Source organism: Colossoma macropomum, unplaced genomic scaffold (assembly GCF_904425465.1).
Source record: "Colossoma macropomum unplaced genomic scaffold, Colossoma_macropomum, whole genome shotgun sequence".
Lineage (NCBI taxonomy): Eukaryota > Metazoa > Chordata > Actinopteri > Characiformes > Serrasalmidae > Colossoma > Colossoma macropomum.
In genome coordinates, this window is record NW_023494797.1 from 7,714,339 (window position 1) to 7,775,286 (window position 60,948).

Sequence of the window (60,948 nt, forward strand, 5' to 3'; positions counted from 1 at the left end):
GGTAAAAATGCTACCATTTGAAAATTCTCAGGAAAATAAATGAAAGCACAGAGCCTCTAAGGTGACATGTTGATTATTTTTTAATAAGGCATGGCCTCAAATTAATATATTGAGGCCACAAATTCATATACTGAGGCCACAATTCAAGTTTTTCATAATTTCTTGTCTCAATACATTAAGTTGGGGCCTCAATATTGCAATTTGTGGCTTCAATATAGTAATTTGTGGTCTCAATATAGTAGTTTGTGGTCATGCCTTAAAAAATCACCTTATCACCTCAGGGCTCCTTCGTAATGTTACAAATCTAAGTCCACGAAGCTGAATAACTGTAAGTAAGTTAACTTAGTTAACTTACTACTCCCATCCAATTATGGATTTAAAGGAAAGAAGGATACAGTGTCATGTAACAGTTACTCATTACAGATTTTCTGAGAATATATTCTACAAAAGAGCGAATAGTTATTCATCAGGTCAGACGTGATCAGATTTATGCTATATTAATATTAAGTGATTGTAGGTAGTCAGCCTGAGACTAATCTAATTCAGCCTGCTGACAACTGTCAAAACAAGCTACTGAGGGGCGAGGCAGCCTGATGGAGACGAAAAGTCACGTAAGCTAACTGTTTCATTTTTCAACAGCACCGTAAAACCCACCCAGATGTCCATTACAGCCCCCACAAAGCTGTACAGAGCTCCACAGCCGCTAATGTTACTATGAGAATGAGCATCTCCACACAGCTGCAGTGGCGCCGAGTCTGAACAGCGCTTTATTTCCTCCCGCTTAGACTCCGTGACGGGAAACACGCTAACGTTAACCAACCTCATGTGCAGAGTAAACTTAACTCCAACTGATTCATTTAAAAGAAGAGTGACCCGCTGTATTTCACACATTACCTTGTTCTCCTGATCCTGCCATTTTCCTGCAGCCTTCTATCTGATGCAACAATAACGTGTCCGGAAAAAACCTACCGGTGACTCTTAGGGACTACAAAACCAGACCGGATTACGCGATTTATAACTCATACACTGTGAAGTAGAGATGTGAGATTCATGTTACTGATGAGTTGTAGATCAGATTCGTTGCACAGTCTATCGGTACGACATGTACGGTCATAAAATTGCTGCCGGGTACATCGCGTTTTCAAAATTCAAAATAAAAGTCTGTTAAGGCACGTTTCTCTTTCAATTTTTACAAAATGAAATGTAACATAAGGATGTCAAAGTTTTTCCTTCTTTTATTTGGTCACTGAGTTTTGTAATTATGTAGAACAACACAGAATCACAGACTTGCGGAGTATGATAAACTTTAGCGTTATTGTGATTAAAATATATCACATTATGCTTTTCTTAAAAATCTTACTTAAAAAATCACTTTTCAGCTGCATGTTTGGTTAAAAACATAGCACATTAGTTCTGTTTAATTGGACTGAATGCAGTACAGTGTGTAAAATGTTTGATACAAGTAATTTGATTCATAGTTTGCCATGTATTTGTCAAATGCATTTTTGCAATGTATGAAAATGGCCAAAAATGTATTTGTTCAATATATTTTTCAAAATGCATTTATTAGTATTCATTATTATATTTTTTATTTGTATGTAGTTTTAACAAAGGTTACAGATGTAACTAAATGGTACTGACTTCTGTGTTTTACATCGTACTTTATGTTAACTATGTACGTATGCAGTAAGACACTCACACAAAATGTATTTTAATTAAACAAGGTGCCAAATAACCAAATGGGTTTTAACAGCGCATCAATACCAACAACACTTGTTTTTGCCATGTTAAAGGTTCATTTGCTAATAATTAAAATTAAGATACTGGACTACAAATTAATTTCAAAAGGTACTGCTGACAGAAAAGTGCATTAGACAAATATTTTGACTATTTTCATACATTTTCAAATGTATTTGATAAATACATTTACATACATTTTTAATAGTACATTTCCATGTGTAACGCATTTTAAAATATATTCGGTTAATATGTCAATATATTTTGAAATACATTTTAATGTTTGGTGAATTTTAACTTATATTGCAATGCAATGAAATGTATTTCAAATATACAAAAATATATGTCCATACGTGGGCGGCACGGTGGTGCAGTGGGTAGTGCTGTTGCCTCACAGCAAGAATGGCCTGGGTTTGATTCCCGGCTGGGCGACCAGGGTCGTTTGTTTGCATGTTCTCCCCATGTCTGCGTGGGTTTCCTCCGGATACTCCGGTTTCCTCCCACAGTCCAAAAACATGCAGTCAAGCCAATTGGACGTGCTAAATTGCCCCTAGGTGTGAGTGAATGTATGTGTATGTCTGTCTGCCCTGCGATGGACTGGTGACCTGCCCACGGTGTATCCTGCTTTCCGCCCAATGACAGCTGGGATAGGCTCCAGCACCCCACTGCGACCCAGAAGGATAAGTAGTTTAAATGATGTATGTATATGTCCATACATTTTTTCTCCATTTGGGTTTTGATAGTATTTTTAAAATGTGGCACTACTTTGTCTGTTTTAAAAAATAAACAGTGTAAAAAATGTCCTGGAGTACTATGATATTACATATTGCTCACCTCAACTTGTACTCCATTATTCCACTGACAATACAATATATTTACAAATGTAAATCTTTCTGTCCTTTGTAATGCATGGCTGTTCTGTTCACCTCTTCTTTCTCCTGTAGTTAAAAAATGTAGCCCACAATTTATATTTATTTGCTGAGTTTAAAAATAACATAAAATATAAAATGTGCCATAAATTTTGCACAGGCCACATTTTATTTTCTTATTTTCTCAAACTGTTAAATTCAGCCATTTAACAATAATTGTGTATTTAAATGTGCGGAAGTGTGTTTTCTGTAGAGGATGTGTGACCTTATTTTCACTTAGAAAATCTACAAAACATGTCATTTGACAAGGAGTGCCCAAATTTTCTGCACATGACTGTCTTTTCTAGCTACAGACTCTTAATTCACCACCTGTATGAGAAGTCAGTGCCAAAATGGTGATACAAATTTGAAAATAAAAAATTATGTCAAGAAATCACATTTTTGTCGGCCTCGTGTTTCAATTACCAAAATTTCCCACCTTTTTAACTGTTATTTTTTGCATTAAAAGTACAACCCAACATTGTACTGAAGCTGTCAGAGGGAAATGTGACAAGGTGGAAAATTTCATGCAAAAACGATCTGCCGTGCTCAAGGTTAGAACAAACCCTGTTACTCTTGACGGACCCTGTCAAAGACAGAGAAACTTACCAGCTTAAATGACATCACTTACTCTTCATCACGTCTATTAATGTTACAGTACATTATCCTTTATGGCTAAACATGTTGGTGTGGAAGGACACATTTAATTATTATGCTTTTCTTAACATTTTTTTAAAGGTTTGATGCCTTTATATGTACAAATATAACTGATGTAGTGTTAATATAGAAACAGATTTATATATGATCATGGTAAAGGATTGATGTTAAATTGACTTTTATTTGGTAATGTTTGAACTATATTTACTGACCAAATCTAAAACTGCCCATATGCCTAATAAAAAGGGATGGTGAACTTCAGTCCTGTTTCGCTGGGTTCCGGCACAGTTTGGTTATTTTCCTGCTCAAGCACACCTGATTAATTTCACCAGTTAATTACGAGATATGCTAGAGCAGAGAAATCAAGCTATGCAGGACTCTGGCCCTCAGTTTTTTTACTTACATTAAAGTTTTTCATATACCATATTTAAGCCTGGATACACTCATTAGCAGATTTTTGTCCCTTATAAACTGCGTTAAATGGCCTCAAATGGTACTCTGTTCATGGAATGACTCATCTATTGTTAGTGAGTAGCCAAACCACTAGGTGGTATCAGAGGGTAAACCACTGCTTTTTTTTCCCTGTGCTGTACATGAAAGACACATAGTCAGGTTTAAGCATATTTTTAGTACACAAGGACGCTCTTAATTTGGATTTCCATTTTGTATTAGACAAAGAGAATACCCCAGGGGACTTTTAAAACCAACTGCAAAACTTGTTGTCAACTAGGCTATAGAGGGGATTTATGTAGATTTTAACACCCCATAAAACTGCTCCTTTAATATAGGGCTGGATTAACCCCCCATACTCTGAATTCCCAACGAATAATTTACTGCTTACTAAAAACTGCTCTGACTGAACGTAGTAGGCCCTTTCCCATAACAGAGTTAAATTAACCTGCCATTCTGCTGGCTGTGCTCTGTCTTTTCCCATATCATTTCTTTATATTAGGGCCTTCTCAACCTGCATTACTGCAGTTTTGTTTTAATAACTTCTATATAGCCCAGTATAGCTTTAACCACTGAATATTACTGGTTTTGCCTTAACTGGTTATGGTTTCTGTGCTAAATGATTTTTTTTCCTGTGATTATTATTTTAACATTCTATTATTTGAAAACACGTTTTCCGTGTAGATTATTGAAGTATACAGATGACCAGTTGACCAGTTCTAACTGTAACACAAAATCCTGTATTATAAAGAAGAGTATGGTCTATAAAATAAGCAAAAAACAAACAAACTAAAAACTAATACATAAACAAATACACATCTGGGAATCTACTGTGCATAAAAAGAAAGGACAAAAACCACAACTGAATGACCATAGCCTTCGATCCCTCAGGTGGCACTGCATAAAAAAACGGCAGGCTTCTGTGATAAATATCATCACATCAGCTTGGGAATACTCTACACTGTCAATAAACACTGTTAAGACTATATTATCAACAGATAAAACCATAGGCATGTCAAACTGTGGACCTTCTGGGCCAAAGTGCTGTGTAGATTAACGTTTAGCCTTGTCTGAATCCAGTTGATAAAGGCCTTGCTAATTAGCTTAAAAGCTGAATCAGGTGCGTTTAATGAGGCAGTGCACTAAAGCCTGCAGTGTTTTGGCCCGCGAGGACTGGAGCTTGACACGTGCCATATGTCAACCAGAAATTCCACTGACTCTGGGTTCGAGCTTGTCTGAAATAGACTGGTTCACAATGGAAACGTGTATTATGGTCTGACGACTCAATCGTTCAGACAGTTTACAGAAATAACAGATGTTATGTTCTTCAGGCCAAAGACGAAAAGGACCATCTTAGTTATAGATCATCTTCAATGGTAGAGAGCGTGTTCAATGTGATGCTCGCTCTACCATTTAAAATCATATTTGTCCCAAGACAGTTCTGGAAGCCTAACCCAGACTGTTACCAACGTAAAGTTTAAAAGTCAATGTCTGTCATGGTACGGGGGCATATTAGAGCCCACGTGTTGCAGGTGTCCAAATTGGAATAAGCGAATATTTACCCAAAACAAAATGTTATTAAGGTAAAAAAATCGTTGTATTTTTGTACTGATTACAGTTTAATACAGGTCAAACTTTATTAATCATCTTTGTATTCCATTAATTAACAAATCTTTAACTGAAGTCTGATTGATGTGATTCATGTCTGATTCATGTCTGACATGTGAGCAGTCATAATAAACATAGTAAATAAAGGCAGCTGCCAGGGTTTTCCTGCCTTTCCAGACACCCTCTGGACCCCTTGCTCCATACGCCATGAGGGCTCAGATACTTCGTAATTCAGGAATGCCAGAGAATGCCAGAGCTGCTACAGCCCAGGCCCTTACACCTTTCTGAAAATGCTGTTGTTGTCATTTCAAATGGCAAAGGCCAAAGGTGACAGCCCTCTAAGCTAATGAATGTCTGTGTTGTTGTGAGACAATGTTTTGCGTCTGTGATGATTTACGCATGTCAGCCATGTGTTATACTGTGTCTACGAGGTGTACGTGTCTGTACGCATCCACGTCACAAACAAGTACATTCTCATGTATCTTGTATCCTGCACACTATTATTGTAATGCTTGCTACTCTACTGTATTTGCATTGCGTTTATTTAAATGTGGTGTCTAATTTTAGTGTACCTCACCTTAGGTGTCCGTCCATTTCAAAAGTGCTAACACGCTAACATCCCGTTCAGGTCAGCCATGCAGCTGACGCACTTCCAGTTCATTACAGTTAAGCTTTAGCTGATCCTCCTGGAATTGCGGCCAGGTAAGGAGAAGCCCAGCTGCGGGTCCCAGGGGCAATATATAGACATTACAGCAGATGGGTGGTATTTACAGTGGCCCTCTGGCAGCACACAGTGCCTTCCTCCTCTGTCCTTTGCTATGGCCTGAGTCCTGGCATTCTGCAGCTGCCAGCAACTCCTCTCTGTCTGCTACCAGCGACCGGGTGGTGACAGGCTGGCAGATCAGGGTCAAGCAAAGGTATGGACCAGTGGTAGGGAAGTGCTTGGAAGAAGAGATTAATAAGCAAAACAACAAAAACGATTTGTCATTAGATCCAGGTATACGTGCCAGAGGGGGTGAAGTGAGGATGGGCATGACATTCATCCATCAGGCATTTAAACATGACATTTCTAACATCACAATACCCTGAGCATTCATTCTCTGATTAGGCAATATATACCAAAGTGTTGCTCAAACATGGCTGGGTTGAATGGCACTTCTCCTTACATTATTACCTTCAACACAACCACAAACTACTGCACTGCAAGGGGGCTTTTCAGAAAATAGGGTTTTACTCAGTTAGTAGGGGTGTAACGACATACATATTTTGAGGATCAGTATGATTCTCAGGTTAAAATATCATTTGAATTTTCATGTTTTATGTGTTAGAAATGTACAGAACTCCAATTAAAAACAAGTTTCAATTCTTTTAGGACTTGTTTGCATCAGATATTGCAAAAACAGTTTGAACCACATGCTCTCTGTGTCCTCACCTACTGGATTCAGCTCACTCCAGCCAGAATGATTTGTGTCCCTACTGCTTCTGCATCCAATAATACTGTTTACATTTGTTGGGGGTGGGGTTGGAGGGTTTGCAGTTTTTGAGGGTTGTCTTGGGAGGGGGGTTGCTGTGGCTGTAGAGGATCTAGGGCTGAATTTAGTTCCCAGTTCAGCCCTGGTGGGAGAGTACGTAGAATAAGCCCCTCCCACTTCACTTTGATAGGTTGCCCCCCAGATGCCTAATTTTGATAACTGACATGAAAGACAGTTTTTTAATACTCTATTGAAATTGTTAGACTCATCAGTTGGCCAGATAAAATCCCATGGCCAAGCCTGGCCAATAGAGAGAGAGATCTGGAACATTCCTAGTAGAAAGTCCTCACACTGGGTTTAAGTTAGCCATCTTACTGCTTTGTGAAATATCTCCAACTCTTTCAGATGAAAGAAGTGTGCTGTACAGACTTCATTGGACAACAGGTCAATATTAACTGTCAATATACAGGTCATGTTTTTGAGTCATGTGGGCTGATGACAGAAGGCAAAATAGTCATCAAAGAAAGCCCATTTAATCAGATTTACCACTATTTGACCATTGTCAATATTATCAAAACTCAGAGGACACACATGGATTCACACATGGGTTATTTTGGATAGTAAATAGAATGAGTATATTTCTGTTGCTGACAATGAAACCCCTGGTTCTTAATACCAGTATAGTAAAGAAGTTCTTTCTCTTCAATGTACCATTTCACATCAAACCACTCGGAATGACTTTGTTTACCTCTCAACGATTAAACTACGCAGATTTGGATAATTCAACCTTTAATTTGACTACAAATGTCTTACTAAATGTTAACAACCATCCTTAGACTGGAACAGAAGGCACTATCACCTAAATAGATCTCTGTAGTCAGTCAATAATCAACCACGAATTAGGATATATGGGGCATCCTCTGTTGATCTTAATAAAGCTATCCAAACAAGGTAAGGTGTGATCCTCGTTATGAGGTCTATTTTGTGTTCATTTGATGGATAAATTGGTGCCAGTATCAAAACTTCACTTTTCTCTGTGCTTAATAATGAGGGAGCCAAGTTCTTTGAGAGATGCCATAGAAAAACCACTTTGGTCCCCTAAAGAACCATGTTTGAAATTGAGAGGTGTGAGTGTGAAGAACCTTATACAGGTTTAAAGAATCATGTAATGTAAACATTCTACACCAATTCAAGGGTTTTTCCTAGAGCCTTTACTTTATGTGAAGGTTCTTTAATCCTAAAAAGGTTCTTTAGACTCACATAACTCCTTTATAAACAAGGTTCTCCAAATTAACTATCCACTGAAAGGTTCTTTTGGGATACAAAAGAGGTTCTTGAATGGCATCATACAAGGAATCCTTTTTGGCACCTTTATTTATAAGAGTGTACATAAACAGAAGAGCATTTGGGGACATAATGAATAACGTCATGAGTTTCGTTTTTTTTTCTTGTCTACATTCTACAGCGGTCTTCTCTTTTTTAATCCTTTCTTTACAAGGAATAAGGTGTGGCGGGTCGTGGGTCTAGAAGGTGTGAGAGACTTTGCTGGAGTCAGAGACTAAATTTAATCGCCTCTGCTCCCCTCCCTTATCCCTTAACCTCCGTTCACCTCCAGCCTCTCTGGTCCTGTCAGCTGGAGGAGGTGTTGGAGGAGCGGCCAGAAATATGGTCTGCGTTATGGAAACGGATGGTTTGGGGTAGTATGGTGGGTGGGTAGGAGGGGGGTTTACTGTTTGGAGGTTTGGAGGTATGTGTTCATTATCTCCCTGTTGAAGAGAGAGAGAAGGGGCTGGGCCTAGATTGTAGGGCACTGGTGGGGGGGTCTAATAAAAGAGAAAGAGGGAGGGCATCTGCTAAGCCTGTTTGTCTGAACCCGTAAGGGACACTCAACCAGGAAAGCAGGATGCCAGAGCCAACTAAAAAAGCAGGTAATGGCATTTGTATAGTTTTCAGCTATTGTGTTTATAAGAAGGACATTTTCTAAGACTCTTATTTTGATTTTTTGATAGAGTTTGAAGTAGCTTGTTTAACAAAGAAATGTTAGAAAGCTATCCTTCCCACAATCATGTTGTTCTTAATGGTTCTGCTATTAGGAAGATATGTTGTGTTTACAGAGCATTACAAAACATTTTCATCCTCCTTCGACTAACATTTGACTCTATCTGTAATACAGTGATTTCCCTCCAAAACATGGCCCTATACCTCTTCACAGGTAGTTTATACGTGTATAGCTAGAAAAACAGTATTCACCCCCAAGTATAGGGCCATGGGTGGTGCTTCATAAAGCAGGATTTCTCAGCAAGCTATGCTAATTAAGATTTCTCAGCAAGCTAATTTAAGACAGAAGTAAGCATTGCCCAGTGGGAATACTTCTTACCTTTCCTCTTATTGGACAGGCTTGACGTTTGGCTTAATATATCTGGCTTACTGGGACATCTTACCTTGTAAAATGATGGCCTGACATGTAGCATGTGGCTGCATTGTAAAAAGAGTTTGATTACAGGTCCCACAATGCTGTGAGTGATAGATTGTGTCATAGAGTCAGCGCTTTCAAAAGTTCAAAGGGAAGTGCATCTGTCATCTGTGCTGCATTTGTCATTTGCCGTGACCTCTCTGAATACATTGCTATAAGATGTGATGTTAGTCACACGGACGGTCCCTGAGAGGGTATTATTTAAAGTAGTAGCTATCATGTTACCAATTCCAGCATCACATTGAATCACACTTACTGTCTGCTGAAACATATTAAGCACAGACCTCAGGGCTCATTATATTATGTACTTTTTTAAAAAGGTTTAAATCAATGATGACCAAATGGTAGCCAAGAGTATATAAGATATGACCGAAGATTTTTGTTATAGAGACTTTTAGTATTACATTTATTATTTTTAAGCTTTCATTACAGTATATAGGGGAGAGCGGCACAACACATTTTGCTTTTTGCTAATAATTTGAAGAGTATTTGAGCAAGATTATTTTATTTAAACAAACAACCTGCACATCTGCAACAAAAGAAAATTGTGTGGACAATTTAGCCTATTTCCCCATTATAACAGACCAAGGGGCTAATTGTAACAGTCGCTAAAACCATTGTCTTGTAAATCAATGCAAATATGATTAATTTAACACAATTCTATTTTGTTTGAACCAGATGAGCTTTCAAAGCTAAATACATCAAAATTTATGCATTGAAGTAAATACAATTCATGAAAAAAAGCTAATATCAAAATAATAAAATTGAAATATATTTAATTTACATGATATTTACAGCATATTTTTGATCAATATATGCATACACACTTCCAAAAAATGAATTGTTTTGAATTTATATGGAGGATATGGACTTCTTTCTGTATTGTATTCATCAGGAGGCTAACCTTACCATGTGGATGCTGTACTTTAGCCCGGCTAGTTCTCACTCTGAATTATGTATATGCTTTACAACAATGCTGCAACAAAGACAGTAATTAAAATAATACAGGTGGCAATGTGATTTATACATTCAATTCAATAACTGAAAAAAATGATGAAAAAAATAATTTTATGGTCCAAAAACCAATCTCAAGAAATATCTATCCAATTGCTATGAAATATGAAAAGATGACCAAAACCACCTCCTACTTGGACTTATTTAACATTTACACATTTCCCCCATGTTAGTTTGTGCCCTGCTCTTCCTGTTTTTCGTAGCCTACAGTCAGGACTACATAACTACAAGCTCTGCAGTTGACAAGTGACCATGACTTTTAGAATTGATCTTTGTGTTTCAAACAGTGTTGAGTAACACTGTGCAGTTGGCAAGGCCTCGTCCATTCGGTCTCTTGGTATACTGTATACAAGCAGTTCTGGAAGCAGACAGCGTGAAAAACAGGTCTTGTACATCAATGTCAGTTGCTGAGCTTTGTAGAAGTGCGACACTTAAAGTTCCATTGACTCCTGTGTAAACATTTCTTCACTAGTAATACACTGTAACCAAAGGCTTGTCATGTTTTCACCCAAGATCATCCCACATATCCCCGAAAGGATCAAGCACCCTAATACCTCTTGCCTGACAAGCCGTTGTGGAGCTATGTGTGCTAAGACCCACAGCATTCGAGCCATGCTACTGTGTCACTTTCAGTGATCCGACTAAGTGATCTGGAGTTAGTGGGAAGATCCTGTAATCTATCGACAGTTTCCTTTCTCTCGATCTCTTTCCCCACCGTGTCTAGAGGTTTTTATACTTTTATATCCTCATCCCAACACAGTCTTTATCTGCCCTGCTTTCTCTTTTAAATCAGATCTAATGAGAGTGACCATTATTATTCTCTCTGTTGTGCAGAGGTCAATTTTGACGTCACAACTGATCGTTCCAGGTTATACTTGAAAGAGGTTATGCCCACGATGCTCAGATGTGTCACATATCCATCAACACCAACTTTAAACTCTCTTCAGCACAAGCTATCACCATTTCGAGGACGAAATAGCTCCCCTGCCCGTCTTTCCTCACTGTGGAATCAGGTGACCGATAAGTGTCCATTGTACTGCTGTCCATCTCTCTCCCACATATTCTTGGCCTCGTTTTGCAGCCCAGGAAACATGCCCTCTAATCACTGACAGTGGAGGGTGTACTTATGGTGCTGGGTTGTGCTTTGACTACTGTTCACAATGCTGAAGCTACTTTCAAACAGGGGTGTTTTCATGCAGTGTATGTGCAGATAAGTAACAGAAGATACCTTGAATACCCTTTCATAACCACTATTTTGTTACCTCAGGAAACCTACTTGCCATGTGCAGATTTTTTTTTTCTAACTTCACACATCTGTTCTGCCAGTCTGGAGCACAAAACAAAACGAGAGTGTGGGTGCCTCCACAGTTTTCAAATAGCAGGTGGAGAGAGAAAAGAGTGCAGTGCCATTCTTCCAATGCTTGTCAAACAACCAAAATAGAGTCCAGCTAATCCCCCACACAGCTACATGTGGCTGGGTCACTGGGCTGGTTCTTAGAGTGCATTTATTAATGGAGGACATATGTATTCTATATTTGAACACACTTGTATATAAGACAGTGCTGAAACACAGTGGACCTCCATGCTGAAGTCAAAAAACACAGAAGATATTATCTATCCTTTCATTTTAAAAAGGTAGAGATTGGCAGATTTTTGGCCAAAATTTAGGCAAATACATCAGTAATCAACAAATAAAGGCAGTAAAAAGTCAAAAAATCAGAAGAACTAATGCAGCACACTTGAAAACATGACTAAGAATTACATAAAAACCACCAAGAAATAAATCTGAGACAAACTAACACAGCAAACTGCCGGTGTTGAGGATAATGAGGGGGTGGAGCTGGAATCTTCCAAGGACATCCAGGAGGGTCGCCCTCATCTGCTCATTTGTTTTTTAATTAAAAACAATGCTCTTCAATTCAAGTTAGCACCTAACATGTGTACTGCCAGAGCTCTGAGTATATAAAAGGAATGTTTTTTTTATGTAGAAGTAAATAGATATGTAATAGAAGCAAGATCCCAAACAGTATATAATGGTGATCATAAGCTGTCGTGTGATGTTGATAATCCTTCATAGGGCTGTTTTGTAACAGATTGAGGACCATGTTTCAGCCTTAAAATATCAGAATGTGACATTTCTTCAAGGATAAACAATAAATATCTGACATGTTTCTTTATTTGCTCATTTTTCTCCTCATTTTATGTTGAGGTGTTGTTGCCTGCTGTGCTATATTCTGCTACACTGTTCATTATCAACAGTTTTTTGTGACTTTGAGTTTAAATAGCTGGCTAACTTGTTACATTGACGGTAGCAAGACATTTGATTTAACATGTCAAATATTGACTTTATAAGTCAACATTTAAAGAAAAATAATTTGTTTATTGTGTAATTGTGAGAAAATAATGTAATGCAAAATCTTGAGTTAAGAAGTCATAGGTTATTGATTCAATAAGTCATAAGTTATTTACACTGAAAGCCAGCGTAGTGCAACAAGGATTCAGGAGGCTAATAAGAAGATTTATTGTAAACGTTTTTCCTAGTTGAGGCGTTCTAAAGCTCTGTCCTGAAGGTAACAGCTAAGATTCATTGCGAATTGTGGATGATTTGGGTCATACACTATAGTAAGAGCATTCCTACCTTCCACATCCCTATACAACTCATCCACCTATAAGCTTGCAGCCATTCTAATGATTCTGTCAGGCTTGCCTTCATCTCTGACAGTTAAATTCCCAAAACAAGCTGTAATTTTAAAAATGAGAATATCTTTCACCAAACAAATGCAGGCCTTTTCTCTGTACAGTTTTACTCACCCCACAGCCTTTGAGCTTTTTTAATTAAAAAGGGTGGGTGTGTAGGTAGTCCATTTACTCCGTTGTTCAGACACATATGCTATGAAAAGGAAAGCTTCCAGTTCTTTGAGAGCTGAAGTCGTCTTTGCAGTCTGCAATCCAGAGCGTCCTATAAAGTTTCTTATAAATGATGTTTGGATCTGTTAACTGGAGGGATCACAGAAGGCCTTTAAGTTAATCTTGTTTTTTTGAAACCACAATTTGTTCAGCGTGTATGGAAGCATCATCTTGGAACATGGATACATCATGAGGGCTGCTTTGAAGACATCCTTTTAGCTTCCTCCAATAGTAAACATGTTTGTAGATAGAAAGAAGGTTGAAAGACGCAAGTTGCTCAGGGGTCTAACATTTTTACTTCCTATGCTGTTCTGCATCTGTGATCTTGGATAAAAATGGTGTATATCATAAATTCCAGCTTTGTGAAGATGAGGATGAACATTACTCTTGGTAAAGGATCATGGAAGTCTAGATTCAGTTCTGTGAATACTTTAGGATTCAGGAATGATGCAGAAAGCATGGTTGTAACTAGCAATGTGTAATGACAAAACTTACAGACAACAAATCAATTGTCTACATCTTAAAAAAAAACAAAACAGTATTTTTAATTGAATGTTTTAATTTAAATTGACAACATTTTTAAGACACTGATTCTCATACCTCTCTAGCAGGCCTAGGTGTGTTAGGGGCTCGGGGTCCTCTTAGGATGGCTAAGCTTGTCCATGTCCTACTTGACGCCAGGCTCTCAAGCAACCAACTCATAGACTATGGACAGGTCATGATTAAAAGAGGAACAAGACTGATCAAGAATGTGGCCCCTCTTTCTCATCGCTGATGCAGTTCAGGGGTGGTTTTTGCACTTGGCAAAGGTGGGCAGCCACCAAGTTCCTCCATGAGCCAAGGGGCCTCTGAAAATACAAATGAGATTTACTGTATGTGTTGATGTTAAATAATCTATTCCAAAATATACACCCCTTGCAAAAGTCTGCCAAGCCCAAAATATATTACTTTCTTCTCATGGTTTTGGCCTGACCAGAGTCCAGATTTAAACCCAATAAAGAATATAGCTCAGCAATGTTATTTAACTGTTTAAAGCCATCAGTGCTGAGAGGAAAAATACTGGCCTTTCTGTTCAAGGTTGTCTGCAAGTTTACACATGAAACTTCAATAATTAAAGAAATCAAGGGAAAAGTTGACCCGTATTAAGTTACCTTATCTATTTGTTTGTTGATTTGTTGTTAAGACCATTAAAAGCTTGTTTTGCCATTTGGCTCTTTTTTGCCAAGGAGAGTACATACACTCAACAAAAAGCCGTTATTTCCAACTGTAGCAACTAATTTCAATGCAGGCTCACCCATGATTATAATGGAAAATTCTACGTTACGTGATGACACAACCAGTGTGAACAAGGCAATTAAGCGATAATCTACATCCTGAAGAGGAGGTCTATCATGTGGTTTTCTTGGTGTTAAGTGCGAAAATCTACACAAGTGTTACAAAGAAACAAAAAGAAAGCGAAAAGTTTGTCGCTACACTCTCAAAGCTAGCTTAGATTTTTCAGTGACAGTCAGAACAGAGCGCTGCACAGGCTCAGCATATTGTTAGCAATGTTAGCATTAATATTCATATAGATAGCTCCAGTGTTGGGTTACTCGAAAAAGTAATTCATTCAAGAAACCAATCACTTTTCTCAAAATGTAATGGGAATCTGTTACTTATTACTTCTTGGAAAAAGTAATTTTATTGCTCATTACTTAAATTCTACCTATCTCTTCCCAATTATTTTACTATTGTTTCAAGCGAATTTCTGAAAGCAAAATTCTTAAAGCAGTATGTTCTGCCAACATAGTGAGAGAATTTCACTTAATAAGGTTACTTAAGTAAAAACTGTCTAGAAATGATTTTAAAAATCGGAACGTCGGAATGCCCCATTCCTGTCTTTTGCCTTGGGCCCCAGGATCACTAACTCCATCGCTGACGCAGTTTAAGCACCTGTTGTCATGAATGTTGACACTGTTTCCTTTAATTGTTTTTTCCGTTATTGTCACTGATTCATCTCTGATTCTGATACTGACGACTTGTCCACTGGAATTGTTAACTGTTAATTATCAAGCTGTTCTATTGTACTCAATTTAGCACTAACGGCATGTTGTACTGAATTACATGTACCACATGACAAAGAGCATCATTTACCAAGGACAGCAGAGCCCAGAATAAAGCCCACCCACAGAAAACAAACATTGCTGTGAAGAAAATAACACAATTCTAAGAATAAAAAGCCATTAAGGCAGCTGTGAAGTCTCAGTCAACATCCTATTATTGCTGACATTTACAGGTTATGGATAAACTGTGCCCTGCGAGAAGCTGCTTTATATGAGCTGGGAGCATATTATGAACAAGAAATGGTCTTTAAAGGGGAAGACTGAGTCATTCAGAGGGGTTTGATGTGAGATGGTGTAGTGTAGATAAACCCACCAATTTCTTTATGATGTTTGTGATGGGAACTAGACATTATGATATCTACAATGCCAACACAGGACCATTTTATTCACTATCCAAAACAACAGGTGAATCTGCCTGTGTCTTCTGAGGTTTTATATGTAATATTGGTAGTATAGTGGTAAATCTGAAAAAATCAGGCCACGTATCTGTGACCATTTAATGTAATAACTTTCTGTGAGGGGGCATTTAACTCTTTAGACTTCTGGTTGCTATCACCACCACTATGAACAATTCTGACTTTCACATCAAATCTGAATTTCACAACATTTCTGAATAATGTTTATATACTAACAATTTAATAATGCAGAAATTTTGAAAATTCGGTGGATTTCCTCTTTAATGGTATGGTATAGGGTACAGCATGATATAGTACTTCTCTGACCTGCAAATTACACAAAAGTATGTCATTACCAATTGAGTAATGATTCAAAAAGATCACTCTTTTTAGTGCTTACATTAACCTATTCCATTAGTAATTAATATTAGATTCTCGATCCCTGTCATCTTTTCTTTAACTCCTAACATTCTAACGTGTATCAGTTAATCTTAGAACAGAAAAAAATAAATAAAATATAAATCATCAAAATAAAGCTATATTTTAAAATAAATCGCTCTTGTCAGAACAAAACCTCGTATCTCCAAAATGATAACTTTACAGTAAAAGGAAAAACCTACTTTGCTTTTCATGAAAGTCAATGGAACCAGATTTTTTTCCATTTTAGGCCATTTCTCTTGGTCCATTCTTAATGAAATTTACATACAATATAAAGGGCAACAGGCATTTTCAAATTATGTCAAAAACTGAAAAACGACAAAAATGGACATACGAGGTTTTCTTCTGACAGCAGCAAAATATACCTATAAAATATTTTTTATTTATATTTTTACAACACAACAAGTAAACAGACAGAGACAGTAAATTGTCCACCCATCTCATCAGTTATGTCAGATAATGAGAAAAAATAAAACAGAAAAAAAAACTCAGCAGCACATTTAAACTCAGCATTTGCAAACACTTACATGTTTTGTACCCGCTTCAGACACTACTTGTTGGACCTTGCTGGTCAGCTAAATAGGTAAGATGAGGATTCCAAGTGTCTGAAAATCTAGATTTCCCAGCATGTTCATATCTGATCGTCTCCATACGCAACGTACTATAGAGCTCATTCAGCCAGGTTTGAAACTTGAGAACATATTATTTGTACCAGACTATTAAAATGTTTTTAGTTATTGTCATACCATGCTGGATTGCCTGGATCTTAAAGCGACCATAGACCTCTATGTTTGGTGACCAACCTAGGATAGGAGTTGCAGGGTCTAGGGGGAGGTCAATTTTATACACATCAGAATAACCAAACACCTCTGACCAGAACTTGTGTAATCTGGAGCAAAACCAAATTAAATGGGCCAGAGTTCCTTTATAGATCTTACACTTAACACATAAGGGGGATACAGATAGATATACGAAGTGTAACTTTGAGAGTAGTGTAATCTATGTACTGAAGTACTGGATTAACTGACAATTTAAATTAATGGAATGTGACTGAATGCCCTGCAAAGCTTCTGTCCAGGAGTCATCACAGACCCAGATTTCCAAATCATTTCCCCATAATTATGCCATAATTTTCATTGCTTGGTCAAGCATTTATACTAACTAATGAAGAATTGCTTTGGTTTGCACTGTCCATTTAGTTAATCAGCAGTGACTCTAAGAGCTAAGTAGGCTCAAATCTTTAGTGTTTCCATAATTTTATTGACTGGTTGGGCATTTATCTCAACTAACAGACATGGTTTTCACTGACCAGGTACTCAATTGTACATTGACTCCAACAGCTAAGTGAAAGAACAGGTGAGAGGAGTGGTGCCATTTAAGAACCAAGTGGCCTTTGGAGTCTACTTTGGAGAAGGAGGAATTCCAAACACATGCACCCAACTGGGTGGTTGAGAAAAGTGTTGTAGTTTCTTCATTGTTTCTGAAAATGTCTCGTGCTACTGTGTCAATTTTTTTAAAATTACTAATATGATTGTGGATATTGCTTTAGTTTTAATGTATTCATTGGATAGAGGGTAAAAGATGAGTGAGCCAGCTTAAACATTTTTACAGGTAAAGTTCATTGTGTAATGGATAGTGTAATGGACTTTGGGTGTAGTACACTCATTGTGTTAAGCAACATGAACTTAGTTATAATTAATGTCACTGTGGCTTAAATGTCCATCTCATCCACTTAGGATCATCATAAAACTTTATATAATCACAGAGAGGCCATTGAGCAGTCTTTATGTTTTTGAAGGATACTTTGCTATGGTAATGGATAAAGCTGGTCAGTCCTTAGTGCTTAACAGTCTTCTGTTTGCTGGTGCTGATCCCTTGTCCATCTGTACTTTTGAAAGGCTTGGCACTTTTCTTTACATGCACATTGTCAAACTTTCTCTATCTCAATTTTCCTCCCTCACCATCCTTGCCCTCTCCAGTGTCTGCTTTCATCAAAAAACCAAAAAGTCAGACTGCTGAGGTTGGGGCAACGGTGGTATTCGAAGCAGAGACAGAGAAAGCAGACGCCAGAGTAAGATGGCAACGGGATGCTAAAGACATCACAGCCAGTGACAAATATACAATATCAGCAGAAGGCAACAAGCACTCCCTCACCATAAACAGTGCTGCCCCAGAAGATGCAGCAGGATATGCTATTATTGCTGGGGCCTCGAAAGTCAAATTTGAGCTTAAGATCACAGAAGCAGAAGGTGGGTTACTTTTGGGACAGTTTCACACCTGTCTTTGTTTCCTGACCATATCACCATCACTTGATTCTTTGGACCTTGGACTATCACACCTTGACCCCTATAACTGTGCACCGGCACTTTCTTTAAAATGGCACTGCTCAGCTTCTATAACACAATCACTGGGGCTGAATTAGCATTATTTGTTGGCCAATCTTAGTGCACATCTTGGTTCGTGCTCTGTTTGAGATGGTTTTGGATACAAAAACAAAGTAGGTCACCACTCTTTTTGGGTCAGTGCTCAGAAAAGGCCTACTGTGAACTAATCTATGAATACCAGGCCTCTTCCAGCCACCGCTCACTCCAAACACTGATGACCTTCACCTCTGGCTCTGGAGATTGCTTCCCTGAGAGGCACTTGAAAGCATGAAGAGAAAGTGTTCATGGAAAAGCTGATAACCAGAGAGTGCAAAACATGACTGACATATTTGAGGAATAAATACTTAGTGGCTTTATTTAACAGTCATATCAAATCTAGCTAGGTGTTGCTATGGTATCATTTACCTATCAATTCTTTTGAAGCTTTCAAAGCTGATTTATTCACCTTAGCTGTTCAGATGGAAAATGTCCAGGATATTATAGTCCAATTAGGACTGCTGAGAATGCCAGTAAACTCTTTTGAGGTTGCTAGCTGGAGCAATTTCAAGGCCCTTATGACAGGACGTGCTAGCTTTAGCTTTGAGAGCTAGTGTAGAGGCAGAGAATTATTTAGGACCATTTTATTATGCACCCCAGCCTAGCCACTGTGAACTCCTGGCCATATTTTGTTCCGTGATACTTTAGACTGGCTATCACTTATTGAGTTCAATTCGCACCCATGATATTTTTTATGTTCTCCAGGCAAAGCACCCGCAAAGGCAGCAGCTAAAGCTCCAGCAAAGGAGACCCCACCAGATGCAGTGCCCCCTGCTGATGCTCCTACAGCAGCCCCAGCAGAGGCTCCATCTGGTGCCCCAGCAGAGGCTCCAGCAGCACCAGCCCAGACTTCTGAGACCAATGGTCATGCCCCAGACAGTGGAGCTCATGATGGTAGTATTAGACTAATAAACATCTTCTATCTATCTATCCTTCTTCTATTTCTGTCACTGACATTAGTTGTTTACTATTCCTCCTTCAGTTACAATTAACAACATGATTAGTACACTGTCAGAAAACAACGCACTAAACTATCATTGGGGTGGTACCTTCAAGGGTGCATCTAGCTAGGGAACATAACTGCATTCTAATTAAACTTTTGTTTAAGTTTTATTGACTCTGTACACTTACTTCTGCCTCCAGGCTTTTTATTTAATTGTGCTGTTGTAAAATATTGGGTTATGGGAAGGTACAAATACCTTTTCTTTATGAAAACAAAAACAACTTATTAATGCCACATGATTGGACCTTAAAACCACTGCTGAGGATACAATTACATTGTTTGTACCTTGATGTGTGAAAATGTACCTGCACTGTACCTTTTTTTCTGACAGTGTAACACCACCACACTATGCTCATTTCAATCGTGCCAAATAAATGAAACTTGATTATTTATGTTCATTTTAGACTTTATCCCTGTTTTGTCTTATGCTTTGCTGTCTCTACATGCCCTATCATTTCCCAGGCCTTCCTGAAAGCCATCAACCTGACACCAGGCAGGACCTGACTGGCCTCTTCACCGAGAAGCCTCAGAGTGGGGAGGTGACTGTGGGTAAGCACCTTTAGGCCATGTTGTAATGCACATATAAACGCTGTAGGCCATGTTGTACTGCACATATAAACGCTGTAGGCCATGTTGTACTGTACATGTAAACACTGTAGGCCATGTTGTACTGCACATATAAACGCTGTAGGCCATGTTGTACTGCACATATAAACGCTGTAGGCCATGTTGTACTGTACATGTAAACACTGATATATGTAAATGTGTGAATGGATGGGTCTAAACTGCTGTAGGCTGAATAGGTGGATATGTCTAAATCGTTTTTGAGACATCACGAAAACAATGAATTCAAAACAGCTTAGTCTCCACATATGGACTGTATCGGCTGAGGAGTGAGAAGTATGTTTGAAACCATATTTACATACTACATCAAACTCTTTCAGCCTTGCCCCTTTTACACATTACAGGGTCATTTGCTATTTAGGCATTTTCAGCTCTTGAACAAGGTTTATCCAAGATTGTTTTACCCAGAAATGTGAATTAGAAATGCACCAGTTCAGTCCAAGTCTGGAATGCAGAAGGAACTTGTTTCATCATCTACAGGTGGAAATATCAGCTTTGTAGCAAAGGTGTGTGGTGAGTCTCTGCTGAAGAAGCCCACGATTCGATGGTTCAAAGGGAAGTGGATGGACCTGGCCAGCAAGTCAGGGAAACACCTACAGCTCAAAGAGCATTATGACCGCAACACAAAGGTCTGCTAGCTATGGCTGTGATAGCTATGACTGTCCTATTTACAGATCCTAATTACGACTCTAGTATGTTCCATTTTTAAATGTACAACAGCTATGCCACAGTATTCAGTCATGTGAAAAAGTAAGTACACCCCATGAAATGTTTTACATTTTTTTTAAATATGTGGGCATATCAGTATTTGACCATCAGCTAAACAGTATAATATAGACAAACTGTACAAATAAACGTTACATATAAAAAAACAAAAGAACATTTGACTTTGCAATCATTTATTTAAAAATAAATTAACTGAGATGTTTTTTTTCTGCTGAAAAAAAGGACACCACTGGCTTCAGTAACTGATATTGTTCCTTTTGGCAGAAACAACTTTATATAGGCTTTTCCTGTAACTGTATACCAGTTTCTGGCATATACTGAGAGAATTTCTTTCTCACTCCTTCATGCAGAATTCTTTCAACTGTGCAAAGTTTGAGGGGTTTCTTGCATGTACAGCCCGTTTCAAATCCTGGCCCCTGCCACATTTCAATGGGGTTCAGATTTGAGCTTTGACTAGGTTATTCCATAACACTCCATTTCTTCTTTTGAGCTATTCCTTGGTGGATTTAATTTTATGTTTGGGATCATTGTCCTGTTGGAAGGTCCACCTCTTCATCTTTAACGTTTTGGCAGATGGCTTCAAATTTTCCTCAAGCACTCTCTGGAATAAAAGGGAATTCATAGTCGTTTCTATGAATCCAAGCTGGCCTAAGGTAGTAAAGCAGCCCCAACCATGAAATTTCCACCACCATCCTTCACAGTTTGTGTAAGGTTCTTTTAATCAAATGCAGTCTGTGGCCAAACAACCCTATCTTTGACTCACCTTTCCATAGTGTTCCAAGTCCTGCCTAGTTATTCATTAGCAAACTTTAGTCTTGCCCTGATGTTCTTTTTAGACAGCTAATTCTTTCTCCTGGCGCACCTCCCATGTAGGTCATATTTGTGCATTTCTGTTCTAACAATACACTGTGCATGTACACTGACATCCACAATGGCAAGAGCTATGTGCATATTGAAATTTTGGGGCTCTTAAAGACTTCTTTTAGCATCTTACGGTCTGCTGTTGGGTTAAATTTGCTGGCCTGGACATGTAAAGATTCTCTAATTGTAGATGATGTTCTGATATCTGTATGTCCAAATATGCTGAAAAAGTCAAAACCTTTCACAGGGTGTACTTACTTCTTTACATGACTAGACATACTGGTATATTCCATAAGCTGCAGTATAATGAAACAAACAAGTTTCTGATAATGTAATAGAGCAATACATAGTAATAATAAATTGTAATGTTTTATACACTGATTGCAAAGCTGTGTATTATTGTGCGTATTGTATATTGTCACTGTCCAATATACAACAATCCAAAACAGTTTTTCTGAAATGATAACTTTACAGCAGAAGGAAAAAAAGCTCTAAACTTGAATGGAAGTTAATGTAAAAATATTTTGGGACCATTTTATTTGTTTGTTAGTTATGAAATTTTTGTAACTGGAGTTTTCAAATTAAACAAAAAAGCAAAACAAATGAAAAAAAGAAGGTTTTTGCACAACAGTGACAGAATGCAAAAAGGCCTACAATCACTCAATTGATTATATGAATGAAGTTACATATGTAAACTGTCCCACTGATTTTGCAGATATATACCTTTGAGATGCACATCATTGCAGCCAAAGCTAACTTTGCTGGAGGTTACCGGTGTGAGGTTTCTTCCAGAGACAAGTTTGACAGCTGTAATTTTGAGCTGACTGTGCATGGTAAGCACTGACATGACATTTATTAAAGAAAAGTACATTGTAGAAATCACATTTGGCAGTGAAACTGCTCAGTGGTAAATAGAGAGAAAGCAAAACAAAGTGATAATAAATCCTGAGTGAATATTGGCCTAAAGTGATAATCTCAAGTCAAAGTACTTAAGCTGTTAAGAAAAACATGCAATGACTTTTCTCTAAAGACACTGATTACATACCCACACTAAAAGCAGGCACAAAAAAATCACAGTGTCAAGTGCAGACTTGCTTAGCTTGAGGCTAAGGTTCATGGATTTACATTTTTTCTATTTTCTTATAGAGGCACAAACAGTAGAGGGGTTGGATATCCGCACAGCATTCAGACGCACGTAAGTGGTACTTTTGGTACAAGACCTTCTGCATTGAATTAGATTTTGTGAGTTCGTAGATAAGTCATTACATACATACAGACAGGTGACAAAAGAAAAAACAACTTTAAGAGCGCTGGCTTATACGTCAGTCCAAAAATTTCCTAGAGGTGTTCAATTGGGTTGAGATCCAGTGACTGCGAAGGCCACAGCATATGATTTATGATTTTCATACTATAAAACCATTCAGTGACCCCTCATGCCCTATGGACAGGGGCATTTTCATCCTGGAAGAAACAGCTTTCATCAGGATCGAAGTGTCTCTTCATAGGATAAAAGTGATCAGAATTATTTTATTATTGATTTGCAGTGACTGTTCCCAGTCAAGGGACAAGTGGACCCAAACTATACCAGAAAAACATCTTTCAACCACAATTTCCAACCCTATTTAATGATGGCTCTCCCATAAATCTAAATGATGTGATTCCAGCCACTGTTTCTACTGAAACACCAGCCAGTTGAGCCGTCATTACGACTGAAGCTCCTGCCATCTGTGAACCCAATAATGAACCCTCTTTCAAAGTCACTCAGATCTTTTCCTCTTGATCCAAAATCAAGGTCAACTGGGCCTACTCTGCATTTTTATACATGCCACAAAGCATGGTAGGCTGTTAATTGCTTTATTGTATGATGCAGTACACCTATCTGGAAGCATCTGCCTTTTGTATGCTTCTCCACTCATCCAGGTTTTTCCTGTAATTTGTCACCCATCTGTAGGTATGTTCATATGAATTAGCACCTGTTTATGCTAAAGTACTCTGTCAAATTAAAAAGTGGAAAATGATGTTTAATTATCTTGTTGCTTGGACGTCCTGATCACTCAGGAGTTTGTCTGCAGGCAGTAAGAAGAAGATGTCAGGACTTGGCAGGTAGTTAATGGAGTTTGCTGCAATGGCACAGGACATATTCATGTACTTAAGGTCTCGAGACAACCGATTTCTCGCCAAAAGGAGGGCATGTTTTTGTTCTCTCTGTCCTTCGATGCCCTGTTGTCATTTTCTTTTCATTCTTGTTTCTTCTGCCTGTTCCTTCTGCCTTGTCTTCACTTTTATCTCTGTCTGGGAACATTTTAAGGAGGGTTGACTCATATCATTGATGTATGATCCTTTGTGAGTCACTCCCTTAGAATGGTGTAACCTCCAGCCTTGCCTTGCATTTCCTCTCTCTCTCTCTCTCTCTCTCTCTCTCTCTCTCTCTCTCTCTCTCTCTCTCTCTGTCTCTCACTGTCTCTCTCTTTCACACCTCTTTCTTTCCTTCTCTATCTCATCCTCTGGTGAGGATTGCATTTCGGCCCTCCTTTTTTGGCATATAAGAAGTGTTGGACCTTTGAGTGAATATGGTTTCCCTATCCACTGATCTTTGCAAGTACAGTCCCAGATACTGAGAGGCCTATTAAAATACTCTAAAGGACAAATCAACATGGAACAGAGCTCTGTTAATGCTGGTAATTCCATTAAAGAACCCATATTTTATTTTTTTGTGTGGTTTCGTCTTAAAAACAGCCATAATTTACAATCATAATTTACTTCACCTTTAAGTTGTGCCTTTAAGACTCAAATATGTAAATCACATTTGTTCTGATTGGCTGATTCTCTTCACAAGTTGAAGGAGGCATACAACATTCAAAATGCAGTCCAGCCTGAAATGTAGAGAATGGGGTAAATAATAATGATAAAAAGGCTACTTTTGGATGTCTTGATCCTTTAGAAGACTGCAATAACACATTTGCTTCCCAACAACAAGGAACAAAACCCCATTTTGCTCCATCAACTCTGCAGTGACAACACCATTTATCACTTCATTGCGAAAGGCCAGTCTAAACTGCTGTAGGCTCAATTAGTGGTCATCTATATGAATGTATAGATTCTCTGACATCACAACCATGATGCATTTAAAATGTGCTGTTTTTGCAGCGTAGCTTCTATATTTAGACTGTATGGACTGAACAGAGAATACTATGTTATGAAAAGGAGAATTTGGTTTGAAATGATAAGGGCTCTTTAGTGTCAGTGTTTTTTTCCTAGCCTGTAGCTCTGACTTGACATGAGGGAATTATTCACCAGCATCTGAAATGATGTATTTTACATGCTCATCCCTGTGACTGACAACTTGCCAAAATCAGTGGAGTCAGTTGCACAAACACACTCTTTCACAGCGTGTCATTTTTCCCCTCCTCACTGTCTCACCAGCGGTGAAGCGCTAAGTCTGGATAATACTGTACTTTAAGACAGACACACTCTTCAGGGGAGCGGGTGCATGTGTAGGGAAGCGGCTGGCGCTCATCATAATGCTCTTACACACATACACACGTTATCCTTTTAAATCCTGATAGACCCCTGAGATCAGAGAGAAAACTCAGAGTGGAGATTAACGCTTGCTGCCTTGCAATATCCAGCTCAGGCTTTTTGATCAGAGCTAAGGCCAGTATGGATTTCATAAGCGACCGAGCTCCACTTCACCCCACAAGCCTGCACCCAGGTCTGAGACCTCACCTTTGATGTCCACAAACAAAGAGCTCTTTCAACAACAAGTGCGCACTGCAGCGAGTGGTCACAGCAAACTTCATAGAAGCCAAAGAAATGAATGAAAATTTCACAGGGACACACTAAATGTTTATGTTGTGAAGTGCACTTCCATACATCAGTGCAATATGTATCTGTACTGTATGGTGAGGATGCTCTCGAACGCATCTGTTACTGTCTCTGCCACACTGTCTGTGGCTAAAAATTGCACTTTTTATGTTGTATGATTCTCATACAACATAAAACATTACAGATAATTTTGTACTAATGTTGATTTTAGTGAATTTGCCCAACTTTACACTTCCCTCAAATGTAATCGCTGAACCAAGACATGTTTGGTGCCTGAAGTTTGCTTCTTTAGTTTTGCACTGGAGCTATGCTAATATATTTAACAATGGGGTCATTCTCATATTCACTGGGATATACATTTTCTTACTGAAATTTCTAGAAAATAGTCCTCTGTTTCCAGGGCCCATGTTGCCTCTTTGTAATTTTAGAAACATCCCTATATTCCCAGGGCACCTCTGTTCCCTCGCTGAAATTTTCTAGGAAACAGCTCTGTGTTCTCATGGCCCCAAGTTTCAGCCCCATGTTTGCTCAATCATGTTTCCTGAACGAGAAAAATAAGACAAATAAGATAAATGCTAACAAATAAAGACTACTTAAAATTTAGTTTTTGTATATGTTGCTTCCAAACAGAATCCCTTATTGAATCACATTCTGGCTGTTCATTTCTGTGAACAAGACTGACAATCTGTTCACTGACGTGCAACACATTACCAAACTTAGCAGTCATGCTAACAATGGAATCAATGTGTTCCCCCCTGATTTCTATATGGTTTCTAACATGCCCTTGTATATACGTAAGTATCAAATATTGGACATTTATGCAATGCATATGGGTCATACATATATGTGTGCTAAGTGGGTGAACACATTCCAGTACAGTCGTAATTGCTTCTATGTTATCTGTCTGCTTTCGAATATGAATACTGAGTATTTTACACTATATTTAATTAATTAATTTATTTATTATTGCATTACTGGCTATGTGTATGTTTTTAGAGTTCAGTTATGCAACTATTATGCCAACTTTCACTTTATTAGGAAATATGTGAAAGAAACAAAGAAGAACCATAAAACACAAAGCTTGTATATCGCTGTTGTCGGAAGAAAACCTTGTATCTCCATGTTTGTCATTTTTCAGTTTTTGACATTATTTGAATATGCCTGTTGCCCTTCATATTGTGTGTAAATTTCTTGAAGAATGGCTCAAAAGAAATGACCTAAAATGACTTAGAAAAAAGTCTGGTTCCACTGACTTACATTAAAAGTAAAGTAGGTTTTTTTTCTTTTCCTGTAAAGTTACCATTTTGCCAATTTGAGGTTTTCTTCCGACAAAAGCGATATAAAAGTAATATATGCTATCCCTATATGAATAATGTTGTTACACATATATATTTGTATATGTTTATGTATCTGAAATAAATGTCCCATATTTGAAAATGGCCAATTTCAAATTAGTTGGCATATATGTCACATGTATGTCTATATGTGACAAGTTCCATATAGGCTGATATGGCATATATTTGAAATCTATATCTTGGCATATATCAGATGTCCATATGGGCTTACTTCCCCTTGGGGGGATCATAATGGGTCTCTGGGAACAAAGGTATGCTTCCCTCTCAAGTAGGCTAATGGAGGCTAAAAACACAATTAGCAACTACATGCCAAAATGGCCATGCTCTAGTCTGAAACTGTGTCAAGTTGTTAAGTAAACTCAAATAGACTTGCTCATGTAGTTATTGACACTGTGTGACAAATTACTATCTATGAAAATTGACAGAAGTACAGACAAAATTTAGGCTTTCAGAGTGCTAATTAACTGTTACAAAGTCTTACTTGCTTGCTAGCAACATTAGCATTAAATCTCCAGCACAAACCTAAAGCAACAAACATGTCTTGATTGATTACATTTGGGGTAAAATGTGGAAATTTGAGTTGAAGTTATAGCAGAAGATGCTCACTATGCTTTATGGCTGATGGTTTCCCCCTACAGTAGCACGGATGGAGGTGAGGACTCTGGAGAGCTGGACTTCAGTGCTTTGCTCAAAAAGAGGTCAGTTTCCAACATCGTCCAAAGACGTCTACTGATGATGCCTTCTGAATGTTTCACTCTGCCCTGTGCATCATGTTAAAAAGCCCATTTTCTGTGGAAAAGATTTGTTTTCACAGCCTATGGACTGCCCCGAGCCAACTTTTCCTCAAGCATTGTAGCATCTTTATCTGTGCTCTCTCAAACACTGATACAGTGCTTTTGGACAACTGTGGCCTGATCCTTTATATATTTGCATGAATTTGGTCATGTTCCACTTACAGCCGTCGAGTAACATTCACTTCTACCGCCGGATCGCCTTATCACCTGATCATTGACGTTAAAATGTCGATGATTTAAATTATGCTCTTTCAGATTCATTAAAATGATTGTGTTGCAGTAAGTGATACTTCTGTATACACATCTTGACTGCAATATATGAATAAAGCTGCAGTCAAAGGGGACTGATGTGTCTGTCATTTCTTTTGCTGTTGGTGTTTCCGTTCCTCTTTGTATGTGACATCTCATCTGTAGAGAGTAAGTGACTGAATGCATCCTGGACACATGTACTTTACTGTCTGCATGTGGCCTTCTTATCCAATCGTCCTGCTGGCAACATTCGCTTAATGCTGCAACTTTTCCTGCTAATCATTGCTCAAATGGCAGATTGCTCACAATTCTCAGTCTTCCAGTCCTCTAGGGGGCACCCTCACTTTCACAAAAATAATTTCAAGCACTGTTCATGCAGGCTACTTTGATAGCATAGAAATATACTAAGTTCACTTTGCATAATTATCACGTTACTTATCATGTAGATTGCTTGTTGTTAGGGTAGATAGTTATTAGATATTAATCCCACAAATATGCTGAAAATGGCATCACAAGCCTTATGTGCACATCAAAAGTGTGTCGGGTTCTCTCAGAACAACCATATAAACCCACAAATTACACTTCACTTCATCAATAACATCAAAAAAACATTTGTTTTTGTCTTTCTGAAAGGATATAGTCTTATCCTAGCATGCTAAGAAACATTTGACTGGTTTTGAAGACTCCAAAATGGGCCTAGTGCCAAACAGTTACAGTTTCCTTTATGCATTTTAGGACTAAGCTTAGTCTGTGTCTAGAAAATTGGCCCAGTACTTTATAATAGATAGCACAACACATTCTCATGACGTTTAAGTATGTTAGACTGGTAATGCTGAGGAGGGGTATGCTCTTTGGGTGGGCTGAGTGTTGTATTGTGTGCATTAACCTGTTGTGGTTTGTCTTGTCATGCCTTGGGTTCTGCTTCTGAATAAGTGCAGCAGTTTCTTAAAAAGTGGTCAACGGTAAGAATTGATTCACATCCTTTTAACTTCTGTTCTTGCTAGCCGCTATTTGCTTTTCAATATGTGCTAATGATGTTGCTAACACATTGAAAGCAGATGTCTACAGCTTTATCTAAAGGTTGAAAAGTTAAAAGTTAAACCTAGTCCTGGACTATAATTTCCTTTCAATTGAGACTCTCCATTTAGAACGCTGTTTAGTCCAGGATTAAGCTTAATCCCTGTCAGGGAAACCGATCCATAGTTCCTCAGTATATAAGCATATATTAGGCAGTAATAGAAGGGACTTACTTACTAAACAATGAATGAATGCACTCCTGATAATGACCAGCTCTTCCTGCTCTCTGACCATAGCATGGTCCAGGTGAGCACTGAGCCCGAGGTGGACGTGTGGGAAATCCTCCGCAAGGCTCCGCCCTCAGAGTATGAGAAGATTGCCTTCCAGTATGGCATCACAGACCTGCGGGGCATGCTCAAGAGGCTGAAGAAGATGAAGAAGGAAGAGAAGAAGAGTGCAGGTTTGTTTGTGACCTTTACTACAGGATCCAAAAACGGTGTATCTTTTCTAAACTGCCGATGAATTCAGTTTGATCTTGTTTATCCAAATATTACTCAAATAATATCAGCATAAACCTCTTTTTCACAGCTTTCCTAAAAAAGCTGGACCCGGCCTATCAGGTCGAAAAGGGACACAAAATCAAGCTGCAGATTGAAGTAGCCAATCCTGACGCAGAAGTGAAATGGCTGAAAAATGGACAGGAGATCCAAATTACTGGAAGGTCAGACAAAAATTTAACTCCATGTTTAAAAATCCATATGAAGAAAATAGGCCATGTTAAAATAAGCACATGTTCATATACCCTGTCAATCAAAATATGTATATATGTGTATATAACATGGATGTATTTCAGAGAAATAACAAATAATTTAATATAAAATAACAAATGCTCTGTCTTTTGCCTTTTCCAAATTATGTTGCTTGCTTGTGGATGGATGGATTTCTCTGTTGTCCTTCAACTGAAACCCTTAGCAAGTGAGTGGCTCCAGCTTGTCTGTTCATGAAAAAGCAGGTCCTTCAGACACAGTGTGTAAGCTGTCCGAGGGCCTGTGTATAGGGTCTTAGTGTGGTTAGGCATTTCACACTGTCTGGACTATGACTGGATTGGAATACTATTTAAAGCAACAAATAGCTGCAAAGTGCGCTGGGACAACAGCTGCCCTTGTTTTGTTTTTTGCTTATGACTTTAATATCACCAAATCTATTTGTCTGGTGAAGAAGTGAAGTAGCTCATGCTTTCAGTTTTAATGTGCCATTGCTTTTACACATTGTTTTTCCAGTATTTTGGTAAATCCAATCAGTGGTGCTGTATACAGATCCTGTATGTAACACATCTGTAATGCATCTAGCAAGCCCTTATGTGCAATGAGGTTTTGTCCCCACCTACAGGGCAAAATGAGAATTACCACTGAGGTTCTTTCCCCTGTTCCTCCAGGTACATCTTTGAGAGCATAGGCAACAAACGCTTTCTCACCATCAACAACTGCTCTCTGGCAGATGATGCTGCTTACACTTGTGTGATAGGAGATGAGAAAAGCTTCACAGAGCTCTTTGTTAAAGGTACTTGATGAAACTGTAATTGGATCTTGTTATGATAGATGTTATAAGAGGAAGAAAATGTGTCAGAGACCATCTATAATTTACCTAATTTCCAAGCAAAATGACCGTTAAGTACAAGTTATCCATTTTTTAGCATCAGCAAACAAGCATGACACATTTAACAGAAAATAACACAGAAGCCTGAACAACTAAACGTAATACTTTTTTTCAGTATTTAGTGTGTCCACCCATTGCCTTTATTACAGCATCCATTCGTTCAGTTTTTAAAAGAATACATTTCTCCACACCTCCAAAGTTCAGTCTTAGACATTGGTTGCATTTTCTGTTGAGTTGTCTTCTCACAGTGGAAGGATGGACAGAAACACGTGGATTGTTTCAGATCTGAAGCAAGAGTGGAGCTTGATTTTCTCCTCTCTCTCAAAGATGAAAGCCTTAAGTGCTGTTTTTGTGATAGTGACAGTTTTGATGGTCCACCAGGTGTTGCACGGTTGTTAGGAGTTTGCTTTTCCCCCATATCTTTGCATCGTTTTTTGAGCAACAGTGCTGGCAAGTCCTTCTTTTTCTCCTTATGAAAGTGGACTATCTTGTATCTAAGCTCCTTAGAAAAACTTGCACTTTAATGGCTGTTTAATCTGGAAATATAATAAATGAAGGGTGGCTTCTGGCTTTGGCACATTACTATAAAACATAGTTTTCTGTATTGTTTGTGTTGTAAGGTCTCAGTAGTTTTGAAGTTTGATGCCATTTTCTGTCTTGCTTTCTTTCTCTTTCATGATGTCTCTTGCAGAGCCTCCTGTTCTGATAGTACGTAATCTTGAGGATCAGATGGTGATGAAGGGAGAGAGAGTGGAGTTTGAGTGTGAGGTCTCTGAGGAAGGAGCCCAAGTCAAGTGGTAAGAGTGTTATCTATCATTAGATAGTGACACACACACCTGTGCATGAAAAACCACTCCTGTCCTTTACTCAGTGTTCCTAATGCATCAAACTACATTTAGTATGGTTATTGCCTTTGCAGGCTAAATCAGCAAAAGTAAGTGGTTTTCTGAAAATAACTGTGAGTGATTACCTCCTTAAACTCTAGGCCTAGTATCAAGTTAATAATTATAAGGCTACTTGCCCAGTTACTATTATAAGAGAGAACTTATAAGATATCATATTATAGAGGCCTACGTGAGTCAGAGGACATTCCTCAGATATCCAGTAGATGGCACGCATGTCCCTCGCTGAGCAGCTGGCCAGGCCTGGCTGACTCAACCCGGCTGATGGAGAGGGTAGTGTGTGCGTGTGTGAGAGTGAGCGAGTGAATGAGCCGTGCCTTCACCTGATCTGGTTCCAAGGCCGTATATCACCCGGCAGCTCCGTAAATTATCAGCGCTGGGAAAAGGTCATGCCAGCCTTTTAGCACCTCTGCAGTGTCCTCTGCCGAAATGAGAAAGTCACCGTCAGTTCACGGCAACTGCTCTTCAGCGTCCCACAGAGGAGGACTTTCTGCAGCCGTGGCCTGACAGGGGCTCCATATTTCCTGGAGTCACTATATTCATATTTTTCCACAATGGAATAATATGCACACAATTAGAAAAATCAGACAGGAAATGAAGAATGATCAAGGTTACTTACAACTCATCACACGCTTTGGGTCTGTGGGCTCAGACATGTGGCTTTATTTATCTGACAATAAGAATGACTCATGAACACTAATAAATTAAAGCTTGAATCACTTTTATGGGATGAGTCGTGAGGAGGTTTTTATGACCATCTGTGACTAGTTGCTGACATAATCGCACAGGTTGGGCGTCTGAATCACTAGTCATCTGATTTATCAGGTCAAGTCATGGTCACTCATAAAAGACAGGCTCCAATTAAGATTTATGAAACTCTGTTTTTAGAAGCTGTTATAACAGCCATAAATATTCCTGGCCAGGTACTACCTGACTTTTGACACACAAGTGCTTGTATGCTGTCCTGAAATGGCCTATGCAAGTAGCCATAATCTGAGTCTGAGAAATCATATTCAAGGTCCAGTTTGTATGATAAACTATAAGACATTAATATTAATGTCAGTTATAAGACATTGACTTAAATGTTATAGCTGATCATGCTATACTGTTTGGTTTTAATGACCAAACTTTACATTAAAGGCTTATTCTAAGGGCTCCTGAGTGGCGCAACTGCCAATCAAACTGATCCGTCAGTTGGATCCCTGGCAATGCCACAGCCATCAGTGGCCGGGAGCCCAGGAGAGCATAATAGGCCTTGCTCTCTCTGAGTGGGTAGGAGGGTCCTCCCTCTCTCCCCGGTGGCTCAGCGTGATGCTAGCCAAAGCAGGGAACTGGCAGTAGAGTGTTCTCCTCCAAGTGTGTTGAGCTGTCTGATGACGTTGCATGAGTAGCAGTGCAAAAAAATTGGTAGCTGTGGTAACATGCTAGCTTTTACCCTCTCAGCTTGGTAGCATCATGTGAAAGAATCATGTGGGTGGAATTGGACATGGATTAGGGAGAAAAACAGTAAAAAAAAGCTAATTCTAACATGTTCAAAGTGGGTACATACTCCCCAATCTTTAAGTGATAGTTAAAATATAATAATTTCCCCTTTCCCCAAATTTAGAAGACATGTTTGGTGTCTGAAGTTGCTTATTTAGTTTTGTGCTGCAGCTAAGAGGCTAATGTAGCTAACAAATAATAGAAAAAACTTGTGTTTGCTGATTGACTACATGTGGGGAGAGGAGAAATTTCATGAATGTATTTTTTGCCACACTGACACTTTAAAATGATAATGAAAACCAGAGCTAGAACAAGTCTGGGTCTACATTAAGGCCAAATCTGACCTTTTCAGGGAAAAAGATGGCGTGGAGCTCACTCGAGATGAGTCCTTCAAGTATCGCTTCAAGAAGGATGGCTGCAAGCATGTGCTCATCATCAATGAGGCCACTAAGGAGGACTCTGGTCACTACCGGGTGAAGACCAATGGAGGGCAGTCTCTGGCTGAGCTCTTGGTGCAGGGTACGAGCTTTTCTTTAGTGTCAGGCTGTATTATTAACTTGGACCTAGAATACTTACACTTTACTTAAATGCCATTTATAAAATCATTTCCTGCACTATTAAGGTGACTGGGACTATTTTTGCAATACTAACAATCTTGCCTGTTGCTACTTTTTGCTGGATAATCAGCACTCTTCTACATTCTATATTAGAACAATATGTAAGTAAGTGTAAAAGATTTAAATGCTGGTCATAAAACCATCTTTAAAAGTCACAAATTGGTAAACTGGGTTAAAGGTCACATATCATGATCGAAATCTGCCTTTTCCTGAAGGATTTGGGTTTATAGACCCCTTCAAGCCATTTGTCAATCACAGCGGATGCATGACAAGCCACGTGTCAATCAAAGAAGGCACAGCCATCCTTAAACCAAACCTGTGGACCAAAATAAACCACTAGAATTCCTCTGGGCATTCTTCGTGCCCTGCTATCTCCTTTAAACCCCGCCTCTTCATGGCCCTGTCACTCAAAAATCACCTCTGTTGTCAGCCCAGTAAACATGGCTGACAAGCCCATAGCACAAGGTTACAGCGTCCACAATGCACAGATGCCAGCTATTGTTAGACCGCAAGGCCCATATATTTTAACCGAGCAGGTGACTCTGTCTGTTTCTCTCTCTCCCTCTTTCTTTCTGCATCTCACTCTCACCCTGTTATTCTCTTCGCCTGTCTTTTGTCTGTATCTAAGGGAGATTTACAGCACTTGATGAGACCCTGTCCTTTACTCTCTTTTTTACTTCTCCATTTTCTCCCTGGCTGTAATCACTCTGCCTCTGATGCTCTCTGGTGATCTGTCTGCTTCCTCACTATTGATCTGGATCTGAGTGACCCAAAAAGAGATATGTGAACTATTAGGAAAGTGTTTAAAGGGACACTACCATTAATGTTCTGCGTGCTATGGTGCTTCTGGGAAATGGGACAATGATTCACATACACACTACTGTTGAAAACTGTGATTAATATATTCATGTATTAATCATTATATTATTATTTATATAATTACTTAACCCCTTAACATTCCAGGCTTATTACATACTAAGGCTTAGTATTCCTTAACAATAGGAACTTCAGTGTAAACTAATGGAGCTTTCCTTAGGTTATAGAAGTGTGTAATAAAACTTCGGGCCTTTTTCTCTTTTGGCCTGAAACCGAAGGCTGGCTGATATTTTGGTGCATCCCATATATATAGTTATGTTTATATAAAATATCTAACCATATAACACATTCTTGATGCTGTGTAGATTTTTTCATTCATTTCATCTACTTTAGCTCTATTCATAATTAAATTCTTTTTTTTACAGCTTGCTAGCTTCCTACTATTTATTTGAAACCTGTGAAGCTTCAAGACTAGCATATTAGAATCATTTTATACATTTGTCTGCAACTCAATTGGCTTTATACTGTTGAAAACATTGACTGCATGCTCTCTCTCTCTCTTCTTTCCCTCTCTCATTTGTAAACCCATCGGGAAGCAATCTGATCCGTGCTGTGCCGTGATGCCAGGCTCGGTTTAGCTGGTCAAATAATGAAACAGAGGAGATGCCAAGCATAACCAGATGCCCAGCGGCACTGTCCCGCTGCCAGGCTGCTAGCGGGATCATCACTCCCTAGTGCCCCTTACTTTCATTATAGCACCCCCTAACTGCTGGGCTCTGGGGGAAGCTGCTCCAACAAATCAACCCTCACTCTACTATGTGGCTAAGCCTCCAAACATAATTTAACACATTTCTAATCCTCTGCATCAGCCTGCCAGGCCTATTAGCATAGGATTGGATATATTGAGCTGAGAAGTTTTGGCACAGTAAAGTTCTGCTTGCTTATTTTTAAATGGACTTTTATTTGAGTGTTATAGCTTGGTCAAGAACAAATTTCATTTGCCTGTTTGTTCCACTATTCCCTTACATAAGCTCATCTTTTGGACCCTGGTCAGAATTTGGCTTCTTGGCGTACAATTTTTATCATTATTTTAGGGAGAGAAGAGTTTGGTTTCTGGAATCTTCCAGTACAAAACGCTAAGATGTTGTCACAGTTCAGTGTAGGCAGAAATTACACTGTCAATTCAGTCTACCTGTTACTTTGCATCAGTACATAACACCAAACAAACACTTATGTTTGGCACTTAGCCTTGTGCCTTGTCTGTACCCTCTCTACCCTTCAGAAAAGGAGTTGGAGGTGTATCAGAACATTGCTGACCTGACGGTGAAAGCTAAGGACCAGGCAGTGTTTAAGTGCGAGGTCTCTGATGAGAACGTCAAAGGAATCTGGTACAAAAATGGAGTGGAGGTGAAGGCTGATGCCAGGACCCACATCACACACATCGGCCGGTAAGAGTCTATGTGTATGCAGGTAGTTTTTAAATGAAATATGTAATATATGACCTCGGGTTAATGCACTCTTATGGGTCCATGCAGTTTAGTGCAGGTGCCTTTTTCATGGGATGTTTTCAATTTTTTCAATACCTTTAATGTTGAGGGTTTGGTGTACAGCTTGTCTAATATGCTATCTCTCCAGGATTCATAAGCTCACCATTGATGATGTGCGACCAGAGGATGAAGGAGACTACACTTTTGTCCCTGAAGGCTACGCCTTTAACCTCTCAGCCAAACTTAACTTCCTCGGTACTATATATCTCTGATTCCTTAGACAGTGATCATTCAGCAGCCTGCGTAGCATTGTGACAGTTACTCTCATTCCTTTTTTCTTCTGTGTTTTCAGAGGTCAAGATTGATTACGTCCCTCGTCAAGGTAAGGAGAGTTAATACCATAATAGGTAAAAAATCCACACAGTAGAGCCTCACACAGCCAGACCAGTGTTGAGGAAAAAGGGGAATTCCACTGATTTCTAACATTTCAGCATAATTAGAAACAAAGTCAGTCAGAATAGAAGCTTACAGAGTCAGAATTGTTGGCATTGATGATAGAAAACAGATGTCTGAAACCTTTAATGCCCCCAAAAGCTACCTTATAGTAAGTTATTACATGATATGGCTGCAAATTTGCTGTCTGATGCCTGAGACATTGTTTTGCGATAGTTTTACATGAAAGCTTTTGGCCTGAAATAGAAATAGGCAATATGACGATACTTTAGCATGATAAATTATGTCACGATATGAGCTTATCGTGGATATTGTCATTACTTAAAAACTCCGAAGTACAGCATGGTTCATTACAGAGAGAGCATAATTAGTCTTGTTTCAATGTAGTGTAGTGCAGTTTATGAAATACTGAATAAAAGTCATTGTATTTGTATTATAGATTTTTTATGTGTGACAGGAAATATTCTGTCAGTTTCAATTTAGCAAATCTCAGATTATTGAGATTCATAATGTGTATTCAGAAAATGTCTTGTATCATGATATAATATTTTTGCCATATCGTCCACCCCAGCCTGAAATGTATTTCTAATACTTCCATGACAGAGAGGAACGTATAGAGACGTTTAGGTTTACTTGCTTATTTTAAATTGGCAAGTAAAAAGTGCAATTTTTGCATTGTAGACAGCATAATCTCTGGTTCCTATTGCCACCATTGCAAAGAAGATCAGTGTGTTTCTCTACAATGCACCATTTTACATGAAACCACTCTCAATGATTTAATTATGTAGATATTTTGTTAATTGGGTGGAATTCTCCTTTAACTGCAAAAAACTAATTCAGCACTTCTTAATTGATTTTACTGAACAGTACGGCATACAACATTGTCAGTAAGAGGATGCCTTTAAATAAGTAGGGTTGTTGACTAATATTACCAGTTTGGTTTAGAATAATACCCCTGATATGGAGTCAGCCCCCTTTTGATACCCCCACTGTCAAGAGAGGAAGGCCAGTGTTGATTACACATATCTTAGAGGTTAAACTGCTGAGTTTCTTTTTCTCACTGCCTCTGATGTATAGACCCACCCAAGATCCACTTGGACTGCATGGGCAAAACTGCAGATTCCACCATTTTGGTTGTGGCTGGAAACAAGCTGCGGCTGGATGTGCCAATCACTGGAGACCCAGCTCCCACTGTGGTTTGGACCAAGGCAGAGAAGGTAAGGGTGTGGCACACGGGTGTTTTATTCATCAATGTTAATGTACATGCACAATACATAATACTGTAAAAATAATTTTATTTCTGATTCTGATCCTTGATACATGTGTGCTACTGTGCCTTAATACAAATTAGGGAGTATTGTCATGTTCATCAGTTGCACATTACTGGCTCAGGGCTGCTCAAATGACTTTTTACAATGTCACATTAAAGGGCCCATTTCATGGAAAACCAAATGCAACAGTTTAGCCCCGCCCATTCACAATGAAGTTATAAGGAGTGTTTCAGCTATTCTGAGTACTTTTTGAATGAGGCACAATACAGGGCACCCAATCAGAACAGAGCTCATTTACATATATCAGTCTTAAAGGCACAGTAACAAAAATGAATTATGATCATTTTTGATACACTTAAGGGACCTTAAAGGAAAAAATAAAATAGAAGAAGAATGTAGAATATGGGCCCTTTAAGGCAGAATCAATTTTTCTGTTCTGTTTTTGATCTACTGTATTTATCTTCTGTTCTACATCATTGTATGCTAATCTTTGTACCTTTAACCAGTTCTAGAATAATAGTTTAGTAAGCAGAGCACTTATGCCACTTACTATGCTGTCCTGCTTTTACAGCCCTGCTTTAACAGTGAACATCACAGTTCATTAATCTTTGTTACTGTCCTCCTTCAAACTTTGCTTTAACACTGAGACAGGAGCACCAGCACAAGGTAACAGGTAAGCGGGTATGGGAGAGCTCTGCTCACTCCCTGCTAAGTTGTGGACGGTCATCTTTGCGAAGGTTTGTATTGGGGCAGGAGTTTGACCTCTGCCCTCCCACTCTTAACATATTAGATGGTTGCCAAGGCCTCATCGCTTCTGCTCTGCTTGTGTAGGATAAATCTAAAAATGCACCGGAAGAAGGGAAACGGGAACCAGCCTTCATCTGGACTTTGAAGGATGGTGAAGTGAGTTTTGGCCTTTAAAACAATAACCCTGCCACAATCTCTCGTTATTATGTGCTGTGAGAATGTCTTCTGACCTTTGCCGTTATTGCCTTTTTGCTACTACAGCTCCTGCATTGTGATGCTGTCTTGGCCCTGTAATTTTCAAGGGGAATTAGTTCATCTTAGTTAATCTCTCCACATGGTCATAATTTCTTTTCATGAGGCATGACAGTCAACTAATAAGGCGTTGAACAAATTCACATAGAATTATTTTTTATGTTCTTGTCCATAAATGCTTTGAAATCCCCTTCTCAAAATCCCTTTGTAATTTTTATCTAAGAGGCCTCAAGACCTTGGTTTGGGATTTTAAGGTTATGCTTTCCTCCAATCAGCACTTATACATCGCATTAAAGCCACACTCTGTGATTTTATGGTTAGACAGCTCTAACAATTTTTATATTGTCACTACGTACATAAATACATAAATATTTCTTTCTTTTTTTAATACTATTTGAAAAGGCAAGTTTCCCTGGCAGACAAATGGACCAACAGAATTTGACCAACAATTATTTACTGTTATTGCAGTATTCTGTAGCTCAGCATTGTATCCCTCAGCCTCAGTGGTTTGACAGAATTTGACAGATTCACTTTGCATCATTTTCGTTTTCATTCATCAGTTTTCTCTCACTACAATACCCAGCATGCATTTTGCAAATATGCCATACAATCATGGGGAATCCCTGCAGTGCTCAACCTAAACTAACAGCTAACCTGCTGGCTAATTAATACAACCAAGCAAGCACTAGTGTAACCTTTAACTCGGTCATCGATTCTATCTTTATAGAGCAACATATAGACTTTAGGTAAAGTGAGGTAAGGTTTCACATAATTATACAGTTGCGATAAGATATCTGGCTTCCTTCTGCACTTGCTAGCTAGCACGAAAAACTGAAAAATCCAATTCAAAGCAGTTGCACTTTTTACAAGTTCCTCCCACCTTCAAGAAACATCATCAGAAGGGAGTTTCCTAGTCTTTAAATCAGAACATTTGGCTCTAGATACTATTGCAGCACCACTGCATGTTACGATAAGGCATGCTTATAATGGATGTAGAGATGGTTTTTGTCATGGAAGTTGGAAGTTTTGTCATGACAGCAATAGTGTTCTTCTTTCCAAGTAATAACTGACCATCCATTATAGTTAATTCTTTAGGAGGGAAGAGTCACTACTACTCATTTAAAAAGGAAAGGAAGGTAGGGTGACACTGCTCAGTGCAAAACTATAATACTCTGATTTTAAGATAATCTTTGCTGCACTTGTACATTTTCTCTTGAAGATAAGTTTCAGGGTCATCACTTTGTTGTCCTAAAACTACACGGTGTACCTTTAAGAGCACTTTACATGCACTGCATGCTGTTCTGAAGCATACTGAGTGCACCAGGTAAGCGCATGCTTCAGATACTCCGTGTGTGGAACATGGCTTGAGCAAAAAATGGCAACCTCATTCACAAACAGTAAGTATTAAATGCAAGGAGTGAATATGCCTTCTGGTTAGAATGATCTGAGCACCTCTCTGGTTTTGTTTCTGTAATGTGTAAGTTTGAATGTTGACTTTTGCTCTCGTTTGCTTGGATTGGGATTGAGCTCTTGTGTTGGATGTATTGTCACCTCACTGTCCAAAGACTAATAAGACAAAACAGTGATTGCCAAAATTTGTGTTTTGATTGGTTGACTAGGTTGTGACAGATTCGGGTGGGCGTGTCCATGTGGAGAGTTCGAAGGGTCACTGCATTTTTACCATTGAGGGGGCGGAGCGACAGGACGAGGGCGTGTACTCTGTCATTGTGCGGAACCCGGCAGGAGAAGATACTGCTGACATCAATGTGAAAGTTGTTGGTAGGATATTCATACCCATATTAGATATACAATATATCAGATATCTAAAGGGATGTTAAAGGAATGGTTTGGCAGAAATAAAATGTACAAATTCACAGCACACAGGTGTATGGGTGCTGCATTACACAATTTCTGTGCTTTTTATTTTAAACATATATCTTCACTTTTAAAATTTAAGATTAACAGCTGGTAATAAAAGAAACAACACAGTGTTAGCTTCATAGCTCCAGTGCAAAACTAAAGAAGCAAAATGTGGAAGGTTGTGTAATTTTGATTTTTCGCTAAGCTATTTCTTTAATGTTTTTCTTTTCATTCATTATTTTATGCCCTAACCATAAAACATTATGGTAAGAGGCTGAAATTGATTCTTGATGGACCCATATCTATGACGTTCTTAGTGTAAAAGCATTAAAAGCCCCTATAGCTACATAATCAGTCTCTTGATGCATATTGGGCAATATGTCTTCTGTGACATTAAATGGTTGGACATTAAATGTATTTATTGAGCCAGAAACTACTGAATAATGAAAATGTAATTAACTAAAACCAACAAATCTTGTAATATTTAAGAAGTATAGATTAATGGGATCTCTCTGTAGTGCAGTACCTTGATAAAGATATATTTGACCCTTTCCACAGTTAAAACAGATGAAAAGATGGGGGCTAACATGGAGAAATTACATACAGCTGACGTCAGACAGTTTTAGGAAATCTATTATCTATAGATACAAAGACTTGCTGTATATTAGCATTTCTTTAAAGGAATATAGGTATTGAGTATACTATACAAAAAAGCCAGTGTTACACCAACTCTGATGACATTGTATAGGATTTTTATATACATTTTTATTTGGTTAAGGCGTTGCAGATAGGAAGAAAAGCTTATTCCGATTTTTCTCTTAAGTAGTTTTCTTGTTTGTGCTTTAATTAACTGACTTTTTCTACTTTCCATAGATGTGCCAGACCCGCCTCACGCTCCCAGAATCCTCAGTGTTGGCGAGGATTCCTGCATCGTCCAGTGGGATCCTCCGCTGTTTGATGGTGGCCAGCCAGTCTTGGGTAAGTGATACTCAAATGCAAAGCAAACTAATCCTGTATGTTAGGTCTCGATGTTGCTCTTAAAAAAAAGCAAACAGATATTAATCAGTAGCCTAACCTGGTGAACTGTATGTCGTCTAAGGCTATGTCCTGGAGAGAAAGAAGAAAAAGAGCTACAGGTGGATGCGCCTGAACTTTGATCCATTTAAGGAAACCACATATGAGGCTAAAAGGATGATCGAGGGCATGGCCTATGAGATGCGGGTCTATGCTGTGAACGCTATTGGCATGTCACGCCCCAGTGCTGCCTCTGAGCCGTTTGTGCCTGTCGGTGAGTTTCACTGCCTTGATTTACACTGACCTGTGTTTCCGAGAACGCTTAAGATGCTCATATATGTCTTTGCTAGTAAAGCTTGGCCATACACCTTCTAAATACTGGAATCACTATTTTCAATTATATAAAACCACAGTCTTACAGATACATGTATATAATTATTCTAATCTGATACATTCATAGGATTTAAATAGCTAATTTGTAAGAATATGTCCGGAGCAGTTTTGGGGTAGGTACTCAAAAAAGTAATTCATTGCAATGAGATTACTTTTTTATTTCTTTCTGGAAAAAAAATCACTTCTATGTTACTCTTTAAAAGCCATACACATTTACAGAGGTACTGTTTGGGGAAAACCATACAGTCATTTTCAGTAATTTATTTAAAAGAAAATAGCCAGTCCCAGTAAACATCATTTAAATGGCATGCTACTATCCCTGCCTTTGAACAAGACGCAGCCAATTATGCTTGAAGATTATGAACTGCTGATGCTGTTTGATTAGATATTTCGCAAGTGATGTCATTCTTAGTCAGTAGCTGTAATGCGATGACAAGAATTTAAACTGTAAACTGTGTTACGTGACTTAATTACAGGACAAAGTAATTACATTAATGTGTTACCCCTACTGCTGGTCCAGAAAGACAGAGCCGTAAGTGACTCACAAAATAATTGAGAAATCTCAGAGACACTTTATTTTGAGTGGTCCTTCTTATATTAAACTGACTCTCAGTAACATGTCAAAAACATACGACGGTTAGGATTAAATTTTGGATTGAGGTTAAAGTTAAGGTTAGGATTAGGGTCAGGGTTAGGGTTAGGTTTTGGGTAAGGTTGGGTAAGGTTAGGTTTTGTGTAATGGAAATAACATATTAATAATAACATCTACCTAATGTAAGTAATGTATCAACAGAACGTCTACAAGATATTTACTTCAGTGTATTCAGATGCTTCACTGCTGCTACTGCACTGATATGTTGTTGTTGTGTTACTGATAATCTGTTCAGAGATAATTAATCATCTACAAAGGACCATTCCAAGTAGTTACTGAAATCTCTATAATATTAAATTAAGTTATAATAAAAATGAAATCCAGATTCCTCTTGCTTGAAAAGCAAATCTTGAGGCAAAGAACTGGACAAGAAATTGCCATAAACAAATAGAGTATAATATTTATAATTTTATACTTGTTGCTAAAAATAAAGAATCTAAAATACCTTTCGGTGTCTAGTTTACAATTATGATGACGATTATTATTATTAGCACTTCCAAACTTTTGAAAGTTAATGTAGAGTCAAGTTAATTGTTTAGGAGGCAGGTTTTGTGGAATTTCTATTATTTCTCATTTTAATTAGAAGGGTCACATTGCTCAGGGCGAAAAAAGCCTAGTTTGTAGAGGAAGAGAATAGTGAGTAACTAACTGTGATACTATTTGCAATTTTGTACGTTATTTAACCATCGTTTTCCATTTCAAAATGCAAATGCTGTTTTGCCATTCCACAGCGTGCTAAAATACCCTCAGTTTATTTTCAGTGTTCAGTTTTTGGTGGTGGCAGGGTGAGGCGGGGGTATTGGCGGGGGGTATTGGTGGGGTGTGGGGGTGAGTGTCAGAGGTTAGGTACTTTGTGCATGAGGTTGTGACAAGCTTGCTGCTCTCAAGGTGTCTGTCCTTTCATCTGCTTGCCAAGTAAGGGATGCTGCTCTATTCTGGCCACCTGGAGACACTCAGCCACACGTGATCTTGTCGCCATCTTGTTGCTCTGACCGGCCTGTCGTCTGTCGAAGGAGGAGCCATGAGAAGTCCTAAGTGGCTGTTCATTGTCTAAAATAAGATATTTAAGACAGTAATCCAAGCCTGGAATAGTTTTAGGAGCTTTGTTTCTGTGTCTGATGTTGATGTTCTTGTCTCATCCTTTTCTTTATCTGGTGTTAGTGGTTCTGAAAACCTGAGCTATCAGTGCTGTCCATTACAATACAACAGATTAGGAAACTATCTTTGGCATCCTCTTCTATAAATAATGGCATATTAGCATGCCGCGAGGCTACATCCAGTAGTGTGGCTTGCCCAAGCTGCTAGACCATAGAGAGGAGGGGGAGGACACACAGCCAGCTGCACTGCCACTGTCCTCGACCCTGATCACAGCTCCCAGAGGGCAGCCCAGGAGAGGTCCACAGCAGGTGTTAGGGAAAGGCCGGAACAAGAAGATCACAGGCTCACAGAGGGACAGACAGCATTCAGAAAACATCACAGGGACGCTACACTAGCCTGAAGTAACCTAGCAGCACAATGACCAAGCCTATGCTCCCCAAAACGGCGGAGAAGAAGCCGGCCGAGGAAGTGCCGACGGACGCAGTGGCTGATGCCCCCGTGGAGGCCAAAGAGCCTGAGGTTAGCACCGAAGCTGCTGTTCCCCCAGCCGAAGACCCAGCGCCTCTTGCACCTCCTGAAGATGGAGAAGCAGTGCCAGTGGAGGAGGCACCTCCAGGAAAGGAGGGGGAACTGCCTGCTGAGGAAGCCCCCTCAGAGCCTGCCCCCCCAACTGAGCCTGAACCAGAACCAGAACCTGTTGGCAGTAGGCTTCTAATTCTAACTCTCCCTGGGGAAAAGCTAGTAAATGCATGCATTATGTTTCTGGAAGCTGAATATCTGTAGAATATTTTGGAATGTTCATATATGAACAACTCATATGGTCTGAATGGACATTGTACGCTTACTGTTGTGTTTTGAGTTCTTTGAGCTATGAAATAAGTAGATTTCAATGGTCAGTGCTGACTTATCAACATAACACTCTTTGCAACATAGGAGTCCAATACTGCACGGAATTATGTGGTGCTTCATTTTTTCAAACACCATATGCTACAAAAAATAGCCTGCCTAAAGATACAGCAATCTGTACGTAAAACATTTGTTCAGAGTAGTATATAGTAGCTGATATGTCCTCGGTATGTCCTAGAAAGCTTGTTCTTGTGCAGCAGTATTAGCTTTCATATACAACCCGTTAAGCACACAGCATTTCACTATGCTAGCACCCTTGTTTCACCTGTTGCATGATAAGACAAAGCTGTAACTCAAGCTCTCAACGCAGAGTTCAGAGCAAGAGCTAATTTTGGCCAGTCTCTGTTTGACATCACTATTGTATGTCTTTCGGCATGCTGTATGCTTTTAGAAACACATCGGCATTTGGTCACTGGTCTTGCCAAGATGGGAATATTTATACTAATCAGTTCACTATTAGATGAGCTGCATCTTTCCAGCCAGAACGGGCTTCATCAGAAATAACAGGTCTTTCACTTATTCAGATTCATTCTGAAAGAACAGCCTTCAGGAATCCAACGTATAGCAGTCATGCCCTGAGTTTTGTCACAAGATAATGCCAAGTGCAAACTATTTCTGTCCTAGATGCTGCAGCATCAACAGTGACAGCATCTATATCTTTGAGAGGTTCTTATCACCCGCTAGCCCAAGCTCATTCAAGCAATGACAGTTATGCTCTACTGTGCTGGGCAGCGTACCATGAAGGTTGGCTGCAAGGTAAGGTTAGATGTACCTTACTCAGGCCTCTGTTTTATTGGTCTCATAGTTTCCATGGCTTCTTCTCATGGTGAAAGGGCTTTGCTCTAGTTCTCACACTGACAAGTGGAAGAGCACAGGATTAAAAACACCCTGGTGACAAGTCCGGTAAATCCACATGGTACCAAAGCATTATGATTCCATCTTTGGTCTTTGGTTGCTTCGTAAAAGTGCACCGCAAAGCAAAATTCCACACCAAAAATAGACACTGAGTTGAGTATTTTTCTTTGTGAGAGAGGTTTGACCTCTAAATATTGCTTCAGATGTTCAGAACTGTCTACTTACAGCTGAATTACCGAATGCAGGACAAAGACACAGTATGACAGCGGAGATCTTCCTGTGCTAAAACTGACGCTATGTTATTAAATTTGCCTACAGCATGTGTTTACTGGATTAAACAAGAAAAGGGAAGTTTGATGATTAAATATCTATAATAGTGATTAGATTTCACTTTGTATGGATGGTTTTTGTTCAGTACTCACTTCCTTTTGGATTCCTCTTTAGTATTTTGTTGAGCCTGTTTCTTAGGGTTAAGCTAGATTTAGATTTTGGTCTATGCTGAACAGATAATGTGATTGTCAGTGAATAACTAGGCAAATATCTGCAAAACTACAATGATTACAATCAGCAGAGATAAACAAAAAAAGGTTGTCATTCACCAATTTGTTCATTAGATTTAAACCATATGTTTCTGAACTTTCCCTCAGCCCCTTCCAGCGAGCCCATCGGCCTGTGTGTGGATGACATCAGTGACACCACCATCTCTCTGAAATGGAGGACTCCAGAAAAAGTAGGCTCAGCTGGAATCGATGGATATGGTGTTGAGTACTGCAAGGAAGGCAGTAAGTGTGTGTGTATATAAGAACTGTTCACACAGAACAAGGCTTTGAGCATGATTTTGACAAGAAGTTTGACAATTAATCAGAAACAAGTTGACTATAGCCCTGTTGGAGCAAAGTTAGTGTTACCTGGGGAGGTACAGTAATTTGAGTGATTCCAGTGTGATTTTAATATAGTACAAATTTGCAATGCTGTATATTTTTTTCAAGTCTGATGAGTAATAATTCTGGAATTCACTATTTTCTGTAGTTCACCCAACCCAGAGATTCTAATAGAAGTCAAGTTGAAAATGAACTTGTAATGTAATAACAAAATTCTTACACAAATGGTCTGTCCTATTTAATTTGGTCAGTTGAAACCATTTTAAATTGTCACAGAAGCTTTTCTGATAAATTCAGCAATTCGTGTTGCACTGCTTTGTGTTTCACTTGCTTTAACACACTTGAATGAAGTAATTAGCTAATTCTCTTCCATTCTTGAGTTGAATCAGATGGGTTAGTGCAGTGATGAAACCAAATTTCAGCACAGTGCAGGGCTCCAGGATTGAGGAAACTCCACTTTTATTCAAGAGGACGAATAATAATATGGATACAATGGGCCAAAATACAGTTGAAAATACAACTGGAAATGACAGTTCAGTAACATTTGGAAATTGAACTGGGAACCAAAATGAAAATTGGGGAAAATGTACTTCCCAGTGTTTTTTTTCCATTTCCAGTTTCCTTTTTCTCACTGTAGTTCCCCTTTTAATTCACATACATATGTACCAATTACATTCTATGCTTATATTTCCAAAAGTATTTCCAAGTCTCAATCAACTTGATTTGGACTAACCCCTCAGATCCAAGTAGGTGGTCTCAAATAAACTCAATATTTCCCTATTTTGTGGGGCCCTACAATGAGGCACTTAACATCAAATAGTATGCTGTTTGAAACAACTGCTCATAAATCTATCCTTTATAAATAGAAAAGATACATAGCAAATAAACAACAAAAAACAAAAGCTGGAAATAGCAGTACCTGCTTATCTGGAATCAGGGTCTGTCAAAACTGATTCTAAAATAGACAGGTAACGTTAACCCTTTCACTCTGGGTTATTAGCTAAGTTAACTGTTGCAGATAAGAGATAAAAGTAAAATAACTTACCACTCACGTTATCTGAGTGTGTGTGCTATGACACCACTCTGGTTCACATGTCCTACAGCACAAATTAAGTATTACCATAAGTCTTAATCCATCTCATTATAAAACAGATAGGATGGCTTTCATGAACTAGCCTTGCTGGCTAAATTCACAGGCAATTGGATACAGTTATCATTTCCAAAAGAACTTGAGCTGGAATCTCATTACAATTTTATTAATATATTTCAGGAGAATAACATCTAAGAATAAGAACTAAACTATTTCCTAACTTACAACTACACAGCTCGTCCAAAGTTAGTGTTTTAGTGCTTGTGTCTGGTGCTGTAATGGTAGATGATAGTCTGTTGTCCTGCTGTCTTAAGGCCACCACATCTGTGGCCTTCTTTAAATGTTACATTACTGAATCACATTGAATCATGATTTAAACGTCTTTCTGTTTGGACATTCAGGCTACAAAATCAATCGGTCAGATCAACGTACTGCTTTTTTAAACTCTTGCTGGGGCCATTGGCATTTCTTTGTGACTTTCATTTTTTTTCTTGTCAAGCTGACGAGTGGATTCCAGCATTTGAGGGCCTTACAGAGAGAACCTCCGTGATCATCCGTGACCTGCCCACAGGAGAGAGGATGCAGTTCCGTGTGCGGGCGTTTAATGTGGCTGGCCCCAGCCCTCCTGCAACTCTACCCCAAGCTGTTACAATCCGCGAGATCATGCGTGAGTTTATCACACAGCACACTGATGCTGTTGGACACTTACTGAGAACTGCAGGGTACTGGTTTGATACTGCACGTTTTTGCTCAGAGAACTTAAAATCCAGTGATTTATCTGACAACATGTAAACATTACACATCATGGTGGCTATCTATGGCAGATATGCATCTGAGAATATGCTAAATATCACACCCAAGACTTAAATACACACATAAAACTAGAGATTTTGACACATTTCAACCACCCTCACTTGATTATTTGCATAACTTAATATTAGGAAATAAATCTTTTCAAATGACTATTGTAAGCCTAGTTCAGCAAGGTTATCAACATGTCACAGATCAGGTTCCACTAACTATGGAAAATGTTAAAACATAGGCTATACAGATATACAGATATAAGATTAAATCAAGGGTGTACATCAAAAGGCCAAGGACTGGATATGTCTTCCAGTACATTCACTTGTAGAAAGTTGTAGAAAAAGTTTGTTGTTTTTTTGTTTGTTTTTCTCTACAAAGCATTTAAAGAAAAGCACTGTGAGCACAGTCTGTGATGGGATAGATGTCATGGATCCAGTTTGCCAACACTCATTTGCATTTCCATGTTTGCCAGCTGTTCACAACAAGTCATGCATTAGCATTGGGAAGGGAAGGAGATAAGTGGGGTTTATTTTAGGGTCCAGGGCCCCCCAGACTTTCCGCTCACTGATAAGGTGATATCGTGCTAAGTGCTCATCTGGCAGAAGGCCCTGTTGAGAACTTGAGTTTGTCGGACGACCTTTGTGATGCAGATAAATGAATGCATGGTGTTTCATGAAAAGGTAAAGATGATCCTACAGGCCTATGTTGAGCCTATGACTTTGTTTTATATACATTCACACACCTAGCTACATGAGAACAACTCTTTTATGTGATAGTTTGTTGGAAAATCAAGTCAAATCACAATTTTTCCCTTTTCCGTAACAGTTATTGGAAGCATGTGCCTCACCAATTAGCATCATGCAAACTCTATGCCTCAGCCACACACTTGCATTAGGGGCCATATAAATAAAATAAAAGACTTTGATGTAGTGTGTAAAGATTGTTTTAAAAGTTTCAAAATTGTTCACTCCCCAGTGATACCATACAGTCCATACATATATGGAAACCAAACCCCCAAAACAGCCTGAACAATGCATTCAAAGACTGGAGCAAAAAAGTACTCATTTTAATATTGGTTACAGTGCAGGAAGTAGTAAAAACTCAACTGCAAGCATACATCTGGGCCTTTTCTCCTTTGAAGAAAGTACTTCTTAGTTACCTTGAAATTAAGAGCAGAGGGAAAAAGCGCGCTCATTGTAAGCTTATAAGTTCGGGGCTAACATATGAGATTGTGGCTAACGCGCTATTATAAAATACTAAAATTATTATTATATTATAAAATGTTACTATTCTAATGGTGTAATCAAAATTAAAATGGAAACATTAACATGTAAACATGTAAACAAGACACTTTTAGGCACTCCTTATTTTTATTGTATCAAAAAATTTATCAAATTGAATTATGAATGAAAAAGTCTGTGCTGGTGTCACATCCAGACAAAGGGACACTATTTTAATAAATTAAATCAAATCAAATCAAAATCACGTTTATTGTGCACATGTACACAGGTGCAAGGTGAGTGAAAATCTTTATAATAATTTATCACTTCTCGTATGGTCATCGTGATATCTGACAGCTTTGTTGAGCATTGCATTTTACTGCATACAACGACTTTTATTTAATCATTTCGCCTACTCGATTACACTAAATCCAGTTAAACAGTACTAATTATTATGTATTCTGTAAGGAGACATGCAGTTGTTCAGTGTTCTACTGTACTGACAGCATCTACAATATGCTCATATTATCATTTCACCCCATGCTCTTTTTGCTCAAAGTCTTTTACAGGACTCTGCTGACCAGCTCTGTGATTTTCCTTTTTGCTTTCTAACAGAGCGCCCCAAAATCTGGATACCTCGTAATCTCCGCCAGACCCTCATCAAGAAAGTCGGGGAGACCGTTAACCTGGTGATCCCATTCCAGGTGAGGAACAGCTGTCCAGATGATTTCATTCTAATGACCATATGGCGCCTGTGTGTATGACTTGACACTCAGGTAACCGAAGATTTACTGTGTAATAAAGAAGGTTGGCTGATATTAAAGTATCATTACTTATTCCGTAGTTTAATGTCATCCTCTAGTGTTGTGCCCCAGAGTCAACAATCTGTCCTGAAAGCTTTCTCAACTCAGTTCTTCACCCCTGCTGTGGTGATACACAAACATGTTTCTGTGGCTATAGCTGACCCCATAGCTGGCCTCTCTCTGCCCAGCCTCTAACTGCAGTCTGCTTGGCCAGACTGAAACTGTAACCCCTCTGGGCCTACAGTACTGTGTTTATGGCCATTAGTTAGGGGAGAAAGGGTCTCTGCTCTTTGTGCCTGTAACGCTATAAATACACAAAGCTGTGTGGCTGAAACCCGATGAGAGAGGCTGCATACAGATGGCCGCTTGATAAGTGTCAATGACACGAATGGGAACAGCAGCTGTGAAGGCTCAGTGGGGAACTGTGTTACTCAAAAACAGCAGGCCAGTGCACACAAACACAGACTGGTCCCGAGCCAGTCTTACAGTGATGAGCTCATTAAGATTCCTGCATACACGCAACAGTAGGCATTTAAAATATCATAACGCTATTGCTTTCCACACATGGATGGCATCGTTTGCATTTTAGAATCACTCTCAATGGAGCTAGAAATGTTATTTGACACAGGCTGTGTGTGAGGTTATCTGAGTGTAGTATGAGGTTATCAAGGGCCAGCCTCACAAAGCACATTCAGCTTAGACAGGGTGTCTGATTAAGTATCAGCTTCGCAAAACCTAACAGATGCCACTGTGGTTAACTCGTTTTATGACAGTGGGTAACAGCTTTGTTAACCCATATTCACACATACTCAAGCTGTGATTAATCCTTGCACGGAAAAACATGACTTTTGTGGCAAACAGGCAATTGTGGTAAACTTGGAGAGGAGTTCAGCAGCTTATTTTTCTTTAGAAGGAAAAAGAAATCATGCTATGTCAACATGTAGAAGGTATAGCATTATAATGTGCATTATAATGTAAAGAATGCACACTCTGATCTTTCACTCTTTAGAAGCCACCAAGTAGAACATACTCTATCTGCCTGCTGCTTCACTTGACAAGTCAATGACAATTCATTTTGACAATCAAATATTCATGACCACATCAATCCATAACCTTGAAAGAATTGTGGTTCTCTACATATCAAATATTTGTTGCTTTTCGGTACTTTACATAGATACAAAATCAACAATGCTGTCTTTCTTCATCTTCTTCAGGGTAAACCAAGACCAAAAGTGACCTGGATGAAAAATGGTGAGCCTCTTGACCCCAAGCATGTGAGCGTGAGGAACAGTGACACGGACAGCATCTTGTTCATCAGGAAGACGGAGCGCAAAGACTCTGGGGTATATGAGCTCCAGGTGCAGATTGAGAATGTGGAGGACAAGGCCAGTGTGACCATTCAGATTGTGGGTAAGTTTGTTTATACATTTAATACTCTAAGACTACAGTCTTCACAAAATTCCATTAGCCTTTTTGTTTATTCCAGTAGCCTTTTATGCTGTTCATAAGTCTGACCCAGCAGCTCTCAAATTTTCAGATGTTGTCATAAAGCTAAACTTTGTCACTTGACACTAAGGCTACACAATATATCATAAGTATATTGGTCTTATGATACTAGCCTTTGCAGTATCAATATTACAGAAGTCTGCAATATGCAAATGAGCTCTTTTGCCAATCACTAAATGTTTTGTTTGATGCTGTGAGCATTTTTACCAACTTAATGCACTTCAGGGTCTTTGGATCAGTCAAATAATTTACATGAAATAATAAATGTAAATAATTGTGGTAAAAATATCTTAATTGTGGTAAAATATCAATCTTTAACCATAACACATTTAGTGCAGTTCTGTTTGAGAATTTGGGCTCTTCATGCAGTTTTCTAGATCAAGCAGTGAATCTTTTTTTGTTCTTTCTGTCAGACCTGCCTGGAGCACCTCAGAACCTGAAGGTGGTGGATGTGTGGGGTTTTAATGTGGCGCTAGAGTGGAAACCACCCAAAGACAACGGCAACTGCGACATCATTGGCTACACCATCCAAAAAGCTGACAAAAAGACCATGGTATGTGCAAATCAGCAGGCTGTGCCTTTGTCTTGCAAAATGTAGTTTTGATTTATTTAGCACTGCTGCATGTACTACAAATTGTGATGTTACATGTTCTTCAGTTATACAACAGTCACAGGACCAAATTCTGGAAGCTTTCAACTAGCATTCTGAGCCTCGCTCCTCTCTGAGTGACTTAATGATTGGTTGGGCATCTACATAATTGCATAGTGGTAGAGTGGGCAGGGCTTTCCTCCAAGTGGGCTAAGCTGCAGTGTGAGTTGAAAAGATGTATTGGGAAAACCTCACATGCCTTCTGGTAATGCCTGTGATAATTTAGCATTGTGCTATATGGAGAGACTTACTAAGCTTACTAATTTAAATGAAAAGAAATAAATATTAGGCCTGTCACTGTAGATTACATTAGTTATCACGTAATCTAGCTATTATTTTTACGATTAATTGAATATCACATACACAGTATCATTATAACAGCAAGATCCTGCTAGTGTGGGTTTCCTCTTTCAGTGATGCACAGAAACGTGATTTGAGTGATAATTTGGATAATGTTCAGACTGCTAAACATGGCTATATAATGACATGTGGATTCCCTGTTTATCATGTAGTTATTCACATAAATAAAAATTTATTACATCAATTTATTACATAAATAATAAATAAAAGTCCAAACTGGTTGACAGTGGCAAGAAAAACTGAGCATGAGGAAGAAACTCCCAGAAAAACCAACACTTAAAAGAGGAACACATCATCCTCTGAAGCCGCTCTTGGTAGCAGAATTATGATAAATAGGGATGCACGATAATATTGGTATCATATCGGTATTGGCAGATATTCACTTTTAAATAATTGACATCACACAGATGTTTAAATCTGAATATTTCAAACCAACATTTGATGGCATATTTATTGTACACTGGAAGAGCAGAATGTTAATGTGACACTGGGCTCCTGTGCTAAAATGTCAGCATTTTATAAATTTTACTGCATCCTACAGAAAAAAAAGCTATATTGCTCCATAATGCTAATCCAGGTGAAAGTCCCACTTTCTACATTTTATAAATGTTAAGGCATTTATAGGCATCAGGAGATACGTGGTATGTGAAAAATATCAGGTCTGGACATTAGCTTACAATTCCCAGATTGTTGTATCCCTTATTATAAACAAATGACAATTATGATTACAGTAGAGAGTAGAGATCTCTGAGATAAACCAAAGACAAATGTTGGGAGTCAGTCAGGAAAGAAATGGCTTGATGTTAGAAATAGTCTATCAAAGAAAGTCAGAAAACACTGTCAGAAATAGATCTGGAGAATAGAGATGGAGAGACAGGGGAAGAAAGAGAGAGACAGGTATGCATGTCTCTTCTTGTCTCTCCCTTGCATTCTGACACCCTGCCAGTGTCCAGCCAACACAGTTAAGCTCCCAGACACACCACTATAATTGATTAATGTATGTACGCTATGCACAAGGGATGCAGGGTGGCATGGACACCAGTCGAGTTTTTGGCTTCTCTTGTGAAACATAGCTGGCACGGATGCTTCTGTAGGAGAGAAGGACACCATTCAGAGCATTTGGAGACTCTAAATCCAAAGCTCCAAAATGACCCTCACTGCACCTCATCTGTGAGCAACTGTGCCCCTCAGCATGGGCCAGGAATGCCCCACTTCCCTCTCCCTGCTGTCCAGCAGCCTTGACCTGATTTTAAAAGCTGCCAGTACACCGCGTTCTTCACCCCATTGTTCTCTGGAGCCACAAAGGTTAGTGGCAAAATAAGAAAGGATCCTGTTATGAGTTTCACCACTCATCGTTATTAGGCCCAGTTTATTCCTCTCTGCGCGTCTAGGACAATGCAGCCCGGAGGCTCGGTATCATCACATTTCACAGGACAATATCTCAATCAGAAATCAGAGATGCCCCGCTACTAAATATAAAAGCACTTTAGGACCTCGGTCTTGGAACGTGTCCGTAGGCCGCCATTTTACTCCCGTCTGCCTCTATTGTCCGCATTGTCATGCTAATAGCATTAGGCTTAATAAATGTGTAACATGATACCACAATGTTAAACACTGACAAAGACAGCTGTATAGTTAGATATTTATGAATCGTGAAATTTAATATTGAATGCTTGATAAGGTTTAGAATATGTCTGCACAAATGACATGATGACAGATGAAGATTAACAAGAAAAGCAGTAATTATTGTTATTTTTTTGGGCTTTGCATCCATGTTATGTTACACAAGCCATGCAAACAGCTGGTGGGCGACTGCAGCGCCCCATCTATACTGGGTCTGTCACTCAGTAACTTGTTGACAAGTATGTTTGTCAGCATGAATCATGTACATGTCCATCAGTATGCATCACATGGCCGTTATTTTCCTTCTGACAGCCTTGTTTTGTTAGTATTTTGTCAGAATAAAATAATGATACGGAGAATATTTGTGCTATTCTACTTTTTGCAAGTTTGTTTATGTGTATTTGTTCTCCAACAAAGATCATCCAGTTCTACATACAGAATTTGGGAATGTGTTTAAAAAAATTCTTAATATGTGTTAAAAAAGTTCACCCTGTATGTGCTGATATGTGTTTGTTCTGCAGGAATGGTACACAGTTTATGAACAGTATCGTCGCACTAACTGTGTGGTGTCAGACCTGATCATGGGGAATGAATATATATTCCGGGCTTTTGCTACGAACATGGTGGGACTGAGCCCGGAACCCTGCATGTCTAAAGACAGCGCCTACATCCAGAAAACAGGTGAGAGAGGCTGACCACTTAACACATCTTCAACAGCTCATGTTTATCCCATAACCAACATGGACCTTTGTACCACAAACAATAAAAAAGCAATAAGATTTTTTAGCTCGGGTGCCCTGGTTTAAGTATGTTTTGTTGATTTTCTAAGTAAAATTAGTTAACACTATGCCCATTTCAATAAACGTGGAATAATTAACATCAAATTACATCATTCGTGTATCATGTGTAATACAACCCTATTGCTGTGCAGAATGTAAATAAAAATAGGATGCAATGATCTGCAAATCATGTAAACCATATTTTTAAAGGAAAATACTACAAAGACAACATATCAAATGTTGAAACTGAGAAATTTTATTGTTCTTTTTTTAAATATAAGCCCATTTCGAATTTGATACCAACAACACGTTCCAAGTTGGGACGGGGGCATGTTTACCACTGTGTTTCATCACCTCTTCTTTTAACAACACTCTGTAAGTGTTTGGGAACTGAGGAGACACTGCTGTAGTTTTGAAAGTGAAATGTTTCCACATTCTTACCTGATATAGAATTTCAGCTGCTCATTAGTTCAGGGTCTCCTTTGTCATATTTTTCATTTAATAATGCACTAAATGTTTTCAGTGGTGACAGGTCTGGACTGCAGGCAGGTCAGTTTAGAGCCCGGACTCTTAATATGGAGCCATGCTGTTGTAATACATGCAGAATGTGGTTTTACATTGTCTTGCTGAAATAAGCAAGTCCTTCGCCAAAACATGTATATTATCATTCAGCATTAATGGTGCCTTCACAGATGTGCACATCACCCATGCTATGTGCACTAATGCACCCCTATACCATCATGAATACTGGCTTTTGAACTGTGCACTGATAACAAGCTGAGTGGTCTTTAGCCTGGAGGACACAGTGTCCATCATTTCCAAAAAGAATTTCAAATGTTGATTCACTGGACCACAGGACACTTCTCCACTTCCCCTCAGTGCATTTTAAATGAGCTTGGGCCCAGAGAAGGAGGCAGCGTTTCTGGATCCTGTTTATGTATGGTTTCTTCTTTGCGTTTTAGAGTTTTAACTAGCATTTGTGGATGCAGCCACAAACTCTTTTCACAGACAGTGGTTTTCAGAAGTGTTTCTGAGCCCATGCAGTGATTTCACTACAGAGTCTGTTTTTAATGCAGTGGTGTCTGAGGGCCCGAAGATCTTGGCCAACAAATACTGGTTTTTGGCCTTGACCCTTACATACAGAGATTTCTCCAGAATCTTTTAATGTTATTATGCACCATAAATTATGAAAAGCAAAAGTTCTTTGCTATTTTACGTTATTCTTGAATTGTTGCGCTATTTGATAGTGCAGTCTTTCACAGAGTGGTGAACCCCTCCCCATCTTAACTGCTGAAAGCCTCTCTGAGATGCTCTTTTTCTACCCAGTGATGTTACTCACCTGTTGCCAATTAACTTTAAGGTGTTTTTTTAGCATTACACAGCTTTACTAGCCTTTTGTTGCCCCCGTCCCAACTTTTTGGAACATGTTGTCGGCATCAAATTCAAAAAACAATAAAATTGCTCAGTTTCAACATTTGATATGTTGTTTTTGTACTATGTTTAATGAAATATAGGGTTTAAATGATTTGCACATCATTGAATTTTGTTTTTATTCACATTTTGCCCAGCGTCCCAACTTTTTTGGAAATGGGATTGTACCTGTGACATGTAAAGGTTAATGTTTTACTCTGACGTTATGTTCTATTCTAAGGTATTGTGTATAAGCCTCCCAGCTACAAAGACCATGACTTTTCAGAGGCTCCGAAGTTCACCCGCCCACTGGTCAACCGCTCGGTCATTGCAGGCTATAATGCCACTCTCAGCTGTTCTGTAAGAGGCATCCCTAAGGTGAGCGTGTTTGAACCCTGACGTAAAGGGTCAAAGGCGTTATTCTTGCATATGACATAAGCTTGCTAGAGCCAGCTCGGATCTCTGACCATTCTGCATGTGAAAACCTTGCAGTCAGGGCAGGGAATGTGCTGGATTATTTCTGGATACAGAAAATCTGAGTAAACTGACAGCTGGCAAAATATGTCTGATGAATTATTTATTTATTATAAATAATAACATCAAACACAACAAGAAGGAAGAGAGAGGGAGAGAGTGGAAAGGAAGACAAGTTATAAGGATTTTGATCCCTACCTCCACCCTCAAGGTTAACACAGACGGAAAATAAACAACTTGCGTAAGTCGTTTGATGTTAACAATAGCACTGGGTATGCTCTGAATGTTCCTGCATTTTGTGCCGCACAAACGGACCACAGAAAAGTCTAGCCCCAAAATATCTAGAAAGGTTACAGGCCAGTTGTTGACAGAATGAGAAGGCAGAGACTTCCAGTGAACAATCAATATGTTTTTGCCTCCTGTTTGGCACCTTCCAGCGAAATACAGTGAAGACATGGATGTTTAAAAACAAATAGTCATTTAGAAATAGCAAGAATTAAATGAAAACACATAAACCTCCAGAAATGTAATAAATTAGTTAGTTTGAGATGTCATATCAATATTGATGGGCATCAGTATAGGGGCTGATATGAGCAGAAAATTCTGGATTGGATATTGAAGCAAAAAAACAATGAATCTTATCCAAACCTGTAACAAATCAAGCCTGAAATAGCACACGGTCACATGTGATATGATGTTGTTATTTCTCCTTGAGGGGTAGTAAAGTGTTTGAGTAGTCTGATGATGATAGCCTAGATTTAGATGCTCATCTTAAGTGAAGTGCTTATATTAAAAATAGCTAATATTAAAGCTTGATAGTTTTTAAAAGAAAAATTCTGTCTGTATTAGTATCGGCCAGTGCTCACAGTTTCAGTATCAGTATCAGAAAATAAAAAGTGGTTTCGTGCCATCTCTACTTGACGTGAGATGTGTTCAGTGCATGAATGGCTTATTTGATGGTTAGGATCATGCACTGAAAAAAGAAATGATTCCAAAGTGCACATCACCTCTACATGTATAAAATATATTTAACACAGTTTTCTCTTTTGATTTACTTACTTTTGGCAGTAATTATGTTGTCATAATATGTTTTATTCATGTGGAAATTAGGTTCATTTGAGTCAAGTACAGTCAGTGCATTACTTTTTTCAGTGTAGGAACAAATTGAAATATTCACTCTATACTTTGGAGTTAGTGTGATCAGATGGAACAGCTGATTTTTTCAAATCTCAAATTTCCCTTCTTCCTTCCATCTACTCAGCCCAAAATCACATGGTACAAGAACAAGATGGACATCTCAAATGAAGCCAAGTACCGCACGTTCAGCGAGCAGGGGGTTCTGACTCTGGAGATCCGGAAGCCGTGTCCATTTGATGGGGGTGTGTACACGTGTAAAGCAGTTAATTCCAGTGGAGAAGACACAGTAGAGTGCAAGCTAGAAGTTCGCCGTAAGTACCCTGCTTCTCGCTCCATGCTTTCAGAAAGCTTGCCTTTCATGATCTACAAAGAAAATGTAGAGTGACCGCACTGTCTTATCTTTTTGATCTTGATATTAGTAGTTTAAGACAAGTTTGCTACAAATGGTGGTAGCTGTAGCGCCTTAGATGCCCCCACATGGCCCCCTTCTTGTTGAATGCAATGTATGTGTCAGTTCCTGTTTTACTGTATTGTACAGTGTTCAGTTAAATATGAGGACATATATGAGTGACACTGTTGTCATATATGATCTGTACCTCCTCATATTTACTCATGACTGTAGATATATGCTGACAAAAACAGAATCCATGGTTTCACTCCTATACAGTGCAGTTCCAGTAGGCTTAATGTTCTCATAACTTCATCCAAACTCAGTTTCCCTGTCAACAAGAGCTAAAGATGGTGAATCACTGTTAAAAATGCAATTAAATCTAGAAATACGTTTTAAAGGTGCCTGGGAAACTATCCATTAGGCCTCTGGTCTTCTGCTTTTCAATGCATTCCCAAGAAACATGGACATTTCTGGCATATATCAAAATGTCTTTTCCTTTTATTTTGCATTATTAACTTCATAAAGCTGGATCTGAAGATGTATCTCAGTGTACATTCCAAAGGTCCTGAATGGATCTCTTTCCAGAGATCCATGGTTTGTGATGTGTGTCAGACTTTAATCCTTCCTTTTCGCTGTTTCCTGTTTCTCCTCACCTGTTCCCATTGACTCCCCCAGCTCGTGAATAAAGTCAGGTTTGCTCTGTGTGAAATGTTGTGAAGGTAAGCACACCACCACTAAATAGCTAGCACTGTTCTACCTCCTCTCTCTCATATACCGGCTTCAGTATCTTTACAGCAGGACTACTAACGTGCTTGTGGATTGTCTCGAAAAGATTTAAATGTACTTGTTCAGGACAAGTGCTTTGGTTTGTCTCAGATTTTTTGTAGCATTCTGTGGTTTTACCAAATCAATCCAGTGCAGTTTCAGTTCTGACATAAATAACTATGAACGGTTATTCTTTTGCAAGGTTACTCAGTGAAATATCACTTCTATTCGTATTCTCTTATTCTAGTATTATAATATTGTAGGCCTGCCACAATTATTATGTAATCACCTCACTCATTTTTCACAGTTGCTAACTTTCACAATCATGAACAGAAACAGGATGAACGAGAGTGTTTTCATCTATTGTATTGAGGCATACTCATGAGGGTCATGGATCTTATGACAACAACAGAAGTCCTAACTTCTGCCTTGGAACAGAAGCAGTAGTATGTTGGTTGATTTGAGCTCGAGCTGTTTCTGCCATCTGATGGGAGCAACTAGGTTCGACAGTTAGGACGCAAGATAGCTATTCAGCTAATTTCGTCATTTTAGTCTTTTATTTAAATAGTTTATTGTTTAATTCTGGTTCATTTTAAATTGATAAATGCTGTATTGTCAGAATGTTCTTACATTCTTACGTTTCTGTCTTTGCTTTGCAGCTCAAATCACCAAAGAGGATCTCAAGAAGTGAGACGCACAGCAGACTTGACCCTGGGATGGATGCTCTGGGGACTCCCTTATGCCCCTTTTTCAGTCCACTTAAAACTGACCTCAGGATTTGTCAAAGGTCATACTGCAGAGCAGAAAGATTTCGTTGCCTTTATTTGCTTTTTCATCTGAGTTCATGCACACATCCCGCATTTCCATGCATCATCATGTCTCTCAGAAGTGCATTATTTAATCGTTTCACTCATTAACTGTGTGTTTGCTGCTTGTGTTCATTTCATTTTAATTTCATTTCATTTGTTTGAAGTGAAGATATGAATGCTTTATCCATGTGGAGCCTGAATAATGATGGGGTTTTCTCTCCTGCACCTTGCAATGTGTTGTCGTGTAATTAAAGGAACAATAAATGTGTTAAATATTGCTCAGTGACAGAGCTTTGTCTTTCTTAATGCCTCAAGTTTAATGTCCCAACACATTACAATCAGATTACCACTAATATACAGTAGGGGAGAATGGGGTGTGTTGAGGCAGTGGGTAAAATCAGCCATGCTTTAGGCAACCATACACAGAAACAACTAAGTGATCACAGATTCAGGAAGAATAGTTCATGTCACATGAGTTCTGATACAGATGAGCATGGGAAGTGTGATTTTTCTCATGCTAAGTGAAATTATAAAGGTTAAGATGTTATCACTCGTATATGTTAAAAGAAACAGATATGCCTGCCATACTTTTACATACTAATGAACAGCAATATAGGCTTCGACATGAGGTCATAAACCTTACATAACTGTGAATTCATGCCTGGAGCAGCTTTCTCAAAATGGGGATTCTGGGGTAAATCGACCCATTACTTTTGGCTCAATATAATTAAGTAAAGAACATTCATGCATG

The 60,948-nt window shown here is 38.8% G+C and overlaps 2 protein-coding genes across 9 annotated transcripts in view; one reads left to right on the forward strand and one right to left on the reverse strand.

Moving 5' to 3' along the window:
• Positions 1-959, reverse strand: part of cars1 (cysteinyl-tRNA synthetase 1) — an 18,080-nt gene extending 17,121 nt beyond the window's left edge. Inside the window, exon 1 of one of the 2 annotated variants that reach the window (XM_036584179.1) lies at positions 895-959. In XM_036584179.1, the coding sequence (XP_036440072.1) occupies positions 895-916 (22 nt within the window). In that variant the 5' untranslated portion in view covers positions 917-959. The remainder of the gene's footprint in view (positions 1-894) is intronic. The other variant, XM_036584178.1, reaches the window with a different exon arrangement.
• A 7,672-nt stretch (positions 960-8,631) lies between these two features.
• On the forward strand, positions 8,632-60,474 carry mybpc3 (myosin binding protein C3). Of its 7 annotated transcripts, XM_036584180.1 has the most exons (32): positions 8,632-8,760; positions 19,287-19,475; positions 20,047-20,133; positions 20,689-20,837; positions 22,511-22,628; positions 22,942-22,990; positions 23,854-23,898; positions 27,614-27,673; positions 28,184-28,186; positions 29,332-29,495; positions 29,624-29,756; positions 30,008-30,010; positions 30,471-30,595; positions 31,383-31,488; positions 33,428-33,594; positions 35,791-35,956; positions 36,144-36,250; positions 36,348-36,377; positions 37,526-37,665; positions 38,551-38,622; positions 40,338-40,497; positions 41,452-41,556; positions 41,678-41,866; positions 46,144-46,278; positions 47,967-48,134; positions 50,107-50,195; positions 51,509-51,704; positions 52,214-52,353; positions 54,954-55,113; positions 56,863-56,999; positions 58,357-58,543; positions 60,048-60,474. In XM_036584180.1, exons 1-32 carry the CDS (start codon positions 8,736-8,738, stop codon positions 60,077-60,079), a joined length of 3,636 nt encoding a protein of 1,211 aa, XP_036440073.1. In that variant the 5' UTR covers positions 8,632-8,735; the 3' UTR covers positions 60,080-60,474. The 7 variants fall into 7 exon arrangements, with proteins under 7 accessions (XP_036440073.1, XP_036440077.1, XP_036440074.1 ...); XM_036584184.1 differs by lacking the exon at positions 38,551-38,622; XM_036584181.1 differs by lacking the exon at positions 28,184-28,186.
• The last annotated feature ends 474 nt before the right edge of the window (positions 60,475-60,948 follow it).

Excerpts from the sequence above, each read along its gene's own strand:
- mybpc3 (XM_036584180.1), top strand. The coding sequence starts at position 8,736 with ATGCCAGAGCCAACTAAAAAAGCAG. Across the intron at positions 20,838-22,510 it reads ATTATGACCGCAACACAAAG|ATATATACCTTTGAGATGCA; the intron begins GTCTGCTAGCTA and ends CTGATTTTGCAG. Across the intron at positions 22,629-22,941 it reads TTTTGAGCTGACTGTGCATG|AGGCACAAACAGTAGAGGGG; the intron begins GTAAGCACTGAC and ends ATTTTCTTATAG.